The following is a 72,089-nucleotide window of genomic DNA, read 5'->3' as shown; positions in this document are numbered from 1 at the left end:
CTCTCATTCATGCCGACGAGTTCGGCCATTTTGAATGTTCAGTTAATTGTTGACAACTGCTTTGCTTGCACGTGTTTCGGCTCGTCTTCGTCTTTTTACCTATTCAAAAAGATGGATCGAAAAACCTCTATCAAATTTTGTGTGAGAAACGAAATTAAGTGCGCGGATGCATTCCGAATGTTGACTGTGTTATACGGAGAAGCTACTTTGGACTAAAGCAACGATTATCGGTGGTACAAAATGTTCTCAGAAGGCCGAGAAGATGTGAACGACGAAAAGCGTGCCGGACGCCCGAGCACTTCAACGACAGACGAAAAAATTGACGAAGTAAAGAAAATGGTATTGGCCAAACGTCGAATCACCGTTAGAAAAGTTACTGAGGACCTAGACATATCGATTGGCTCATGCCATTCGATTTTTTTCAATAATTTGGGCATCAGACGGGTCGCCGCAAGATACGTACCAAAACTGCTCAATTTCGACCAAAAGCAGCATCGCATGAACATTGCTAATGAGATGTTGGACTCTATCCGCGACGACCCAAATTTGCTCCAGAGGGTCAAAACTGGAGTCGAATCATGAGTTTATGATTATGACGTGGAAACCAAAGCTCAATCATCTCAATGGAAGCTGCCGCACGAACAAAGACGGAAAAAAGGGCGCCAAGTTCGATCGAATGTAAAAGTTTTGCTTACCGTTTTCTTCGATTGCAGGGGCGTTGTGCATCATGAGTTCTTATCACAGGATAAAACGGTCAATTAGGAATATTACCTCCAAGTTATGAGCAGTTTGCGCGAAGCAATCAGCCAGAAACGTCCGGATTTGTGGAAGAACAAAAATTGGCTCTTGTATCACGAGAACGCCCCTGCTCACACATCGTTGCTTGTGCCCGACTTTTTGGTCAAAAACAACACACTATTGATGCCACAGCTGCCGTATTCCCCATATCTCACCCCCTGTGACTTTTTCTTGTTCCCGGAACTGAAGAGGCCCTTGAAAGGGCGACGCTACGCTACGATTGACGAGATATAAACGGCATCGAAGGAGGAGCTGAACAAGATACAAAAGAAAGACTTTTTGAAGTGCTTCGAAGATTGGAAAAAAACGTTCGCACAAGTGCATAATATCTCATGGGGATTAGTTTGAAGGGGACAAAATAGATATTAATAAATAAATAAATAAGCTTTGAAAAAAAGACAAAATTCGCGATACTAAACAAACCACCTCTCCTACAACTCTACAAATCAAATACAGTGCATTTGTATTCTATTTTTGCCCCTGATTTTTCTATCTTTTTCTCTAGAAATGAAATAATTCAAATTAGCAATGGCATCTCGGCAAGTGGTAGTGCAACGTTACGTATTACAGTTTGCAACCTATGCTGGCAGTCAGAGATGTCGAGAGAAGTAGCTAGAATTGCTTATTTTGCATACTTGCAGTGCTTGCACTTTACTGTTTTTTATTTTATTTTTTTGTTTTTACCTTTTACAATTAGAAAATGCTTGCTTAGTCTGTTTATTTGAAGCGAGCGCAAGTCTAATGCATGCATACACATCTACATTGCACTGATTTGCATTGCACGATTCTCAACTTAATTTAACATAAAGTAAACAACAGCAGTTAACAAGTCAAAGAAGATGTTGCCTGCCAAAGTCCGACCGACAACATCTCCAGCATCGCCAACATCGCTAATCCCTCTGCCTTCGCAATCGCAGTCAGCGGATGTAATGGAAGCAGTATTTTATTACTGCACCATGGCAGCTTATACGGTGCTTCGTTGCATGTAGTCTAACCAACGCAACAGCAGTGTTGCACTATTTCACTTGCTGCAATGAGGAATTACTTGGTTGGCTAAAAGTAGTTTTGGTAAGGGAATATTTTACCTTCCAAGCTATTGATTAGGTTGATCGGTAGAAAAGAAAGCTCGGGTATGTTTTGAAGTCCATTTGGTGGCCCGGTTTTTTTGAAATAGAGATCCATGGTTTTTAATAGAAAGAATCAATTTAATTCTAGCTAATGTCTCAGAGTACTAAAATTCCTGGAGGGTATTGCTTTCAGATGCCAAGGGATACATGTTTGCCTTCAAAAGCCGTAACCCGGGAGTTTAGAGCCGGCATTCTATGAAGGTCGACTCATCTTTCTTCCCACTTCGATACTATTTTTCTTCTACTGTATGCGGCTGCCGTATAAGAATGGGTTGGTTCGAATCTCCGTGCTTCAGCATCAAATAATAGAAAAGGTTTTTCTAATAGCGGTCTTTCCATTTGTGGAACAACCATAGGACGCACATCACAAATAGGAGGAGGAGCTCGGCCAAACACCTAACAGAAGTGAACGCACCAATCATTTATTTTTACTTATGCAGCGAGAACAGTCCACAACTGTGTTCCAAGGCGTATAGCTTGTAATATATTTGCGAAGGCCGAAAAATGGAGGTACAACGATTCGACTTATATCGAGTACTTCCTTGTCAGATGTGTCTGGAAACCTGCTATCGCTGTGAGGCATTCGCAGATTCCGATCTTCAAATACTGTTCAAAATATACAGTGAAACAGAATCTGGCCTCTTCCCTCAGCAACTCTATCTACGAGAAGCCTACAGACTTTCACACTACTAAAGTTTATTTTTGGGTCGAGATCTACATATGTAATTGACTTTGGATAAAAGCTGTTTCTATGTATATATCGCATTTTTCTAAGATGATATGATACTAAGCGGCTGAATGAGCGGCAGAAGTTAATTATTGTTCAGCTATGTTATTGTACGGGAAAATGCTTCTAAAGGTATGGCGGAAGAATACCAACTAGCCTTGTTGCATCTCTTTACTTTCCCTAGGATGCTGAGATTCTGGAATGAACAACATAATGGTTAGAGTAGATGCAGGAACTTCAACTTATTTGACATTTGAATAAACTGACAGTTGGAATTAATATCCCTTTGTTACTATGTAGTTTGAAATAACTAAATACGTTTTTAATATTGGAATCTTATTTCATATGGCTTTCATTAGAAGTTTATTCATTGCTGCAATGCACTTATAAGTTTATTTCAAATACCGCCAAAAGCCCCCGAAATTCTAATTAACCTTTTACTTGCCGACTTATGGGCTTATAAAAAGTTCCAAATGGGTGAGATTCAGTCATTCTAAAATGTTCGCCAACTCTTGCCAAACTTTCAAATGCACTATTCAATCATGTTTTTAACTTTTGAAAACGTCGTCCCCTTGGGGGAGCCTGTTATCCCTAGAGGGCGCGTCCCCGGGTGGTGGATAGGGGAACACCTTCCAGATATGGAAGGTAGGAGAGTAGGTCTCCCGCGAACCACACGGGCCGAAGACGCAAACTTCGTTAAAAAAACTCCCTCAACCCAAGGTGTGATGCGACCCGTGCCTATTGGGTGGGTTTGGCAGCGGGGGGACTAAACAAGGCTGTCTTCGAACGGAGCCCTCCTGATATCAGGCCGCCTCAGGTTGTGGAACTAAATAAGCTGCGCTCTCAACATGCAATCAGGTACTATCAACTTTGATAGTCAGACTACCCAGGCTATTAAAGCACTCCACCGTATCATTAGAGAGCAGCGATCGAGTACAGACCAGATGTGAAGAAGCTAGTGGCTAAATAGTCCTCAAATATGTGTGGATGCTGGTCCAAAAAGATATACTAGGTAACTGTGTTGCGGGAAAGGTCAAGTCAGGAACCACCCTGTTTGGTATCAGTACCCCCTGAAAATCGTAGGTACCGCTGCACTCTTGGAATTGAGGACGGCTAGCTATGCGAGACGAATCTGCCTTAAAATTTATAAGTCGTTCTCACTCATTTGTAATGCTTACTCTTTCGTCATGGGACTGAAATCATTACCAGTTAGTGGTCTTATTGCACCTTCTCTCTGGACAAGGGTGAAATCAGTTATAATTATCTACCTACCGCTGTTCATCTGACACATAATATCGGACTCTAAGGCGCACTAGCTCTGAGTACTTTTTCATTGATATATATTTTTTTCATGAAATGGTACTTTCCAGCACAATACACAAACTCGTTTGGAAGTGGAAGGAAAGAGGAAACCTTTCGAAACAATCAACATCCCGACTCAACTTAATTATCATAAAAGCAGCAAGACTTGCTTAACTAAAGTAGAATAGACATCAGCTTTTGCAGCTGCAACAACAGTAGTAACAAAAAGTTGAAAGCAATAGCAATCAACCTTTTTTACGGATTGAAGCCCTTAGAAAGACAGTAAGTGCCACAAACACCACCACCTTCGCCATAGCCTACTGGCTAAGGTAGCCTGCATGCAGCAATTTCATTCCCAGGTATGCTAGATTAGTTGCATTTACTCGTCAGCAGCTTTTGAGGAAATGAAGAAATTCAGCTGTCATGTCAAAGCAGAAAAAAATTAAAAAAGCCAGTGGGCGTATTCCAGGGTAGATGGAAGGAGTTCCAGATGAATTTGAAAGCAAATTTACTCTTTTAGTTATGTGACCGCTAATATAAAGATAGATCATTACTTGATTTGGATGATAGGAACAGAGCCTCTAGGGCTTAAGAGGAGACATTATCAGTGAAACTAAGTTAATTACGAGATAATCTACTCAGGAACTGGAGGAAGTAAAACGGTTATTCGGCAAAGGAAACTCAGATTTGGGAATGCATTAGAAAAAGTGTGCCAGAAGTCTTTAGATTTTTTTATGACCTAATGATCACAGCAGAGAAAAGTTGCTCTGTGTATGCAATTTTAAGCTCCGAAGGTTTTTGTGAAATAGAGTTGGTTTAATAGAACACAATTGCTTGTCTTTTTATATTCATACTCAACGTGCTTCATCTGCCACAAATACCAGTTGCAAGCTTAATGTTAAAATTACACTGTCATCTCCACGTCTCATAAAATGAAGTTCCAACATATGTATGTATGTTAATAACTGTACTCAGAATGCCCTGATTTGCACAGTTTTGTTTGTATTTTAAAGCCAGCCTCTCTTGGAAAGTTTTTTTTGACGTAAGTTGTACCTATTAACTTACAAAAGGGGATTGTATAAACGAGAAAATATGTTAAGAAATCATAAAATTAACTACAACAACTGAAAAATGCATCAACTAATGTTTCTATTACTCTGAGTTAAATGAATTTTTCAATTATTTCGTGTTACTATTCAAATTTTGAAAGCAAAAATGAAATTTTGTTCTCAAAGTTGCAATTTGAGTGCTATTTGCGGTGTGTCAAACTCCATTAAGCAGGAATCAAGCAGGCAAAGCATAGAAAAATGTGTACTCTGTGATTTTATCTTTGCTAGAAAGAGTTCGACTAAGTACCAGAATAAACTACTTGGCCTTAACGGCAGAGCAGTGCATGTCGTTACCCGACAAAAATAAAGGTAAACAATGACACTTGAAAATATTTATTTAACTGCATACCAGAATATTTGAAATTATAAGTAGACGACATCATTAGAAGAAAGTCTTTGATATTCATAAGTTGTAACAATTTGGCTTCTTCTTTGCTTACCCCCCAAAATCCGTCATAACATTTTAAACTGACATATGCATGCAACTCATTCGTGTGAAATATTTTTGGAGATTCTTATTTGTAGACCCAATAATTAGCACCGAAGCCTAGCATAGAAGAATCGCTTTAAAATATGTATGTAGTACTTCAATATGTGAGTTGGTATATCACAACTGCCACCGTGGAATGAGCCAGCAGCAAAACTTGGCAACAAAATAATTTAGTAATGGAAGAAGAGTTGTGAAAAACTATGGTTAGTTAAATCTTAACTGCCACCAAACCAGCCACCCAGCCAACCAACAATACACAATTTTTTCCAATGTTTTTTTCAGTTCATGATATTACCTTTCTCCTTTCGTGCGTTTTGCATTCTAAAGGTTGTTCATTGTTGAATACCTTGTAAATTGGCGCATAAGCCCCGCACGCTTGGCATTATGTAGGCGAAGTAATTGTCTATTTGAGTTATGCACACGCACCGTAATAAATTCAGCTGCTACCTGAATAGACCATTTTTTGTGATTTGTTTCTCTGGTTGCAGTACAGCAGAGCTTTCGCGTAGAAGGCTTCTAAATGCCAGCAGTTAAAGGAATAAGTTGTTTCTCTGTACATGCATTAATATGATCGTAATTTTATGTCTGCCTACAGGTGAGTGTGTGTGTGTGCAATTGTGCGCGTGCGCGGTGCACATTTTGCATGTTTAGCAGTCGTTGTTCTAATTGCAAATAGGTCACTTTGTTAGTGGCAACAGTTTGCATGCCACAACTATCAGTTTCCCTATCTAACTGGCATGCCTCTCCAACTTCCCCCCTCCTTCCACCAGCATCGCTAAATATTATCTAACTTTATTTGTTGTTAACTCAACAGCGCTTGATACCTGCTTGCTGGCCTTTCGCTCCCTACAATGGCTTGAAGTACTTGCAAAGTGCAGCAACCTGCAGCGGATTGATGGCTAGATGCCATGAAAATCAGACAAGATAATCTCTGGCAGTTACACCCAATGATGAGATGCCAAAAAACAGAAAAAGACTAAATGGAAAAATTCCCTAGTATTGCAGAGCATGTAATTTTGAGGCAATAATTCGCATGAGTGGATTTGCATGTGTGCGTGTGTCTGTATTTGTAGCTTAGCTTAAATTGCAGTTCTTGAGAACTTCATTTCGTCATGGTGATATTTGTTGTACGTTGAGTTTCTTGTACTAAGGAAATGCCCTTGTTAAAATGGTGGTGGAGAATAAAGTTTTCAAAATAACAAATAATCTTGCTGCGTGTGTTATGCAAAGTCAAAGCGATGACACTGTTGGCGCGTATCGAGGCTATGTTTACTTAGTAGTGTCTCTTGGAAGAACACACAGCAAATTTTAGCCAGGTCGGTAAATTTCTTTGTGTTTGACATTTGTTTCAATCGGGGAAGTCGATTGATTTTCTTTTTCCATCACGACAACGCCTCAGTTCACGCCTTAGCAGTTGTGGTCGCAAAATTAATGGATTAGGGTTCCAACTCAATCCACATTCCCCTATTCTCCAGTCTTGGCTCCCTTGGATCGCTCGGACTACAATGGTTCCTCAATTTTAGCAAATGGTAGGTAGGAAAAGGATGTTATGTAAACGAGGAGGTGATTGCAGAAACGAATGCCTATTTTTCAGACTTGGACAAATCCCATTATTCGGAAGGGATCAACAAACTAGAACAGCGTTGGAAAAAGTATGTAAGCCTAAAGGGAGGAGCCTGGTTTATGAGGTCTAAAAATTGCATCTCTTTGCGATTTTTTTTAAGGAAAAAATTAATTTAGCACTGCAAAGTTTTTTCTATCTTTTAATGAACATTTAAAAAGTATAAAAAATTTTTGTACTGGTTAAAATAAGTTGAGAACAATGTTTAACATAGAAATTAGTAGAGCGCTGCAACGCTGGAGTTTCCAACTGGCGTACAAGATACAGCTCGTAATTATTATCTAAAGCAAAAAATTCAAATGGATTTCTAATTATCATGATGTTTTATTCTAGATGAACTAAGAAAGCTGAGTGAAATTCCAAAATTTCAACTTTTTGGAGGTTTCAAAGAAAAAAATACCTTTCTATAAAAAAAAAATTCACTTCAACTTGGTATAAAAATCTTGAAAATTTTTTTTATCTATTTTGTTAGTTCAAATAGAAGAAAATTTAATACTGAAGGGAACAAGCTATGACTCATTTCAAAAGGTTCATTAGTTTTTTTTTTCATTCATGTACGCCAATTCAAAGAAATCATAAAAATGAAAAGTCGAGAAAAGAAGATACAGTTTGTACTATAGCTGTCCGGTCACAGCGTAACTACCTAACGCTCGCCAACCTTTGGCTTTGTATCTACGGAAATATTGAGAATTAGGCTCTGTAACTTTATGCGAATATTCTGAAATATATTAGGAACCGCTTAAAATGAAAAAAAAAATTGATATTTTTGATGTTATAATCCAGGCTCCCCCATAAAAGGAGACTATGTTGAGAAATAAAAAAGGATTGAAATGCACTAGAAATGCAATTCACCCTAACTTTGAACTTTCGAAGCTACTCCACAACACAGATGACAATAGCATTAATTTAATTTGTAAATTTATTAAACTAACTAAATTAAAACTTTAACTCTTTGCGAAAACTAGATATACATATATAAAATTATACTCCGGCCAAACTCACACTACCCACTAATCTTTTAAAACTAACTCAACTCCTCTCTCCCATCCTCTTGTTTAGTTACTTACCTATATTATTACTCTAATTAAGATACCATAAGCCGAAGGCCCTGGCAGCCAGTGCTTATTTCGTAAGTGGAATAGTTATTAATAACTGTTACTCTTTTAAATAAATAAAAAAAAAATAAAAAAAAAAGGTTTACCCCAAATAATTAATTTTTTTTTGCACGGACTTTTCAAACAACCCTCGTACGTAGTTGGGATGGATTCACATCAGTATCGCTGTTATTGTAGGTAGGGAAGTAAGTGTCTTATAAAAATTCTTGCATAGTATTTTTTTTATTCCTTGGTAGTATACTCTTTTATTTGACATTCTTAAGAAGAACTAAAGAAACACTAAGTAATTACTAATATAATATAGAAAAAACATATCTCTGCACGCATTATCACTCCCAGCTGGAGCACAGGACGGAAGCAAATGCTCTCCAACGACTTCTGTCAGGCACTATATATTTAATCTCGTTCCAGGTGGCGGTGGAAGAGCTCTCATTTAGGATTGTACGGATCCAAGTTTGTCATGGGTGTCCTCTGCGCCGGCTTCCTTGTGAGTTCCATCGAAAAGCCATTTTGGCAATATTGTCTTCTCTATGAAGAGCATGCCCAATTGAAATTGATTGCTCAGTTGTTAGTGGGCTTAAGAAGGTCAGCATTAAGGACTGTTCTTGACCCAAAAATACCGCATGCCTACAATTCTAATGCATTTGTTGACAAACGCTTGAAGGCATCTGTTAAGTGCTCGGAGATAAGCCAGGTCTTAGAGGCGGAATATGAGAGCGGCACAGCCGGCTTAGTTATAGAACGCAGTATGTTCTTTATGAAAATGTGCTGCCATATCAGACACTCCGCCACTATCTTTTGTTATTTGGCTACCAAGGTAACAGACTTCATCCACATCTTCAATAATGATAGTATTTTCGCTTGTAATAAGTACAAGAGAGGATGTGTTTGTTGTTTTTATTCTCATAAACTTGGTTTTTGTGTAGTTTATTTTAAGTCCGATTACATCTGCACTTATTTCCAGTTGACGGAGTTTTGCAGTGGTGTCAGCTAAAGTTAGTGTCATTAAACAAATTTCATCTGCATAATTCAGATCACTTAACATTGCCGGTACAAAAAATTTCTCAATATTCTTTAAGAAACTGATAACTAGAATGGAGCTCCAAAATGAGCTGCGGTTGAAAAATGAGCTTCAAACTAATTTTTGCCTTTGTGTCAAACTTGGTATGTATATTACCAAAAATCACATAGGTGGTGACCATATGGTGATGATTATTATTCTCAATTTCACAAGTGGTACCCGCGAATTCAGTTGGGAGAAAGACTTAGTAAAAATTAAAGGCCAATTCGTACAAATATCAGATTATTCCAAGAAAATATGGGAAAAGTGTTAATAGTAAGGTGACGAGTTCCATTATAAGTAATGATAAATTGCTTGCCATAGACGAATGGGCGTACGCGTTACAACCATTTGGTAGGGCTCAGCTTCGGGACCCACTGAAGGCATGAAGCACGAAATCAAAGGAAAAGGTTTCTCTTCGCTCGAGTGTATTTCAGCCATGAAAAGGCTCCTCATAAAAATCAGCTAATACAAGGTGGCGCAAAAGTAACTTTGCGATGTTTTTTGGCTGTAATTTAAAAAAAAATGAAAAACTTTGATTCTTCTTGTGGATTATTTTTATTTGGTCTTTTAATTTTTTTACATCAAGTCGAGAATATGATGACATGTGAATGGCCGCCGCCACAGTTGATTGCCATTTGAGCCCTTTTTATGGCATTTTCCATCACTTTGGCCAAAACTTCCGGCGATAGGTCCTCACATTCTTGACGGATATTGTCTTTAAGAGCTGCAAGAGTCTGAGGCTTGTTGACATAAACCCGCGACTTCAAAAAGCCCCACAAAAAGAAGTCTGGAGCGGTCAAATCAGGCGATCTTGCTGGCCAGTTCAAATCGCCAAAACGGGAGATTAGGCGCTCGGGAAAAGCATCCTTCAGCATATCGGTTGTGGCACGTGGAGTGTGTGCCGTTGCACCGTCCTGTTGGAACTACATGTTTTCCAATCCCAATTCATCAACTCGTTGATCATTGCTCTGTAGCGCTCACCATTCACAGTAACCGTTTGGCCCGCGACGTCTTCGAAGAAAAAAGGTCCGATGACTCCTCCAGCGAAAACAGCACACCATACAGTGACTTTGAGCGGGTGTAATGGCTCTTCGTGGGTTACACGCGGATTTTCAGGGCCCCAGAAGCGTAAATGTTGCTTATTTACGTACCCGTTAAGATGGAAATGGGCCTCATCACTCATGATTATTTTTGATGAAAAATCATCTTCCTCTTGGTGGTGATTAAGGATGGCTTGAGCGCATGTTAGACGCGATTGGCGGTCAGCAGCTAACAGCTGATGCACCGTCTGGACTTTGTACGGAAACATCTTCAAATATTGTACCAAAATTCGCTGTAAAGACCGTCGACTGATACCCATTTGCGTGGCACGTCGTCTGGTCGATGTCGACGGCGCTTCCATGACATCATCGGCTACAGCAGCAATATTCTCTGCAGAACGGCGACTCCGGCGTCTGCCACGCCTGGCAGCATCTCGTGTTGTGCCAGTCTCTTCGAGACGAGCGACTAAACGGCGAGGAAATCTGCGACGAAATTCACGTTGTGCCAAAGTCACCGACCGATTATTGGTCAAATAAATAGTCAGCAATATTCCGCGTTCTGGAGCAGTGCAGCGTAACATTGTCAAAAACAGAACTGACATTAGGGGCCAATCGCAAAATTTATAGCATTTTCTGGTAAGAGGATTACTTTAGCGCCACCTGTTATTAAGAGCGGAATAAAACTGTAAAGGAAGCAAACCAGTTTTAATAAACATGGAGCTTCACACTTAAGGTTTTGGAATTATGGTTATGGAGTTAAATATTAAAATTTGTTCCTAACACCATGCACGTATGTGTGGTATATATATAATTTTTTTAAACTAAAAAATAAAACCTTTATTCATACCACGAGCAGTTCTTTACAGCTGAAGTTTAATTAATTTCTCAATGGAACTTATTCATTTTAAGGGGGGAATCCGGTTTAGGAGACCGAGATTTTGGTGTTTTTCGAGAATTTTTTGAACAGGGAAGGAATAATCAGAAATTTTTTATACATGGAGGGTATTTTACTCCTATTTTTAAATACACTTTAAAATTCTTTCAAGCCATTACCGCTGGAAATAGTGGCATTAGCGCGTGTTATCCATAGACGATGACGTTGTAATTTTTCTCCGTAATCAACAATATTTTTTTTTTTCCTTAACAACATTTTTCCTAAGAATATGAACCTAATTGTGATAAAATAATATTGAAAATTGCATATCTGTGAGGCACTTGAACACAATGTAATTTTTTCATACCATATTTTTTCATCTATTTTGCTTAAAAAATATATTTTTCATGGTAATATAATCCTAAAATTAGGTTCATATGGATTAGGATTGAATAAAGAATACTCCGAAAAAAATTTATAACGATTGGTCTATAACTTTTTGAGCTAGAGTGCCCACCAGTTGAAAAAAGTAGTTTCGAAAAAAACGTCGTTCTAACTAACGCGCGGAACCGACGGGCAGTCACTTAAATGCTCATAGAATCGGGAATAATGCGAATTTCACTTTAAAATTTTTACCACATATTCTTGAGTAGTTATACTAACAACTTATGCAATAAAAACAAGTCGATTTTTCGATAAGTCTATACTGATTTACCCCTTAATTTCACACAATCATGGTTTGACCACTCGTACACATACATACATACATAGATACATATATACATGCAAACAAATAGAAAAGCGAAGGGGGGGAAATTATTCGCCTATTCACACGTTCGATATATTCCCTTCAGTTGTTAGAAGCAAATAATAATTCTCCCAATAAGTCATTGAGAATCGTGCTACAACCAATTATGGTGACAACTACAATGCCAATAACAACAAAGCACTATTGCATCAACAGCACACCATTAGTGATTACCAAATCGAAATTTTCAATAGTTTAGTAAACAAACGTATTTCCGATCATCATACAAAAACAACATGCGAATAGTACAAGTACAAATGTGCATGGCATATATGTATGTACGTATGGGAGTGTGGTGTATCCGTATATCATTCTGCAAGTGCCTTGGTTTGCCGCATGTTGCCTACAATCTAACGACAGACAGCCAACCAACAAACGCCGACAGCAAAAGCGACAACAGCAGCTTTAAAAAGGTGACACATAGCTAACATACACACAAACACGCACAATGTCATGTGTACGTAAAGACATGTGCATAAGTAGTTAGCAACAGCAATGTTGCATGCAACACGACCAAGACGTGCAATGATAAATTATGCCTGTAAAGTGAAATTTTGAACCTTTTTCCACTTTTCCTACTCGCATTTCGCTATAAATGCTACAGTTGAACTTTTGTTGTTGCTATTATTACTAGGCCGTTGTTAGCTGGCAAATTCGTCGACAAGTGCTGTTAAGATAAATTACGAGGCAAAACTGCCAAACACCGCCACATGCAACAAATACAAAGTGCGCTGCCACGACAGTAACGTGGGCTGAAAGGATGGCTGCGTTGGAAAGTTGGCTGGCTGACTGGTTGGGTTGGTGATCGTTGCCAGCCGCAGACAGGACAGACAGGATAACGTTGATTGTTGTTGTATTTTTTTGTTTTGCTTTTAATTTCTCTTTTGCATAAGGGCACAATTTCTCATGCACTTTTATGGTTTGTTGGACCATCGAAATGCATAGCAATAGAAAAATGTATATGGATTATGAAAGTGCATGTTTGAGAGTGGGTGTTGTATAGTTGACCTTTCAACCACGCTCGTGACCTTCATCACAATGAACTGACGACGTAAAATTATTGGCCGAATCGTATGGTAATGGGCTGAAACACATACATACACAAAGCCTTCAAATAGATAGTCTGCGCATTTTATTTGGCATGCAAAGATAATAAATGTGTGACCATAAATATGAGGCTGTGGATGACCAAGTGGCATATAAAATAATTTTTATGAAGTCTTTATTGTAGTTGTATTATATTATATTGTTTTTAGTTAATTTTCGGAATAGTGCTTCACAACCTCATTGATACAAAGTGAATGCTTGGCCCAATGATATCATTGCCTCTGGAAGGTAGACCACAAATTGTATCATATACTTTCCTGTACTACACCCAGTTATACCTTACTTTCCTATGTATCACTTTCTAAATTTTCCAGAACTTTCCAAACCGAGATGTAAACTGTAATTAAATCAGCTGAGCTGACAATCGAAATAAGTATCATACTATCAAATCTAATGCGCAGATCTTCAATGACAGTCAAGGAATTTTCGAGGCAGTAATAATTGCGATGATTGACTCCCTTTGTGTGTGGTACTGCAGAACGAATATGCGTACTTTGAGTAATAAACCAGTCACTTTCTACGGTGTGTTGGGAAGGAGAGAAATATTAGGGAATGAGTGGAGGGACACGCCAAGGTCAGTGTAAGACTGTGTACGATCAAAGTGTTACACATCGGACCATCTCTTTCCCTCTTAAAACTGAGCAAAACATTGAAATGATGCCGAGATCAAATACCTTCTGGAATGTTCTAAAATCGTACAGTGGTGTAAAAATTGTGATTTATAAGCAACACAAGTATAATACGAGTATAGTCAAATATCTGCTGGATTTATCAAGAGTAAGTTGTAGACCCGGCACCTAGTTATAACTTGTAGAATAAAAGAAAAGGTTATTCGAAGAAACTGTTATTTTTTAATTTTATGAAAGATACTGTTAAGAACTGACTTTTATATTTTTCCGGCAAATATAAAAGGCTATGTAACAAAAATGCATTCTGTTCAATTTAAGTGAGTTTGGCTATTGGACGCCTTGACCTCTGGATTTCAAAACTACATAACTTTTGGTATTGAGTATTTCTCACCCAGGTACGGTCTGGTTCCCTTATGCCTATGCGTACATTCATAATTTGAAATGATTTTTTTTTATTGGCAATTGTATTTACAGTTAACTATAAAATACAATAAGCTTATAGCTATGGCTACTGTGGCCTTAAGCTTATAAATATATTGGATTTGTATTACGGCGGGTTGATTTAAAAATCGCGCATTGCTCTGTGAAAATCGTATTCTAGGGATCAAAATAAGAAACTTTGCCGAACGAACCATACCTCTAAAACGAATTCTGATGTCCCCCAATTTGGGTCGAATGAAAAATCCCACTTTGACCCATTTAGAGTGCTCCGATCGAGTCCAAATGTATGACCGACCCCCACTAACTTTGGACGGCCGATCCACCCATGCCAGTGGCGTACCCCCTGGAACTCTCCTGGGGGGTTCCCCATACAATCATTTCAAAATATCACCATTTTTGGCCTTTACATGAGAAAAGACACTAAAAAGTTCGACCCAAATTGAGGGACATCAGAATTCGTTTTAGAGGTATGGTTCCTTCGGCAAAGTTTCTTATTTTGATCCCTAGAATATGATTTTCACAGAGCAATGGGCGATTTTTTTGCCTCCCCACAAATCGACCCGGCCTAAGGTGTATATATATATGTGTATATAGAATGTTAGCTAAATTTCATTTAAGATATTACAATATTATAAATAGCTTGTAAGTTTAATAATGTTCTCTGTAGAACTGTTTAAAAGTAGATCAGTAGCTTTTGTGTTGTTTAGTGATTTTCTGTGGTTTGTAAAATGTGTACAGTCCTCTAGAGTGTGTTTGATGTTTGGAGCAGAGGTCTTGCAGTATTTGCAGATATTTACGTCTTTTTTTTATTAATTATTCGTGTGTTAGTCGAGTGTGTCCAAGCCGTAGTCTAATTATATTTGTTACTTCCCTTCTAGTTATGTTAGTATTATGTGTAAATGTGTGTTCATTGATTGCTTGCTTCATTGGGTTAACAAATTTGTACCAGCTTGTTATTTGTTCGGATGTGGAGTGTTGTTTATTTTTGAATATTTTTGTTATATGTCTTTTAATATCTGTGTGTAAGAGGATCAGAGACATAACACTGTAAAATTAAAAAAAAACAAATTTTATCAATTCTCAGATTTTTTAATTTTTTTTTCTAAAAAAAAATTTTTTTTCTAAATTTTCGGCATAACTTGAAGGGACTCCAAATTGTTAAACAACTTATTAACATTTAATTTATTGTTTCGTGCAACACACTCTGTGCCGTTTGTGTGTTTGTTACAGTTCCGGAAGTTCCGATCATCTGACAGTTGCGCTACTAGGAGACGTATACTTTGACAATTGTTTTAAGAAAACGTCTTTCTGTATATTTCATCTTACGAAAAATGCAGTGCCTGACTCGAAATAACTTTTTTTAGGTTCGTGGGTTATTCGCACCAAGTAAAAATTTTAAAAATATTACGAAAACAGTGGTTAATTCGTTTCAGAAAATATTCAAGATTGCTTATGTTCCTTACTTGTGGAACTCCGGAAGTCGTGTGCGACTATTGCTATAGAAATTTATGCAAGTTTACTGATGGAAGGTCAATAATAAAGTACTCTGTACCAACAATTTGGCTACCACGTACGGAGCACTGCAGTGAACTGTGCTACTTTTGCGTAACTTTTACTCAAACTAAAGGGTACCAATACTTTCGACGCAACAAAATTCGCTACGCTAATGTAGAATCGGTTATTCCAGCGGTTCTGTACTCACTAGAAGAACGTTGAAGCCGCTATCAATGGAAATTTTTGATGATGTTCCCGAATTAAGGGATGGAGAACCAACAGTAGCACCAACAATGCTATCAACATTTCTTGCATCGAATGCGAGATGCGGGGAACTAGAAGTAAAAGCGCTTTAAAGGACAAGACATCACGCATATGCTTGGCGAATACTGTTGGTCTATTTGTCGCGATACTGACACAAATGCTTACAAACGCAAAAATAAAAGGCCTAAGTTTCTTTAAAAGCATTAAAATTTTTAATGTAACAATTTTTAATTTTAATATAACAAAATTAATAAAAAAATTCGGTGTTTTATATCTCTATTGTATTGCGGAGTGAAATACCTTTCTATTGATACCCACATCGGCATATTTCATGCAATTTTTTTTTTTAATTTCGAACAGGTGGCAACCCTGTGAAACATTGTCAGTGGCAACACCCAGGTGAAAACTCTAGAAATGTGATACACTATCTGTGTGCCCAATTTCATTCAAATCTGTTAAGCTAATCCTGAGATCGTATGGCTATACACATATGCATACAAGAATTGCTCGTTTAAAGTTATAAAATACAAAAAAAAAATTGTGACGTGTACATAAAAATCGCCGATACACGTATATTTTTATTTTTTATCCCCTTTCCGAAAAAGTATATTTGGTTCATAGGGCAGAATGTGTGTAACGCGGTGTAATTTGCTGCTAAATCTGCTAGTTCATTACCCTTGATTTTCGCGTGTCCCGGTATCCATATGAGTTCGATTTTATATGTATTTGGATTTCAATAAACAGTTTTTTATGTAGTCTGTATAATAGTTCTTATTGTTTATATTTTTTACCATTTCTAATGAGGCTAAGGATTGGAACAAATTGCAAATTTTCCAGGTGTTTGGTTACCATATTGTACTGTTTCAAATATGGCTATCATTTCTGCAGCAAAATTTGTGCTGTAATAAGATTAGACTTTGCTAATTCATATTTTATCATTTTCATATAACGCTGAAGCTTGTTTGGTTTGCGTTTTTTGAACCGTCTGTTATGATTAGCTTGAATTTTGTTTATAAGTTTGTTGGTTAATTCTGAGAAGAGTTTTTGAAATATTTTTGAAGGCATATTGTCTTTTTTCTACTGGTGGAGTGATGTATCTATGGCATTGAAAGGTAGTTGCCTTCAAGAAAATCGGGTGATGGTCTTAGGTTTATTATTGATCGGAATATCTAATTCCAGAGATTTTTCTATTATGCGATTGAGTGTTGATTGGATTTCGTGTTTTCGTTTAGAAATTCTTATTTTGACTGTTAGTTTAAAAAGTGTTGACTGGTCATTAACGATTAGGTTTTTGAAAAGTTTTGTTGTGGCAAACTCCCTCGTTTGTGTTAACGGTAGTATGCCTGTTTCGAACGTCATGTTGTGAATTGGTGTAGTACGATATGCGCCTTAGGCGGTTCGTATAGTAGAGTTTAGTAATGAGATGAGTTTGTTGATATTTGATTTAGGTGTGTAGCCAAAAAGGTATATTCCATAATAAATTTTTGATACGATTAAAGATTTGGTAGCGGCAATGATTGAACTAGTGTTAGCGTTGAGTTTTGGGCTTGAAAGGCATTTTATTATATTCAAACGTTTTTTTAGTGAGTTGACAAGTTTTGAAATGTGAGCTTCCATCTATATCTTTTATTAAATTTGATACCTAATATTTTTAAGTTTTCGGCGTTGGTTATTGTAAAGTTGTTGCATGTGATATTTGGATGACAGTGGTTTTTCCTGCATATGTGTATGTGTTAACTTTTTTCTGTTGAGAGGCTTGCACCTGAGTAATTGCACCAGTTTAAAATATCATTGTAAATGTCGTTGAAATCTATTTTTGTATATTCATGTTTATTAATTTTTTGGGGTATCCCATTCTGGAGTGGATATGTTTCGGAGGAGTGAGAATCTATTCTTATTTAAATTTTTCTGTTTGTCATACATTTTTTGATGTAGTTTAATATATTATTTTAAGACCTATTTTCCATTCTAAAAGCTGGTCTAGAATGGTGTGTACTCCGATTTTATTATATGCTTTAGTAAAGTTGAGTGATATGATTAACAAATGCTTTTTTTGGGATAGGAGGGCCTCCTAAGGAGGCTTCAACCCATTAAATCATCGTCCTTAGCTTTTCTTACTCTAAGTGTGCCTTTACTTGACATTGGCATTGTTTGGTTCTCTAATATGCAACCTTTTCGACTAACTCATACATTTCAATGCTCTCCATGCAAATTCTGCTGTAGCTTGGGCATGAAAGCTTTACGTTGAAGATCACTTGTTGCATGCACCCGTATATTAAAACAGAACGTTAATTGAAATTTAATCTGCAGTTGACCAACTGACAAATAAATTGGAAGCAACCTAATTGGCATACTCCCCGTGTTGACTACGGAAATTCGCTGGAAAATGTTTTCTGTTGCTGCTGCTCAATTAAATTTGACATGCATTCAACCACCATAAAAAGGTACCACCTACCAAATGTAGCAACATCAAAATAGCAGTAACAGCAACAGCAACCAAAGAGTCACAACCACCAGGCACATAAAATTTTTAGACGATGAAGTGGCCATATAAATAACTAACAACCGGAACAGCAGCAAACAGAATGCTGAGCAAGTCTGAAGAAAATTTCTAGACTGAAAACAAATCAAAACAAAAGTGCATCGACTTGACTTAGTTTTTTTGAAATGATCGCATTTTTTGAAGCTAAATATATTCATTAAACATTATTTTGTTTTGAATTTTCTGCGCATGTCAATTTGCTGCTAGCCATCGCAAGCAGCTAGCCTCATTGCGACAGGCGACAGCGATAATAGTATTACCACCACCAGCAAAAAAAAAACAACAATAACAACAAGCGATATTTTAGCAATTTCTGCAGAGATGTTTGCAACTTAGGCCATAGCAATAACAACAACGGTTCACTGTCATGCGAACTCCACCTTTGGTCATTGCCTTGACTATGCGACTGCAATCAGTGAGTATTGTCTAGTGGACTTTTTAATCTGTTAGTTTAGAGGCTACAGCCCCTCACCCATAAGAAAGCTGACATTTATAATAGACGAGTAATATTTACAGATTTCTGTTATAAATTGCAAGATGCAGTAATAATAAATAGACGCAAGTACCCATAAGCAGACCCATATCTACATAAGTATGCTTCTACTCGTATGTATGTATATGTGGCTGGTGCCACTTTAAAATCAAATGATAATAAATCACCGCCAGATATCATAAAATATGTTGATGCTGATATTTTTAACTGCTCCGTCATCATAATCACGGGCTAGGGTACACGCGCGTTCCCAGGCTGAATACCAGACTGACTAGTGAGTTGGCAGCCAATCAGCTATGTGGTTAGCCAGACATTCTTCCCTTAATCTGAGTCTGAGTGTCAAGCATGTGGCGCGTTAGCTACAGAGGTTTAGGTTTAGCCTCCATATGTATGTTTGCGTGATCCAGCTATGCGTTCTTTGTCTTTGATAAAAAATCATTTTTTTCCCAATTTCCTTTATGCGTAACTACCGCGAACGTTAAGCACTTTGCGTTTATGAGACGCTTATTTTGGCCCTTGCAGTAACTCCAAGCAGCTCAAGGCTGAAGCCTACAGGCGTCCCTCGTATAACACGCTACTTATATTATAAAACTCGGTTTCGATATCACACGGTAGAAGAATTGTTATTAATATAACACGACTTTGAAAAATATGCATTTTAAATTTGAACTTTTTTCCGTTCAATAAGGGGAATACCCCCTATGTTATCATTATTATTAGTCTTTAAATATATTTTTTGTTGTATTTTTTAATTTTTGTATTTCATCATAAAATTGAATTTAATTTATTTTTCTTAATAAAAACTTTAAGGTAACTTCCTTTTTCCATTTATGTAGTATTTGGAACGAAATGTCAGCTATCATAAAATTTTACCCCTTAAGATTTGGTTTCGATATAACACGGTACAAATTGCCTTTATTTATTTTATTTCAAGGTTTCGTATAACACGGTTTCGATATTGCACGGTACGAATTGACCGTGTTATACGAGGGACGCCTGTATTTCAAGCGCTGATGTTTGAAGTGTTTTTTCTCCTTTCTCAGTAACTCGTACTAAAATTTTCTTATTCCATTTTCCATTGAGTGGGGTGAGAACTTTTTGGCATAATATCAATGCGGTTTTTCTGCCTGCGCTCTGAATATACCTATACTATATTCTTTCTCCTCTCATACCTCCTGTTCATCACTTTAAAACCTACAATAAATATATTTAAGATTACTAGCTTGTGTCCGATCTTTCTTGTTCTTCTGCTTTTACCTGCAAAATTTGTTAGCACACACCCACCTATGCAAGTACCTACATTTATGCAAATACGTAGGTATGAGTATACGCCAGCCTCTTGCATTTTTCCATGTCCAATTTGCATAAATGACAATGTGCAGCTCATAATGCTTGATTGCTCGCTTGCTAGCAGCAGTCCGCTAAGGTGCTTATTTTGAATGTTGCTTGTGACCACTTGTGCGCGGCTGCCTTTTGTTCATAGTTGTGGAATTCCTTAGCTTCCTTTAATAAATATTAAAATACCTATTCTTTTTCATGCTTTTATATGCATTTGGTACAAGTGAGCGAATTTATGCTCGCACATAGCCTCTTGAATTTCTGTATTTCGTTTGCATTCTAAAAAGATTCTAATCAGCTTTTCGTGTACGCTGATCGCATGCTAGCGATTTTGATTACAATTTTGCTTTTGAAAAACAAAACTCGTGTATTTTTTATTTCCATTTCTTTGGTCATTTGTATTTTCCCCTTATCCTTGTATATGCATCTTCTAGGCTATCTGGTATGGTGTACCCCTCATCGCAGCGGCCAATCAAGCTCAAGCTTTTTGTGTTCGTATATCCAAAACTTGTATTTCTCCAATAATTTTCTTTTCATGAAAAATTTAATGACTCAGACAGTTTTTAGTCGGGTTTTGAAAATAAACATTCAGTGAACTCAATATTTTTCTATCATATCAGTACTAGTGAAGTTTTTTTATAAAATTGTGAATGGAAACACCACGACCGACGAAAAAGGGGGAAAAAACGAAAAAGAAGAAAACTGTGTTGTTGGTGAGTAAGTAAGTAACTCATTTGGAAGGTCCAAGGTTTCTTGCCTCTGAAACCGGTAAGAAATTGGACAACAATCGATAGTCAACTAGGATATAGCAGCCGCTGTAGCCGAATGGGTTGGTGCATGACTACGATTCGGAAATGCACGGGCACGAGTCCCTAAGCACGAAACACAAAATGATAGAAACAGTTGTTTTAACAACGTTCGCTCCTTGGCAGATAATGGCAAATCTCCGAGATTATTTTGGAAATGCAAAAAGCTCGTCATAAAAATCATCTGCCGTTCAGAGGCGGCATACACCGATAGGCCCTTCCATTTGTGGAACAACATCCAGAAGCACACCCCTAATAGGAGGAGGAGTTTGGCCAAACACCCAATGAGGGTGTATTTGCCGATTATATGCATATAAAGTGTATTGGCTTATAAGTGCGCAACACCGCGAAACACCGGTTTTTTAACCCTTAGTCAAGATTTTGTGGGTGTTACGGAAATTCCATATTTAGTTTTTTGGCTGACTCGAAAAGTTCTTCAAAAAAATTACATCACTTTAGAAATTTTACTTCATTATCTTTAGCGGCACTGTGTAATTCAATGCAGTGACGAGTTCCTACACGAAAGACTTAAGACACAAACCTTGACTAAGTTAGTCTCCACTAATGAGCTGAATCGCTTGGACAGAATTTTAAACTTCAAATGTTTTCTCTGATTAAAGCAGATAAGGCTTTTTAGATGCCCATGCTTTGCATGCTCAAGGTTCGGGGGGTGGAAGTATTAGACTAATAATTTCGGCCTGGTAGAAGCTAGTGGCTTTTACTGCATACTTTTTATTACTTATTAGAGCTCAGCATATCATCAACATCATATCCCAACTCATTTACTGATATAACTTTGTTCTACGAAATGACATGCACGTTTTGCTTTTAGCTTGGTTATATCCCTTAAAGTTAATCAAAAGTTATTTTATTGCACGTTTTTCGTGGAATCCCGAAAAAATTCAGTTTAGTGGAAACTTCCCTTTGAACTATGTTGAAGTTATTGGAATTTATGTATTTGGTACCTTATGGAGTAACCTTTTGGAATACCTTAAGCTCGAAGATCAACCATTACCAACTTACCTTTCAAGTATTTCTGTAAAGAGTTGTTTTGAGACTTCTTTCACGAGCTGATATAGTTGCGAGTATTAGATGACACCGATCTCCCCCCATATGGGATTTTGTGCAATAGTTTCTTCCTGTTCCTTTAGAGATAACTATATTTAATTAGATATTATTATATTTATATTATATATATTTAGTTATTAGAGATGTCTATATTTAATAATCGCCAAAGCGGCGATTAAATCTCTTGTCATTAACTCTAGCATTGCTCGGGAATGGCGGGCATCTCTCAACGACATGAAGGAATATTTGGCATGTGTGCTAGGGCACCAAAGCAGACAAATTCGCGAGAGAGGACACTACCACTCTCCTCCCACTTGATTTGGACATTGTAGGTACACTCCTTTCTACATGCAAACTGCGTGGTAGAGGTAGCATTTTCACTTCAGCCAACACGAGATGGGTTGATAGTCTGACATGTAACAGTAGGTACAAAAAGAATTTGTTATTTGAATCAGGTTATCAAGAGCGCTACTCAATTGGTCAAGGCAAAATTATGTTAGGTGCTTTAATCTCAGGCTACTTTCTCATAGATCGACATGCTTAAAGATTGAATGTACCTCATTTCGACTATTGCAGAAGCTGCAAGAATGAGGAGTAGGAAGATTCTGGGTTACTATCCCGCGTGACATACCACTAAGTTTGGATGCGTTGGCTCATCGTTTCTGAATGATGTTAATGACCTTAGGGCTACAAGAGTTAGCCAGATCAAATGGGCTTGCACTTAACACAAAATTACTTCGCGAGGAATATCAGGTAAACTACTACTGTGATATCGCAATCGATCGGCAACGTTCTAAGTGAGTTGGTTGTAAAGACGACTGTGCCTTCTACCTACCTATGTAAAAATTGCGTATATATTACTTCAACATGTCGTATTCCCATAAACACCTGCGTCCAATACAAGTGTTAAGCCAGATTCCGGCAAATTATTCTAATACAATAATATAATAATAACAGAATAGAATAAATTAATATAATTGAATTAATAACATGAACTTAGTATTAAGTAGCTAATAAAAACATTGTTTGATATTTTATTAAATGGATAAATATGTAAAGGGAAATTATATTTATTGTAATATTAAGTAAGTTTCGATATAAGTCTATACATACATTACTGTGTCTCGCTTTCGCTACCTTCTTTACCTGTTTCTATTTACTTTCGATCATTGACTCTATTTCTACAGCTATACTTTCCGTTCTTCCTATTTCTATTTATTTAACTACATACTCTCTCTAATTCTCCACGTACTGTTCTTCCATTTCCGCTATTTCTTTTATCTTAGTTTTAGGCATAATATAAGGACAGAACATAGTAAAATAAACTCACTTTTGAATTGTTAACCTGACGAGTCCGGCTTAATTTTTTAATTTCGCTTCCACAGGTAATATTCGTTTTATTTTGCGCTTCCCTGAGTAAAGTTTTATAAAAATGTATATTCAGAAATCACTGAAGATTTTTCAACAAGGTTACATTATCCATCAGCTTCTGAGAAAAGAGCTCATATAATTTTGCCTTGAGATTCGCGACTGACTGCAAGTGCAGAAATTAATCAAATATATATTATAATAATACCGTTTTTAAGAATGAGCCGGTGTGCATGCTGGAATACAGTGTATTAACTTTATAAATTGACACGAACTGTGCTCCATTTATTCCTGTAGTGGCACTTCCAGCGAGACAACTAAAGAAAAAAGCAAATTGAAATAAAAAGTAAATTAATAAAAAGAATAGAAAAAATTTGGTCCTCACTCCAATTCATCTCGTGCGCCCAAAAACCGGTGCTCCACCCGCTTTCAACCTATTTGGTTATTTACATATATAATTTATTTGCACGCACAACGATATCACGTTGCATGCAGCGTGCGTTGTGCACCGGAACATAACAATTCACTAATTTATGTGCATTGCCACATGCGGCTTGTGGCGTGTCCAGCCAAGCATCCTGTGCGTGAATTGGTGCAAAAGTCGTTTGGCATGCAAATATGCGACATAGCAATGACTTCAGCACAATCGCGCGACCCGACCCATGCCGCTGCAGTTGGGTTTGCCAACCGGCCGAGATATGAAATTAATAAAGTTAAATGATAAATCGATGTCGTTTAATACCGAGTAATTTTCATTTTTACTTTATTGTACATTTTAAGGAGGTTTCAGGTTACTCATTTACTCAGTAAGTATTTTGCTTCAACTAAGACGACGGCAATTCGAGTATGTGACTGTGAAGTCATCCAAGCGCCTGAAGTGTTTCAGCAATAACCCTACATGGAAGTTCAGATATAAATTTCTGGTATAGAACTAGTACGTTTTCGCCAACTGCTGGCCACTTCGTTGCTCATGTCCTCAGATATGTAGTTGCATCTGTATTTAGATGATGTCGTTGTTAAGGGGGCCCATTTAACGCTCGTATTTTGTTTCTCATTAACAACTTTGGATTTATTTTTGAGGTTACGTGGACGACTTATGAATAAAGTTTCCCTTATATATATAATTGGCGCGTACGCCCTTTTTGGGTGTTTGGCCGAGTTCCTACTCCTATTTTTGTTGTTCCAAAAATGGAGGGACCGACTTCGAACGGCTGATGATTTTTTATGAGCAGCTTTTTCATGGCAGAATACACGCGAAGGCTTGATATTGCTTGTAGAGCGGCGACCGCTATTAGAAAAAACTTTTTCTTCATTTTGGTGTTTCACCGAGAATCGAGCCTACGTTCTCTCTGAATTCTAAATGGTAGTTACGCACCAACCCATTCGGCTACGGCGGCCGAAATTTCCCTTACCTTCCTAATTATCAGCTAATGATCAGAAAATAAAAGCAAATCTTCTAAATATTTCAAAAAGTCTGGATTATATTCCATTGCAGAAGCTTTCCATTTCCTTGATCTATTTATAGTGTAATTATTTAAACTGGATGAGAGTATATAAAATGGCTACAAGAAAGTTTGTTAGTGAAATTTGTATTGATTTTCAATGCTGCATTTCTACCTGACTTCTAGTGAAAGCTTGGTGAAATTCGGTTCAGTGGCAGCAAAGTTATTGCGTCTAAAGTGTCAGTACGTTTGTGTCATCGGTACAAGAAAGAGTTTCAAATTTTGTTTTAAAATCGGTAAAATGTTTACCGAGGCATTTCAATTGATGAAAAAAGTTTATGGCGATGATTGTTTATCTCGTACTAGAATTCAAGAGAGGTTGGGAGGATATAAATAACAATGAACATAATGGCCACCCAAAATCAATAGAAAACTCCATCGAAATTGTTCGTGAATTTATGAAAAATGAATCGAAATCATTGTTGAAATTAATGGAGTCGGAGTTGAATATCTCCAAGACATCAATTCATCGCATTTTTACTGATTATTTGGGCTTAAGAAAGGTCTGTGCACATTTCATTCCGCACAAGTCAACTGAGGGCCGAAAATTGCTCAGAATTCAACATTCGAAAGACCTCATTAAAGCGTCTGGGATATACGAGAAGTTCATTAACAACATTGTAACTGGTGAAGAAACCTGGATGTTCCAACATGAATCTGAAATTAAGCGTCAAGGTGCCGAATAGAAGGCCCCAAATAAGCCACCACCCAAAAAATTGCGTTTGGAGAAATCAAAAATCAAGTCGATGCTCATTTGTTTTTACGATTCCAAGGAAATTGTCCACAAGAAGTTCATGCCAATGAGCCAAACCGTCAATGCAATTTTCTATCTTGACGTTCTGAAGCGTTTGTTGCATCGCATTGGTCGAATTCGCCCTGAATACTGCGAACAAGGAAGCTGGCGCTTATTGCATGATAATGCACCAGCCCATCGATCCACTCTTGTGACTGATTTTTTGACTAGAAATCGCATTTTAACCATCAATCACTCACCATATTCATCTGCTATGGCTCGCTGAGAGTTCTACTTATTCGTAAAATTGCATTTGGCCATGAAAAGACACAAATTTTGCATCCTTAGAGGCTATCCAAAAGGCTTGTACCGACATCCTCAAAACATTCCGGTAAATGACCTGAAACACTCTTTCGAAAAGCTTTTAGATTGCGCAAAACAGTGTATCGATGTCAGAGAGGACTATTTTGAATAAATGAGCTCTAAGTTATCAGAACAAAGCTCCTGTCTTATCTATTTCAGCTCATTCTTGTTTATTTTGGACATCACCTTGTATGTAGTTATGCAGGTGTTTTTTAAAGTTTCATTTATTTACTCGTAGTGATTATAATATTCAGCAAGTTTCCAATGGATTGATGAGCCCGAAGATGAAGAGTTGGCTTTTGTATCTGATTTTTAGGAGGATTTACTTCCGCGAGCTCGAAGAGAGTTTTAGCAACAATGACGACGAGGTTGGCAGTGACGGCAAATTTTCTCAACTTAAAAATCAACGTAAAGATACAATTTTATTCGGAATTTGGAAGCTCTTTTGGGCGTGCTCATCAAGAAAATATTACTTCATGAAAACTGGGCACATCGCGATATGATACAGCTAAAGTGTCTTAAATTATCATTGTATAAATTTGGAATTCGGTCGTGTGTTTGAGGACTGTAGGCCCGCGTTGGCATAACCGGTAGACCGATTTTTCGTGCAACACTGTCCAATGTCCAGTCTTAACTGCTAACAATTCTTACTATTCCGATATGAAGCTGCCTAAATCAAAACAGTTATTACGTAAGCTAAAAATGAGGATTGATAAAGCTTTAATCCGCCCCGTGCCCACATCCGTATGAACTTTCGGGGCTCAAAGTTGCTGACATTGAGCAGTTAATATATTTTGAAAGGAAATTACTAAGAAAAATGTTTGGACCTGCAAAACAGCAAGATTCAAGCAACATATGACTAAGTTTTCAAAATATGGCTTGAAAATTTGCGGTGGCAAGATCAATTTCGCTTGGAATGTCCGGGTATCTACTGGGAAGTCTGTTGTAGGTGTGCAGTTTTTGAGAAGAACAGAAGCTGTACCATAAACATTGGTTGTGGATGGGGGTTTCAGAGTTGCAACTGTGTTTTGAATGTCATATTTTTTCACGGATAATCGTATAACTTCAAAAGACAAAGAATACCTGGATGGCTTAGATTTATATCAGAATTGTATGAAAATTTGCACTAAAAAATCCGCAAACAGATTTGTCATTTCTTTATAAAACATAAAGGATAGTAAATTTCAACTCGATTTTTTCGATTTAATAAACATCTTAAAGACTTTCAGATTCATTTTAATATTCCGCTCGAAATTCTGAACCTAGAAATTATACAAAATTTTATCAATCATCTTAAATTCAGCCAGTTTGCATATATAAACATTATACAGATCCGAGCTTTTTGAAACTTTTTTGAATAACTTAACTTTTGGAATAACTTATTGGAACGACTTTTTAAATGCTTGAGTTTTCTTTATACTATAGTAACTTGTGTTTCTAGGTCTAAGCAAAGACTATTTAGTTTTGAGTTAAAAATATCAAAGCAACGTTTTGGAGGAACCAGACAAAATCTGGCCAAACCTGAATTAACACGAGAAGAAACGTAAAGAAATGAATAAAGCCGCAAAATTTCCATTGAGGCCAGCTGACAAATTTGTTCTAAAAATTACCGAGAAGTATGTGAAATTTGTAAGAAATATTTATGAAACTTGCAAAACATAATAAATATTTTTTTATAATAAGCTCAGTTTAAGTAAAAATGCGTTGTTATTTATCTTAATTTGTATAATTAACAGTATGGGGGCTCTATTAAGTGAGATTTTTTTTTTCAGATCAAGTGAGATTTAATAGTCAGCTATTACTTGACGCTTTCGCCTGTTACGATGCAGGCTGGGTTAAGGTTTCATTGCACATTTATATAATCTCATGAATTTCGCACTGTTCCGGAACTATTGGTAAGTAGAAACAAAACGTACTAAATCTCATCTGTCGAATTTAGTACCAGTTGCGACCAATCGAAGGAGAGATTAAAGTGTAAACAGTTGACACTATACAAAATTATCCAATGGCTTGTATGGAAAAGAAGAGGAACACTAATTAATCATGTTTTACTACAAGCATTTGGAGTTACGAGCCATTGACGTCAGCATCACACTTACATACATAAATTCACCAAATTTGTGGGCACGATTTTGCTAGTTGATGGTAAGCATTTATCATAAACATTTTTATTGCCAAAGTTGTTTGAATAAATGAAATAGTAAAATTTTTAAATGTTTATAACTGCTATATGCGCCCATAAAAATATGAAATAAAATATTTGGGTTGTTGGCGCTTCAATATTCTTTTAAGATTTTATCGCTTTTTGAAGAAAGTTTATGTGGCGGCCGCTGTAGCCACGAGAAATTGTGCATGACGGTTTTATTATGTGGTTATTCCCTGGTCTGAAATCTAATAAGATAGAGGCGATTATTTCTAATAGCGATTGCCGTTTTACAGACAGTGGTAAGTCCCCATGAAAAAGCATACCATTACGCCCAAAACAAATTGGAGGAGAAGATCAGGCAAGGCACGCATCTTGCGATAATTTATGTATACTCGTATACTCGTGTTAATAAAATATACTGTCACATCAACTTCAAATGGCTTGCTGACAAAAAAATAATTTATAGATCGAAAAAAACTTGTTGTGTCTTCAAATGAAATGAATGAGGAAATATTAAAATGGTGTATAAGTCCTTATTCCTCTACTTGCTAATAAGGGTCATTTTCAATACTTTTCAACTTCTTCTTAAATGGCGCGATAACCGCTTACGAGGTTTTGGCCGAGCTTAACAAAGCGCATCAGTCGTTTCTTTCTCGTGCTAACCGGCGCCAGTTAGACACACCAAGTGAAGCCAAATCCTTCTCCATCTGATTTTTCCAACGCAGAGGAGGCCTTCTTCTTGCTCTGCTACCACCAGCTGGTACTGCATCGAATACTTTCAAAGCCGGAACGTTTGTACCCATACGGACGACATGACCGTAGCCAGCGTAGCCGCTGGATATTTATTCGCTGATGTCAATAACATCATATTTACGCATACTTTTCAACCAACCTGCTTTAAATATTTATTTTAAATTAAGCCCAAGTGAGTTTGACTATATTATACCTATATTTCTTGAAAATGAGGGGTTATAGTTTTGGTAGGCATTTATTCATACTAAATGGGGGTAACAATCCGCTTCCTAATGAATATATTGACGCCTGCACGCTTTTTGAGTGAGTCCTATTTGTGGTGTGCGTTTTGATGTTTTTTTCAGAAATGGATTTACCTGCAGTTTTACGTTGGCTTCGAAAGACAGATAATTTCTTAAAGAACTTTTTCCTGGTAGAAATTCTCTCAGAGGGAATTGCTACGGTAGCCCTTCTTAATATCCTGTTGTATTCTGCGGTTATTTTTTAGACTCACGTTTAGTTTTTCAGTCTTATGCCCAACGGATCTCAGGCGTACATAGCCCTGTCTAATACTTTTCGCAGAAGATGAGATTTAGTTTTTGTCTTCGTATTTTTTTTTTCTTTTTCACTCCTCTCGGGAGCATAGGGCCTCAACAAGACTTTTGTCCTGCGTTGATTTCGTTAATCTATTTTATTACTGACCGGGTAGGTGATTAGTCTGCCGCTACTAGTCTTACATAATGGGAATGCCCACCTGCCGCTGCTTTTTTTTGTTTTAAGTGCGAGGACCATGCTTCGAACTCACAACCTCTGGGATGTTAGGCTAGTGCATTTACGCCAGACTACCGAGACCGGTAGTTAATGAACTAGTCTTAAGTAAATAGTACATTCTAAATTATTGTTCTTGCTCAACAGTCGCCATCAAAAATCCAAGATATTCTTCCAAAAGCATTAAAAATAGAATAGAACTTCATACACTCTTTAATTATATATGCAGAAGGAGGTTGTAGCAGAGATGTACGTAACCGCTCTCTATTCTTAACCGAAATATTATGCAAAAAGTAAGGCGTTTTAAGGGCAGCAAGAAGTGATTTGTAGTAGTCGTAAAGGTCAAGTGTTACTATTTTTGGCCCTGGTGACAAGTTTTAAAGAACTTTTCCAATAGAAATATTTGGAATGCTTTTCTAAAATCATGGGTAGCCAAATATTGCAGTGAAGAAAATGAGCATTTTAGCAAGCAAAAGTACCATTACTTAGGGTATGTGTCCACCAACAGAGGCTAAGAGGCAATGTGCGACACCTTTTTGGAACGATAACTCGACACCGACTCGCAGGCCACCAGATGTAAAACTAAAATTTTTGACTTGGATAATTTTTCCGGCTAATATTAACAAAAAAAATTCCAAGGTATTGATGGCCAAGCACGGAAGCTTTCATTAAATGTGAGGATGCCAAATTTAATTACAATAAAAATCTATAGAAAGTGTAGAACCTGTTGTGCTCAAGGTTTTTTTGAGTCACTCTGCATAAATAGTTTTTGATTTAAAAAAATTACAAAAACAATATTCTTATAGTGATGGTACACATGCATAGTTTCTTTTTTCTAAGCTGTAATAAATTACCAAACAAAAAATAATTCTCTGGTCACGATTTCAATTAGATACATTTTTTAATGCAAATGGTAAAATGCGATTCATGTTTTAATAATACAAATACTCGGTCATCGACTTTCTCTGCGTGCGACATTCATATAATTCCGTTAATATTTTCTGCTATTAACTCCGACCATCATCGCTAAGGAAGACAATAAAATCTGTCATCTTCAAATCGATTGAAAAAAAAACAAGTTTCAGTACTTTTAATGCCTTCAACGCTCTCAGCAGAAGACATTGCTTACAATTAACAAATGAAATCCATGAAAACCTTCATTGACTCAAAGACAGTACTATAGAGTGTATTTGCACATTGTCTGAATGATGTGAGAGATATACTGATATGCTACAGGGTTTGATTGAAAAGTAATGAGCCTTATTTTTTTAAGCAGTTTTATTAAACCTTTTGGCTTATACAACTAATATTCTTCAAAAGAGGACCCTTGAGCGTCAATACACCGCTGGTAGCGGTCCTTCCACTGCAGGAAACATTTTTTAAACTCATCCGCCGGAATCCCGTTCAATTCGGCTGTCACAGTTTTTTAGATCGTCTCGATGGAGTCGAAACGCCTCCCCTTCAACTTTCTTTCCAGGCGCGGAAACAAGAAGAAGTCCGGAGGGGACAGGCCTGGGCTGAAGGGAGGGTGGGGAAGCACCGGAATCCTGGTGCCAATGCAGAGGTGCAGAGGGAGGCGGTATGCGCCAGCGCATTGTCATGATGAAGGGTCCAATTGTTGACGAGGTCGGGCCGAACCCGGAGGACGCGGTTTTTCAGCCGAAGGAGCACTTCTTTGTAAAATGCCGCGTTTACAGTGCTTCCTGGAGGTAGAAACTCCTTTTTTTTATTCAGCTTTACGCAAAATTTGATCGAATAACGTTGCTCCAACGATCGCTGCATTTTCGCCACTGCAAAATCCTAACACACTTTTAAAACAGCTTTCACGCGCGGTGCGATTTTGACTGCACCGCTGTTGCCAGCGAACTCGGACCGGTTTCTAGTGGAAGTCCAACGATCATTTTCCCCCACCAGCCGATTTGGTTGATCGCTTGGCAGACACTCCGCGTGGGAAGGCTCACACTTTGCTGGTCGTTACGCTGTCAACATTTCCTGAGCCCATTCGAACACGACGTAGAGCAAAACGTAAAGAAATTGCAGCAGAAGAAAGGCGTCGGTCGATCGCCCACTGGCAAGACCGGAGGAACAGATAAACTTAAGGTAGATCGATGTATGAGTTAATACCCATCCTTACAAGGTGCTTGGAAAGAACTATAGGAGAATAAATTATCACCTGACCCAATTCCTTTCAGAGCACGGGGCTTTTGGAAATCACCTCCCTTGATTTGGTCATCACAGCTCATCACTCTGCCTACTCTGCACAAAGAGGGATGAAGCTGTTGACCACGTCTTGTTTTTGATAACTAGAAGGGTATGTGCGCTCATGTAACACATATTCATAGTGATCTAAGACACGCGGAGTTTCGTAGGTGTCAACAAGGGCCTTTGAGCTAACCAGCCCTGTGTGGTAATACGAGTACCTTTTGTAGAGAGGTGTTTAGTACGTAGGTGTAGCTTTGAGGCTACAAGTCGTGCATGCTGTTATGCCGGTGTGACAGTACTCATGAGACTTACCAATTCACGGCATCATCCCGGAAAAAAGATGATATATTAAATAAATAGAAAACATAATAAAGCATAACGACGTAAGGATACTTTTTTAAATAAAGTGGCATAAATTCCCTTGCGGATTAAAATATAATCAAAAACTTATTTGTGTCAGGCATAAAAGATCTAAAAAAATATTCTTCAGCTAAAAGTAAGAAAAATATACTAAAAAATGGTGTCAACAAAATAATTAATTATTACAAAGTTTTCCAGAAAAAAATGCAACACAAGTATTTTTTAATTACTTGTTTCCGCCTCATACTAAATTCATGTCATCTCAAACTACCGTTACAAATATAATTTTTTTACTTACAAAAATACCATTTCAGTCTTTACAAAAAAAAAAAATGTTATCAAATACAAGGAAAAAAAAAAACAAAGACAAAAACAACACATACCTCAATAGCACTTTTTGTAAATTTTTGAGGGCTATTAAATTTTTAATCTCCATTTGGTTTTTGTGATGCTTTTGAATCATTTGCCACACTTTTACGAAGTTACAAAACAATGGGTAAAAATTTAACATTCAGTAATCCAAAATGGGCTAATAAATACGCTTACAGGCGCTTAAGAAATTTATTATGAACTTTTTTTAGAAGAATGTTTACTATTAATTTTTGACGTTTTAATGACCGATAAGCAAAAATTTCAGCGCTTGTAGGAGCTCTTGTATGTAAGCCTGTTTGTATGCAAACGTGCGCTGGAGACATTGGCCGATAACAAAGAAAGTTCTGTTTCATGCCTTGCGAATGCGAGGGAGACGATAAAAGAAAACGAAAACTAAAGCGTGACAAAATCGAAGATGAGTTTTTTTACTGCTCTTAATATTTTGTTAAGTTTTGGCAGACAGTAATTTGGTTATTGGTTATGGATGCTTTGTTTGTTTTTTTTTTTCGATTTTTTGCGCGCGTGTGCAAATTACCACGCCGTACACGCAGGCTATAAGAAGGGCTTCGATTTTGAAAAGTTGAAACATTTCGAAACAGTACGTTGCGGGAGGTGACAGCCAAAACGTGTTCTACGTTAAACAAAAAGTGTTAAGAAAAACATATTTTTTGCTGTAGAAGTGAGTGTTTCGTTCGGAGGCATGAAATCCTTTGTGTTTTACACTGCCAGTTTAGTGTGCTGCTTGGCACTTGGCGTGCAGGCAGCCTACTTCTATGAACGTCCCGATGGACCAGAGTTTCTTGAGGAAGATATGGGGCGGCGTGGCCGCTGTGCGGGACAGTGTTGTGAGTATGAGAGTGAAAAATGTTAAACAGCTTATTAAAAGGCTAACAATTTTCCACTAATTTCTGATTTGATTGAAACAACTTTTTTTACTTTACGCCCAGTCTGTGGGACACCGAATGTAAATCGTATCGTTGGTGGCACACAGGTGCGTCATAATAAGTATCCGTGGACGGCGCAATTGCTTCGAGGGCGTTGGCATGCGCGCCTTTTCTGTGGCGGTTCACTGATTAATGATCGTTATGTGCTGACGGCGGCGCATTGTGTACAAAACAATCGCAATGGGATAACCGTACGATTGTTGCAATTGGATAGATCGTCGAGCGATCCTGGCATAACTAGAAAGGTGAGAATGCGAATGAGAATGCAAATGTGAGAAATATATATAAACCCAAATGAGGTGAAATATTTTATACCCATGTCATGAATATTTCATTATTTTAATTACTTTACATCAAGTTTTGAAAAAGAGCTCTCTAAGTCAGGAATAACCGTGGCATTTCGTACATTTTCTAAATGAGAGTGCTAAACATAATAAGATGCGAGATCAGTTATTTGTTTCTATAATGTAGGCGGTTGAATATAAAGTCTATATTTATTTTTATACGAGAGTTGCTATTTATATCTGAGCCAATAATGGAAAATGAAAAACAAAGTGATCATACAAAGTCTTATAATGCTCGTCATACAAGATTCCGCCGTCGCCCAAGAATGCCTCAATCTCTCAGTTTGTGACATGACAATAATCGCCAATCATTTCGCGCGCTATCATAATAATTGATTTTTGACGATCTTCGCGTAATTCGTGGACGAGCGAACAGCAACCCCAAGAAAATTCATTGTATTAGTTTTTTATGACGGTGTGCTGCCGTATAATGATATTAGTTCAAGTGGAAAATTAGGAATAGCAGTCGCCATTTTTTCGCCACCATGAATTTTTATTTTTTCACATGGCTAACAAATCAAAACGTTCTGAACGCGTTTATAATAAAATATGGCAGGCTTTCCAATGGAAACATCAGAGCGCACTTACCAACACTAAAAGTGCTCAAGGTTAAAAATACAAATAGCAACCCTTTTACAATAAGACAGGAGGCGATCTGTTGACCAATCTGGTCTTTTTTGGAAGTTTTTGCAGTATATCTCTTCTGTTTCCTATTCAGCCATGTGTAACCCAGTTACCCAATTTTCACGTTGAATGAATAAATGAATGAATGAGGTTTGCACTTCGACCCAATAGTCTTTTGTGTCCCCTACTCATCACAGTACCTCATCCAACTCCAATTCCCGTATTAAGCTCATGATAGAGCTGGATTGGATTGAGCGTATGTGCCTTTCCTCTGGCTGCAGTTGACCAAGACGTCTCAACTAGGGTTTCTCATTTCCCGTCACATAATGATTCCCGGGAAACGAGAATATTTCGAAAATATTCCCGGGATTCCCGGGAAAATCGAGTTTTTATATTTACTAATTAAAATAAATTTATTAATTTAAAAACAATTAAAAAATTCATTTTCACATATTTTATTCATATTCACAAAACAAAAAAATTCATATTTATTCAAATTCATAAAACAAAAAAAAAAGTTATTTATTAGAAGAGTTTTTAAAATGAGTTCTGAGACAAACTAGCGCATTAACTGAATTGTCGTTGAGTCTTGTCCTAATTTTGGTGACAAAAAGGCCAGCAGTCGAAAATACTCTTTCACTTTCCACTGAAGTTGGTTTAATGCAAAGAAGAGCATCTAAGAGCATTTTCAAATTTTTGGTTAACTTTCCACTAGCTTCAAATAAATTAAATTCTTTTAATATAGTCGTATATTCTGTATCTCCAGTACTTTGTTTTTTGGCGCTCATACTATTTATAGCACTTTCAAGCTTTCGTTTCAAAACATTCGCGGGCATTTCTGCTTCTATATTGTTTTCCGTTTCGGAAATCAATACGCTTTCTTCATTTTCAAGTACAGTGGTGTCTTCAAGGATATTAACTGGAAATAGGCGGTGTAACAATTCTTTAGATAATTTAACCATTTCAGACTTCGACGACATTTCAAAAAACATATCATCTTGATTGGAGTACAATAAACTTGAATTATTTAGGTACTTTACCAATGAAATTAAAATTTTGGATCTTCGAGTTGTCATACGGAATTTAAAATTTTGTAATAATTCTCGAGATATTGAATTATCTAACGCATTTAACGTTTCTATTAGGAACGATAGTATTCCCTCACTCTTTATTAAATCCATATCACGTCGACATAATGCATCGGACGCTAATTTTACTGGACGTAAACAAGTAATTAATGTGCTTACAATTTGGAACAGCTGATCTTCCTTTTCAAGTAGATGTGTAGCATTAACTTCGCATAGACTTTTTTTAATCGGAATTCTTATTTGCTCAAATCTTTCCAACATATCTAATAAGCTATTCCACCTTGTCGTACAGTCTAATGATAGGTTTAATTCTTTACCATATTCTAATTTGACATTTTGCTGAAGAATTGTGTTACGTACTGGCGATTTTCTGAAAAATGGTGCTATCTTGCGGATTTGTTTTATTGCATCCTGGATATGAGGTTTTAGATCTTTGAATTTAAGGTCACTTATATTTGTATCATGTTCATATGACATCCCTTCAAATGTAGTATTTTCGTCTTTGTCAAGACAATCATAATTATCAATGTCGCTATCATCATCTGAATCTAATAATTGGTCTACTTGGTGCTGCTGATTTTTTTGCAATAATAATTCTGTCTTAGTAGAACCAAAAAGGGTATCCAGAACAGCACAATGAATTCCATGTGTGTAGCATTGTAAATGGAAGGCAGGAGCTAACTCTCCAAATTTCACCATAACGGCTGCTCCATCAGTTATGATTGCAACAATATCTGTAGATAAATTCAAGTTAAATTCCTTTAACCGCTCATTAACTAAATCTAATGTTTTTTCAGCTCCACAACTTCCTTCAATTCTTATTAATCCCAAATTTTCAAATATCCCACCATTGGACATAACATTGATATTCATGTATCTACGATTACGGCTGCTTGTCCACTCATCTACAGTTAAGCAAAATTTTTGATTTGCATTTAGAATAGTTGAAAATCTATATTTAAGTTTTGATTTAACTTCGGCATAATAGTTGAATATAAGATTCATTATGTGTGAAGGATTTTTAGGAAGAAAATATCCTTTCGCACAAATAGATTCACGAATGAACGTACTTTTCGAAATAACATTGATGGAAATTCCATCTATAGCTGCTAGTTTTGCAAGAATTTCTTCCAATGATTGTTTCTTTACATATTTTAAAATGGAATTTTGTTTTCCTGAAATTGATTTATCAGATTTGTCCGGCGATGAAGTACTTGGAGCGTCGAATTTATTGTTCTTGGTAACCAAATCTATTCCATGTTGGATTTGCATATGACGATTTATTCCACTTGTGGAACCTCCCTTTCTCATAATCACTTGATTACATTTATTGCATTTTGCTCTGTCCTTATTAGTAGAATCAATGGTAAAATAAAATCTCCAATTTCTTTCTGACGACATTCGTATTTTTTAATAACCCTTTAATTTTAATATTTAAAATATCAGTGGAATAATAACTAATTGTTATTAAAATTCAATTAAACTTACTTTAATTCACAAAGAAATCTTTTAACCACTTTTAATATATAACTTTTTAAAATATAAAAAGTAAAGACACCCAAACGCTGACTTTTCAAATATTTGTGTTGCACAGCTGTATAATCACGAAAACAAGAAAGTCAATGCTTGCTTAGCTTACTTTGTTTTTGAATATTTTTAAATAAAAAAAGTAATTTGAATTTTTCATTTTAAATGATAATAAATGTTAAATAATCCCGGGAATTTACGTTTTTTTTCGGGAAATCGGGAATAGATATTTTTGCGGATTACCCGGGATATCAAGAACGGGAAATCCCGGGAGAGAAACCCTAGTCTCAACCTTCCCCGCACTACAGCGCTGCATTCCAGGAGAAGGTGCACTGGAGTCTCCTGGGATTGGTCACAGAACGGCTAGAGTTTGTAAACCAAATCTCGATAATGTGCAGATGACTTCGCAGTCTACAGTGGCCTGTGAGGGTGCTCGTGCGCATTCTCAGATTATCCTTGGGGAAGGTTATGAGTTGTTTAAACCTCTATTGGTTGTACCCTCCTAATAAGGATTTCAGCTGGCGTAGCCCCATAGGTGCCAGCAAACCTTCCTTAGCCCTAGCTCTTCACTCCTGAGCTTCTCCTTGATGGTGTGTTGTCCCTTGGCAAGAAAGAGCTGGGGTATTATTAGGGGCGAGGTCGCAGCCTCTCTCGCCAATGCCTCCGGTACTTCGTTTTCATTAATACCCCTGTGTTCTGGGTCCCAAATCAGCCGGATGCAGTTGTGCATTCCCAGTAAATTAAGTTTCTCGATACACTCAAGTACCAGTGCGGATCTGATGTCACAGGACTATAGGGCCATGAGTGCCGCCTGACTGTCACTCAGAATGACAATTCGCTCATTCCGTATATTCCTGTCTAAGTTTATCTCTGCCCATCTCCGATTGGAAGATTCGGGAAAAATTACCCATCGGCACAGGTCGTTTGGTTTTGGGGCCGTAAATTCCAGCGCCTATTCCTTCTGGGGCCTTCGGACCATCCGTGTACCAGTGCGGGGTACACTCCTGGAGTTTCTTTTGAAATGCAGGTCTACTCTAGTTAAACTTATTGTTCAATTCAATTCTGAACTTCTTTTCGAATTTGATCACTTTATAGATATCAGCTCTGGGTAGCTGGGTGAGTGGGAGCTGCAGCTTTAGCACTTCCATGTTTTAAGGTGACATCAGTTTTCCTCTTCCCAAGCCTTCCCTGGTAATATTAAGCAGGGGGCGCTTGGCTGATTGCTGAATGATTATATGGAAGGGTGTGAGCTCGAGCACCATCTCCATCGCTGCTATAGGACAGGCCACATTACCTTATTATGTTAAAATACTTAGGATTGTTTATTGGTAATACCAAAATTCAAAAATATTTCATAAGCACTACAGTTTAAAATGGGTCAACCAAAACGAATATATTTAATTTGCCATTATTGATATTTAATTCTCAGAAACCACGCGGACTATTTCTTAGGTCAAAGTTACTTGTAGAGAATTTGGTGAACGAATTCGAGAACTACAAACTCCTGCGCGATCCGCGATGTTTTAGTCGTACGTAAGGACTCATACTTTGTAGTAAAATTTTATGACAAACTTTTTTGTGGTATATTTTTGTTATGACCCCCCGTTATGAGCTTTTTTCACTTCTTCCACAAAAGAGACATAAAGGCACATCTGTTGAGGAGTTAGAGGGTAAAAACACTGCTCAAAACTGTTCACCGTTATTTGTTACATAGAACTGCTGAACATTAAATATATCTAAGATGTAGGGCACACATCTAAAAAAATTCCGTCGGCAACTTTCGAGTCGCTAGTTAAAATACATTTTTTACTCGTATACCGAAATCCATTACCGAAACTTTATTATTTGATGAAAAGTTTGATTTTGTCGTACTGTATAGGGCTGTTTCTGAATTATTAACATTAGTTAAAATTTGTATCGAACAAAAAAACTTAAATTCACATTGAAAGTAATATCATAAAAAAGATGTTTGCAAAATTTCAGGGAGATCGGTCAATAACTTTTCAAGTTATTGTTTACGGCAATTCGAAAAATGTAGTTTTAAGAAAAACTCGTATTTAGGTCTAGTCCAGTAGTCAGGTTATAGTTAACGTAATTCCAACTGTAATACTTCTGAGTGGTCATTTATTATTACTTAGTCTGGACTCGTTAGTGAAGATAACCACCAAAACCAAGTCAAGGCCCTGAACGTTATCATATTCATGTCTTTCTGGGATTGGGTAGGCATGCATTCATCCTGATTGCATTGGAGTTATCCAGGAATTTGCCGTAGATAACTATGGAGAGAAGATCAAATAGAGTCTCATGAACCTTGGTTGGGGTAGAAGACCATACCCCTGTCTTAAACATGAATGCAGTCCTTTGTACTAGTTCCAGTTTGCATTTGGATACCTTCCTTCCGGCTTTCATAAATACGGCGTATTGGGTATAAAAATCTGAAACTGGGAAAGAAAATCACTAGAAAATGGAAACGAAATAAACTTTCAACTTCTCAGTTTCCTAACAAATTATGCGGAAAAGTTCGGCTAAAATTTCATTTGAAGCAACTGCCGGAAGCCGTAAGTGCAGCATTTATTCGTGTTAACAAACAAAAACACTCATTGCATACCTAACAAAAGATTTAAGCAAGGAACTTGTTGTTCGTACAAAACTTGATACTATGTAATTTATTAATTTCGTAGCTTAAGCAAACGCTTACAGTAAGTGATATTTAATACGCTTTATATGCACCTTTTCTCATTCCACCCACAGGTCATACAAACTATTGTGCATCCGCAATATGACCAAACCAAAATTATAAATGATATTGCGCTGCTGAAGTTAGACTCACCAATTCAGTTTACCAGCAATATACGTCCAGTTTGTTTGCCTAATCTCAATCATAATTTCAACAATAAAGATGTGAGTATGGAAATAAGGAAATTAATTTTTTTCCAACAAAAATCAACTTTCTATTCTTCCGCTTCTTTACTTTTTTCTACCTCACAGGCCGTTGTCGCCGGCTGGGGTCTGATTAAGGAAGGTGGTGTCACCTCCAATTATTTGCAAGAGACTACTGTACCTATCATCTCCAATCAGCAGTGTCGTCAAACGCGCTACAAGAACAAAATTACCGATGTCATGCTATGCGCTGGTCTTGTGCAGACTGGTGGAAAAGATGCCTGCCAAGGAGATAGTGGCGGACCGCTGATTGTGAATGAGGGCAGATTTAAGTTGGCAGGTGAGTTTACAATTGAACTGAAAATATTAGACTTTGCTAAATTTTGATAAATCTTTATTTTGCAGGTGTGGTCTCATTTGGTTTCGGTTGTGCTCAAGCGAATGCGCCTGGAGTTTACACGCGTGTCAGTAAATTCGTCGACTGGATTCAAACAAATACGCGTGATGGTTGCTATTGTAGTAGTTGAGTGCTTCAAAATGAGTAAACTATTCGAAGTTTTGCAATATTCCATACACAAAATATATGTAGATAATTTAACTGGGAAATTTTTTATTGGATGAATCAGTAGTACTCCTGATATTGCATTTTGGCTAATAATCAATTAATAAAATTCCCTCGGTATAGCCCAAAATTATACCCATATTCGTTGACGACGCCATTTCTCATTTAAATTTCCTTAGCAGCCTTGCTTATTTTTTATGCAGTGCTTTCTTGCAAACCTAATACTACTCCAAAATTATATTAATTTCACATTCACAACTAGTGAAAATTTATTTGTACGTTGATAACTAATATACCACCTTGATCGAAAAGTTCCCGTAATAACCACTAGGTGACGTTCTAAGTGAATTGATTTGAGCTCTGTTTTGTTTTTTAAGTTGCCATATCTGAGATTAATATTCCTATCAAAATGTAATCGCTATTGCTTGATATTCGTTAAAATTTCGCCGTCTTGAGTAAACCTACCTCTGAGTGAGTGGAGAGCTCTAAATTAACGAATGCATGAAAAAACACATCGTTTTCAGCCAAAAGAAGTAAGCGATGGTCATGGTTTTCATGGACTATAAAGGTATTGTACACAAGGAACATTTGGCTGAAGGTCAGACAGTTAATAAGGACTACTATTTCGGCAACATGAGACATTTCAGTAAAACGATTCACCAAAAAGGAATTATTTGCGGGATTTTGAACAATTATAAAGCACCGTCGCGCAGTACCATTATTACCCGTGAATTTTTGACCATAATCGAAATGAAAACCATCCATGGCTTCCAACGATTTTTTTCTCTATAACAGAGTCAAAAAACCACTATGGGGAACCATTTCGGCGTTTTAACAGCCAAAAAGAAATAATGGATAAATCGATGACGCTCTGATGGCTATACCGTAAATACAGTTACAGAAATGCTTCAAGAGCTGGACCAAAAACCGCCACAAGTGCGTTGTAATTGATGAGGAGTACTGTGAAGGCGATTATATCACTCTTGAAGAATAAGCTGTTTGATCAAGGTGATAGGTAGTGAAGCAAATTTAATAAAATTTATTAACTATTTAATATATGAGGCAAAGAAGCGAATCCCCCTATTTGATAAGTGAGGCTTCTTCATAACGCTCATGCTAAGTGCAAATATGTAATTTTCGTATTATAAAACTAAACATTCACATGGAATTATATTCCTTGAACGTACGATGGTTTTAATAAGGCGGCACTAATTTGTTGTTGTTTTCGACATACCCGTAGTACTATTACTTTAAGAACAGAATTTTTTCCCACATGTGCTACTCACAAAAGAAATAAATAAATATAACATTATAATTTTGAAAACACCCTGAACTAACTGTAAATGAACCAGCAAAGAAAGGTTCCAGAAGTTACCCATTCAGAAAGTATTTGAATATTTCAGTAGAAACTTAATGGAAATTCGGCAACTTTTTAAATCTTTATAAAAATCGCTATTGCCATCAAGGAAGCTATTGAAATACTACAAAAGGCAATCAGTTTCATTGATATGCGGAACTTATTAAATTACTTTCTAACTGTAGTAAAAAATGAATAGTGAAGTAACAAACAAATACTTGTTAGCTAATTTCTTTTATCTAACTTATGTGGCTACCTAAGCTGACTTCGAAGAGAACTCAATTTTCACAGTCCTGGCTCTAGTTTCTGGATATATCTAAAAACGTCCTACCCGATATTAGCCTGGTTCTTTTAGTAATTGTTCACTTAATATCGGTCCTTCATGGCATCCTATAAAAAGAGGTCTATTGGCGCGAACTCAAAGGTCGGATGTGGTTAATTGACATTACTGAGACTGTTGATAACATGATTACCGAACGTGGCTTGCCAAAGATTCGATTGTGGCTTGAACTATGTGGTCATCCTGCTTAAACAAAATAACGTTCACGTCCATATCTACAATTGTCGATCACAAAACATTGCTTACCATACCTCCGTCATTCTTGCCGTTGTTTCATGTTCTTTATTTCATATTAAGTTCAAATACTTACAGGATCGCTGGTTGTGCGTTGGGTTTGGGACGCGCCACTTAAAAATCCCCCCAATCAAAACATACACAAAGCCTCGGATGAGAACTACCTTTACTGATGACGACTCCTGCAAACGAAATAAGTATTATGATTTGAGGGCATGCACCTGGAATATCCGGTCCCTTAATGGGGAAGGTGCCTCTGCCCGGCTGGTTGATGTCCTCGTGGGAGTAAAGACTGACATCACTGCCATCCAAGAGATGCGACGGACGGGGCAAGGAAAGAAAACCATAGGACCTTGCGACGTCTACTACAGCTGCCATGTAAAGGAGCGCAAATTCGGTGTCGGATTTATTGTGGGAGAGAGACTTCGCCGACAAGTACTGTCGATCACTCCGGTGAACGAGCGTCTCGCAATAATCCGCATCAAACCGCGATTTTTTAACATCGCGCTAATTTGCTCCCACGCCCCGACAGAAGAGAAGGCCGATGTGACCAAAGATTCCTTCTATGAGCGCTTGGAATGTTCCTATGAGCGCTGCCTCCGCCACGACATAAAAATCGTGCTTGGCGACTTCAACGCCAGGGTCGGAAAATTCAGCCTGCACAACGAAACACGGACAAAGGCTTTGCCGGGGCCCGAAACATGGTAGTCTGCAGCACCCGATTCCAGCATCAAAAGCTAACTGGCTGTCTTCTGATCGAAAAACGCGAAACCAGATCGATCATGCTGTGACAGATGGAAGACACGCTTCTAGTACATTAGATGTACGTACGAACCGAGGACCCAACATCGACTCGGATCATTACCTTGTTGCAGCCAAACTGCACACACGCCTCTGTGCAGCAAAAAACGTACATCTAACTACGCAATGAATGTTCAACATCGAAAAGCTGCACTCACAACAGACAGCCAGAAGATTCGCCGCTCGACTCTCACACCTGCCCTCAAAGAGCACTGCCCAACAAACCGGCATGCACGAGCAATGGAGCTACATTTCTCGTTTTCTACGTACCGCACGAGCGCCGACTGACTGACGGCTGAGCTATTCAAACATGGCGGCGAGGAGCTGGTAAGGTGCATGCATCAGCTTCTATGCAAAATATGGTCGGATGAAAGCATGCCTGCCGATTGGAATTTAAGTGTGCTCTGCCCAATCCATAAGAAGGGCGATCCTGCAATCTATGTCAATTACTGCGGTACTAGTCTTCTAAATATCGCCTATAAGGTTCTAGCGAGCGTATTGTGTGAAAGGCTGAAGCCCACCGTCAACCAACTGATTGGACCTTATCAGTGTGGCTTTAGATCTGGAAAGTCTACCATCGATCAAATATTCACAATACGCCAAATCTTGGAAAAGACCCATGAAAGGAGAATCGACACTCCTTCTTTTCGTCGATTTCAAAGCTGCATTCGACAGTACGGAAAGGAGTTATATGTATGCCGCGATGTCTGAATTTGGTATTCCCGCAAAACTAATACGGCTATGGAAGATGAACCAGCAGCGCCATCAGGATTGGTAAGGACCTCTCCGAGCCGTTTGATGCCAAACGAGATTTCAGACAGAGTGACTCGCTGTCGTGTGAGTTCTTTAACCTGATGTTGGAGAGCATCGTACGAGCTGCAGAACCTAATCGCTCAGGCACAATATTTTATAAGAGTGTACAATTGTTGGCGTATGCCGATGATATCGACATCATCGGCCTTAACAACCGCGCTGTTAGTTCTGGCTTCTCCGAACTGGATAAAGAGGCAAAGCGAATGGGTTTGGTGGTGAACGAGGACAAAACGAACTGCCCCTTTCTTCAAACAAAGAGTCGGCGCACTCGTGTTGACAGTTATAATTTCGAGGTTGTAAAAGACTTCGTTTATTTAGGAACCAGTATTAACACTGATAACAATGTCAGCCTAGAAATCCAACGTAGAATCTATCTTGCCAACAAGTGCAACTTTGGACTAAGTAGGCAACTGAGCAGTAAAGACCTCTCTCGTCGAACAAAACAAACACTCTACAAGGCTATCATCATGCCCGTCTTAACGTGTGACGCAGAATCTTGGACGATGACAACATCCGATGAAGCGACGCATGGAGTGTTTGCACGTTGGCAACAGCAAATATCGGAGGCGATGGAACGGTGAGCTGTATGAGCTTTACGATAGATATAGCGCGGCGAATAAAGATCCAGCGGTTACGTTGGCTGGGTCATGTCGTCCGAATGGATACAACCGCTCCGTCTCTGAAAGTATTTGATGCGGTACCAGCTGGTGGTAGTAGAGGAAGAGGAAGGCCTCGTCTGCGTTGGAAAGATCAGGGGGAGCAGGACTTGATTTCACTTGGTGTGTCCGATTGGCGCCGGTTAGCATGAGAAAGAAACGACTGGCGCGCGTTGGTAAACTCGGCCAAAATCGCGTAAGCGGTTATCGCGCCAATTAAGAAGAAGAAGAAGATAAGAGCTGGTACAGAGCTTATAATCACTACCATTCAAAATCATGTTTCACAACGAAAATTTGTATAGACAGGACAGATACCAATGACGTTCTGAATATTTTCTGGAACATCCGAGTTACAAACTGGATAAGGTGTATAAGTTACTTTTTAAAAGGCATTTAGATTAAAGAGCCTGCCGCTTGCACGAAAGATCAAACTTATATTATAAGCACATAAGTTGCCACTGAAATAGTTGATGTTAGAAAGTGATAGACCAGGATATAAATCATAAAGGATGTAAATTTCTTCGTTGAGTTTAAAAATGTCGAGAATTCTTTAATATTTAATTTATGTTCCTGCGCTGAATCGCTGTGGGTTACTGATTGCTGATATTCGTTTGAAAAGCAGCAATTGTTTCGAAAGTCAAAATAGTTAAGCAAAATCAACCGAAAGGAGACTTCCGAAACTCTTTTTAGACGTAAATTATCAACTTCAATACTCTGCAGAGGCGTATAGTAAAACGCAAATACTAAATAAAAATGCCTTACCGTACATTTGGGGTAAATAAATACTTATCCTTTCATTACCGTAGAATCGAATAGAATGAAATTGTGGATGACCAGACCTTCTTTCCCAGCATTCTGCCAATACTGCCCATTGCATTTAGGGCAGAGAGGTAGAACTTAAAGGATAGGGAGAGACAGGTGGGGTGGGGATTCATTACTCCTCTGCACACTTCCAAATTTTATTTAATCTTAGCAGACTGTCGAGGGGCAAGGAATGTAGCTCGTACATTTTCAATATTTCCGAAACATAGAATTTTGCTACCATTCTGTCTGATATTTTCAGAAAACACTTGTTCGTTTTGCAGCTGTCAGTACTGTTCTCATCTTTCCGCTATGCTTGTACCTAAAATTAGATCCGATCTAATTAAAATCTGTCCCGGTACCCACATAAGTTCAAGATCATTCCACCTTTAAACCTTAGCCTTTAGATAAGCAGTTTTTTCTATTGTAGTATACTGTATGATTTGTGCACAATTGAGTGAACTTAAATCTAAACAATATTTTTTAAACAAAGAATTTTTTGCATTTTTAGACGTTTTTCTGTTTTTTGTTCACCATAGAGACAAAATATATTTCCGTCTTCCTTTGCATTGTGTGATTCAATACTTCTTTTCCCAGCTCCCTAGGGCATTTACACTTTATTTTAATTTCTATTTTATTTGTAATTTCCTTTTCCTACTTTACACTTTAATGTCTGCGCACATCTTTCAAAACGAACAACAGAGCGTGATCCTTTGAGCAGTTGGGATGAATTATTTATTTATGTGATTTTCGCTGGCAGGCGGTTAAGTATACGCTTTTGTTAATTGCCTTTTTGTTTCTTTTTGGCGAAAGGCTTTTCTTCACTCAGGCTGTCGACTTTTATGAAAATAAGCGCAAAATTTTCAATAGGTAGCGATAGTCGGTTTATGGTTTTGCTCTCACTTAACCGAACGCAGCGCAACCAAAATTAAATGCGATATCTTCATGGCAAGATTTATGAGCTCATAATGCGGTAAAAATAGGCTAGCTCTGCAAAGCCAACAGAGATTACCCACTACATACAATGGAGGGATGATGAAGCATTGGCTTAGCCGTGCGCGACCGTTCGATTACTTGCTGGCTGATCGTTGTCCTGTCGCTATTTTCCATCCGCGAATGCAGTGATTTTGCTAGCGAATTAATTTAAATTCCAACGCATGATTCTGCCTTCTTAAAATGAATTTACGAGCCCAAAATCACGTGTGTGTGCGCATCATTGAGTAACGAAGTTGTGGAAGAGAAGCAAAGAATGAGCGAGATAGAGAGTGTGAATCGAAGAGCGCCGTCAGGCGCTTACAAAATTTATGAACCAACAAAATTAAGCAGAAAATACAATAAAAGTTGTGCAGAATTTATTTCATCTTAATTCAATTTAACAACTTAAACAACCATAAAGTGTTCACATTGTAAATCATGCGCCAGACAACAACAACGACTAACTCACCAAGGGCTAACTGGCCTATCTGTGTAAACGATCGACAGGCGTATAACAACAACAAACTTCTGAAAAGTGGTCTCAACTCTAATAGTTATGAATGACGCAGTTGACGAAGTGCCGGTGGAGGTGGTATATAGTAAACATCAACATGGATGTGTACGTAGTTGTGGCTGTCTTCTGGGTGATGTGTGGAAGAAGAAGCACAAATGAAGCAGAAGAAGCACTTGGCCGATTGTATGCAGATTGATGTTGCGGCGTAGTTGTTGTGACTTGGTTAAAATGAATTTATTACAGCTGTGGTGCGCAAGCGCGCATTTGCATAGCCAATCGTCGAATGATGGCATGACTGTGTTGCTGTTTTAGCAAGATAAGATTGTCACGCTGCTTTTGATGTGCTAATAAATAAGTGCACTCATTTGTGTGTTTGCCGCTTAGCAAAGCTATTTAAAGTGGAGTAGCTCTAAAGACCACTAAACAGAAATCTACTTTTGAGATGTGGAGCAGCGAAGGCGTTGTGTTTGCTTGGAGGCCGCAAGAAATTGGCGAAAGCAGCATTTAAACTCGAAAGTGGTACTGGGTATATATGTATATACAAGAGGTATTTGTCCAGTTTTCATGGATGCGAGTACTCATAATATTTGATTTCCGAACTGAGATGTGCATTGGTGGAGCATATTTATCTGCTACCAGTGCTCATCTGTGTACGAGTTTTAATATAGAAAATGTGTGAGTATATGTGCATGCGCATAATTGTAACAAAAAATGGTGACTTTCTGCAGCATGGCCGACGATTTCGTTTAAATTTTACTCATGCGCTGAATTTAGGTTCTAATTGGCAAAAATTAATTCTAACATATTTTGAATTTTTTTTCTTTTCAAAGAAGTTAAGGAAGTACAAAAATTAAAACAGAAGATGTGCTAAAATCTGACATAACTCAAAAAGTTTTAATTCGATTTGCACAAATAGGGCATCGAGGGAAACACTATTATTATGTGGTTATTAAAATATAATTAAAATTTTAGATTCACCTAATGTAATCGCGCTATCTACCAGGGCTATCGGCTTAGTGTCAAACGATAGTAAATATAAATTCTAATACTAAATAAGAGAAATTAACATTTTTGTAACATTTGATTCAGAAGCAATAGAGAGATTATTGATTGGGTTTGCGGTCTTAAATGTTGTAGTGTGTAAACTGAAGTGAGATGGGCAATATAGTAGGTAGTGATGCATGGTTAAGCGGTTCGCGTTGCAAAAGTTACACCTTGGCTGCTGCCCCTTTGTCAAACGGTATTGGTGTGATCGACCCAGCCTTAATCGTAAAAACATCGGTTCATCCAAATAGTAGTCGAGGCTGGCAGTGTGATAGCGGAACCGTGGGGGTTTACTTCTGTGCATTCATGCTGAAAGAGATAGCAATTGATGCCCAGATCAGACTTTAAGGCGCTGGCTTATATAGATTTATTCGATGTTGTACTAAGCGGGTTATAAATGTACAGACACGATTTTAAGGCCAGATTTATGGCATAGCCCGCATATTGATTGTCAAGTTTGCGCGAATGTCCAAGAATCCCCAGTAGTTTCGTTTTTGGTGCTGACGTTTTAACAATTTTGTGAATGATATATCGGGCCTACTTCCATTCGAATGTTTTGCAGTATTCAAGACTGATTGCATTTCGATGCATATAAAAACCTTTTGTTTACTTTTTAAAAGATTGAATGCTGAAATTCGTCTCTCCTTAATTGGCGCGATAATCGCTTACGAGATTTTGGCCGAGTTTAACAAAGCGCGCCAGTCGTTTCTTTCTCGTGCTAATCGGCGCTAATTGGACACACCAAGTGAAGCCAAGTCCTTCTCCACCTGATCTTTCCAACGCAGAGGAGGCCTTCCTCTTCCTCTACCACCAGCTGCTATCGCATCGAATACTTTCAGATCCGGAGTGCTTGTCTCCATTCGGACGACATGACCCAGCCAACGTAACCGCTGGAGCTTTATTCGCCGCGCTATGTATATGTCATCGTAAAGCTCCATCGCTTGCGATATTCGCCGTTGCCAATGACAGGAGGTGCTTCATTTTGTCCTCGTTCACCACCAGACCCATTCGCTTTGCCTCTTTATCCAGTTTGGAAAAGGCAGAAATAACAGCGCGGTTGTTAAGGCCGATGATGTCAATATCATCGACATACGCCAACAATTGTACGCTCTTATAAAATATTGTGCCTGAACGATTACGGTCTGCGTCTCGCAAGGTACTCTCCAACATGAGGTTAAAAAAGTCACACGACAGCGAGTCATCCTGTCTGAAACCTCGTTTGGTATAAAACGGCTCGAAGAGGTCCTTCCCAATTCTGACGGCGCTACTGCTGTTGAGCAACGTCATCTTGCATAGCTGTATTAGTTTTGCGGGGATACCAAATTCAGACATCGCGGCATACAGATAACTCCTTTCCGTACTGTCGAATGCAGCTTTGAAGTCGACGAAAAGATGGTGTGTGTCGATTCTCCTTTCATGGGTCTTTTCCAAGATTTGGCGTATTGTGAATATTTGGTCGATGGTAGACTTTTCAGGTCTGAAGCCACACTGATAAGTTGGTTGACGGTGGGTTTCAGCCTTTCACACAATACGCTCTCTAGAACCTTATAGGCGATATTTAGAAGACTAAACCCGCGGCAATTGGCACAGATTGCAGGATTGCCCTTCTTATGGATTGGGCAGAGCACACTTAAATCCCAATCGGCAGGCATGCTTTCATTCGACCATATTTTGCATAGAAGCTGATGTATGCACCTTACCAGCTCCTCGCCGCCATGCTAGCTCAGCGGGCAGTCAGTGGGCGCCCGCGGCTTTGTTGTTCTTTAGCCGCGTTATCGCTATTCTCACCTCGTCATGGTCGGGTAGAAGAACGACAACTCCGTTATCAACGATTGGGGTATCGGTATATTTAGATTCTCTGTGATATGCGCAGCTACCACTATTTAACAGGTTCGAGAAGTATCTCCTCCATAATTCAAGTATGCTCTGGATGTCAGTCACCAGATCGCCGTCTTTATTCTTACCGGAAAACACCCTGGTCTTAAAACCTTCTGTAAGCCGCCGAGCTTTCTGGCAGAATTTTCGGTAGTTGTTCCTATTGGCCAGCATCTCAAGCTCCTGGCACTCACGTATTTCGGCGTCTCATTTCTTTTTTCGGATAATACCTCTCTCTCTTCCTTTTTCAGCTCTCTGTGGCGATCCCACATGGCTCGCGTTGCCCCCAACCGCAGCGGGGCTCTATATAGGCAACATCTTTCTTTTCTGCGGGCTCATAACTTTCCTCGTCGTACCAACTGTTTTTTTCGGGCTCGCCGGATCTGATTTCTTCTTCGGCTACGGTACGTAGAGAACGAGAAATTTTGCTCCATTGCTCGTGCATGCCGATTTGTTGAGCAGTACTCTCTGAGAGCAAGAGTGAGAATCGAGTGGCGAATCTTCTGGCTGTCTGTTGTGATTGCAACTTTTCGATGTCGTGTGATTAATTTGGCTTGGATTGCACGTACATCTAATACACTAGATGCGTGTCTTCCCATCTATCACAACCTGATCGATCTGGTTTCGCGTTTTTTGATCATAAGACAGCAAGGTAGCTTTTGATGCTGGAATCTGGTGCTGCAGACTACCGTGTTTCGAGCCCTGGCAAAGTCGATCAGCCTCTGTGCGTTACCGGTCGTTTCGTTGTGCAGGCTGAATTTTCCGGCTGTGGGCCCAAAAATTCCCTCCTCGCCCACCCTGGCGTTGAAGTCGCCAAGCACGATTTTTATGTCGTGGCGGGGGCAGCGCTCATAGGCTCGTTCCATAGAAGGAATATTTGGTCGCATCGTCCTTCTCTTCTGTCGCGGCATGGGCGTAAATGAGCGAGATTTTAAAAAATGCGTATTATTGCGAGACGTTCGTCCACCGGAGTGAACGACAGTACTTGGCGACGAAGTCTCTCTCCCACAACAAATCCGACACTGAATTTGCGCTCCTTTACATGGTAGCTGTAGGAGACGTCGCAAAGGCCTATGGAGTTCTTGCTTTCTCCCGTCCGTCGCATCTCTTGGATGGCAGTGATATCAGCCTTTACTCTCACGAGGACATCAGCCAGCCGGGCAGAGGCACCTTCCCATTAAGCGACCGGTCATTTCAGGTGCATGCTCTCAAATCGTTATGTTTAGTTCGTTTGCAGGGATCGTCATGAGCGTAGGAAGTTCTCATCCGAGGCCTTGTGTATGCTTTCATTGGGGGATTTTTAAGTGGCGGGTCCCAAATCCAGCGCACAACCAGCTATCCTGGAATGCTTCGCCTTCTTACCTGTCTGGCAGGAGACGGTCTGAGTACTTCACGCAATCGGTTTGCGGCTTCATCCAATTCTTGTAGCTCGGCTGTGCGATGTGCAACTAAACATGCACGCATTTTTGTTTCCGTTGATTACGCCAAGGTAGCTGCTAAATTTCTTGCGGTTTTTGTGTCGGGACACCAATTGTAGGATTTGCAGTCCTTTATTTAATATGTCTGCATGACGTGACTACAAAAATCCACCTTCTTACTGCTATATCGCAGAATATACTTTTATATCATAGGTTTGAGAAGATCATCAGGATCTCCTCAATATGTAAGGTACATTGTTAAAATATCTAAATTAGTAGGAGTAAGAGAGATAGCATAGTAGGCATAGTAATGTTAGAATAATAATGTAAAGTAGAATGAAGGATAACTTAAACTTTAAGTAAATAAAAATAAAAACTGTCTATGTATGATCGATTAGGAGAATTCCTTTTAAAAAATACCTTTCCTGACAGAAATGTTTTCGGAGTTTGGCCACTGCCTGCAAAGGAAATCGCTTATAGAAAAATATGTTTGTCATTTAATGCTTCATATCCGAAGTGGGCTTAAGATCTGGGTCTAACTTAGAGGTAATTAACCCATGAAAAAACTGTTGCGGTGAAAGTAGTAACTTTGTGCTCTGGTTATTATTAGCAGAGGTCAGAGTCATTAAATTTATGATTTTACAGTTCGAAAATTTATAGATTAGTTGTTGGTGTCCTCAAGGTGTGAACTTCCAGGTCATAGGTATATACTACAGTAGATAAGAAAACACAGGCCCAGGTTTTCTAAAAAAACAAATACTCACATATAAATTATTTTTCGAGCGTAGGCATATATTTACCCATTTTTTTTAATTACCATCTCATATCCATTGTCGATCAGCAATCGACTAAGTTGGAGTGACACACAGCAACTGCAGCTAGTCAGATGAGTGAGTGAGTGAGTAGCAGTAACACCATAAGCAACAAGTGATTGAGTAGTTGAATCAGTAATTGCACAACAATCGCAAATCACACATATCGCCGATACTCAACAGTAACATCAGAGAAAACAATAGCTTACAGTGGAAAGTGCCACACTAGCTATGTTACCTCCATGCCATTCGCGCTGCCTCAACCGCTTTGATCAGCACACAGCGACACATCGCCTATGGCTGGCAAATGTGGCTTTTGGTTTGAGCGGGCGCGCATCACATTTTTTGCATTTGTAATTTTCACACCTTCCACACCACCGATATGGTCAATAAATGTGCCAAAGTGGCATGTGGCAGTAGCAAGATATTATGCCCATTGTTGTTAGTGCTACTTTGTTTTAATGCCGCTGCCATTATTGCCACCACCGTTGCCGCTCTGGTGCTACTACTCCAGCTCCAGCGCTTGTTGTCATTGCTCTGCTTTTGATTGCCACTTTTGCCGCAATCTTACTGCCATTGCTCTACCATTGTGCTATTGCTGTTGTGTTTGTTTTTGCGCATTTGGAAGGTGCCTTTTCTAGTATACTATTGACAACGTGCCGCGACTTGGCTGGCGTGTTGGTAGTTTGTGGTCATCAGTCGTCACAGGCCGCCGCTGATCTATACTCCAACCGCCTACCTCGCGGCTGGCCTGTCTGCCACCTGCCTGCCAAGTTTAGCACTGGAACTGGAAAAAGTGCATCTTTCTAATACCAAATGAAGCGTTGCTAGAAAATTAGCAACACGCCACAAAAGCGATACTGTAGGCAGTACTTAAGGAGAGAACTTAACTGCCAGCGGTAGGCTAACTGTGCAGTAAGAAAGCAGAGGCGCTCGCTATGTCGAAGCGCAACGATTTTCAAATGTCTTGGCACCACACACTCAGGAATTTGTCGTGACTCGATAATGATGGTGTTGCAAGTAGTGCTGGAGGCTTCAGGAGTAAGTTTGTAGCTGGTGCTGAATATTTGACTGGTACTTTCGGTTTACGAAAATCATCGAATTTTGTAGCATCCCCTCCCATTTTGTTTTTTTTGTTGTTTTTGCTTTTCGTTTGTGGTACTTTTAACACTGCCAATTGTCGTCTACTGCATGCAAGATGCAACTGCAACTAATGCTCAATTGTTGGTGTTAAAATAAATTGATAGCCAACCTCTTTAGTAGTTCGCCTTTTTTGTAAATAGGCGACCCTCATTCGCTAGCTCTTTAGTTGCGCAGAGGTTTTATTCAGTTTTCATTGCGGCTAAAAAGAAAAACAAAAGCGCTGGCTCGATTGTTGGCCCTTCTTGCAGCCGACAATTTCATTGCCACTGCAGCTAATGTCTGTTCGCGCACTCAATGCATTTCTTCTATTCTATTCTGCTATTTACTATTTTTTATTGTCTGCATTTTTCCAACGTATTTAGATTTCCCATTTTAGCAAATATTGCCCCAGAGGCAATTTCCCGAGTGTGCGCATACCCTTACATTGCTTAGGAAATGTCTGCTACGTAGCAGCATGCCCCCTTCCCTGGCACTGGTGGACAACAATTTGTTGCGGCAATGCGCTGGGCAGTTGGCCTTTGTTGCCTTTTGCCTGCAGTCGCTAGTATTTCTGTTTATTTTTTACTTTTTTCTATTCCCAAATAGAATTCTACCCAAATTGAATACAAGTACAAATTAGTTGTCGATTTACGGTCAGCGAAATCGGATTCACCGCGGAAATTCTGTAATGAGGCGAAAATTATATATTAGGGGAAGTAAAAAGTTCCAAGCGAGTTTTCGTATAACCCGGGCTACCTTAATCATATTAATAAGAACACACTCAAAAATTCTTATAGACATCCGAGTACATATATAATAAGCGCTAACGTCCTTTGAGGTTTAAAGTGTAAGAATCTATTCAGACCCCATATATTTCATAATTCTGGGCCATATCCGTTTGCTGAACATATCAATCCAATTAGGGCTGTAATCCAATCGTTGCTTAAGATAAATAAGGAACTCTCTCCAACTAACTCATTGGCGATCTCGTGTTTGGACACATTTTGATTAACAAAACCACAAATTAAATCACAGCATGCAAGGCTGACTCAACTATCTAAAAAACTAAAAATGACGACTTAATTATCTGGAAGGTTCCGTGATCTTCTTTGATATAAAAGGCGTGACTTTCGGCAATAGCAAATACTTCCACATTATTGCTTAGTGGAACTTGAAGGGTGTTCGAGTTGTCTGAAAGATGAAATTAAATCCTGTCCTTGGCAATTGGGATCACGGAAGCTTGCGGTCTAATACTCGTATGTATATTGGTCAGAGTTGGGCGTAATGTACTATAAAATAAATGCAATAAGCGTTTCACTGCCACTCCTTCTTCAGGGGTAGTTAAAACACGAATTTCTTTATCACTCAATATTTAGAGATAGTGGAAAAAAAAAATTAAATATCACTAAACTTTTAGTGATAGTGAAAATAAATTGTATTCCAACTTAAACTTTAGTGATGGTGAAAAAAATTGCCCCATTACTGTTTTCCGAAAAAACAGGCGACAATTTGCTTGGAAGTGCTTCGTGCGCGAACAACCTTTGTTGGATTTGGCTTATCTTGAAACACCCATACAGTCGACTGTTCTTTACTTTCGGGCTCATACGCGTAAATCCATGATTCATCACCTGCCACGATGTCATAGACGTGTTTCGAAGCCCCGCGATCGTATGTATTTTTTGAGCATTGCCTTCGACCAATCGACACGAGCCTTTTTTTGAGCGATTGACAAATTGTGTGGGATCCAACGCGAACAAATTTTTTTGACAGTCAAATGTTTATGCAATATTGAATGTATGCTGGTCCCACTAATGCCTAAGATTGTCTCAATCTCACGATAGGTCACATGACGATCTTGCAATATCAGTTCGCGCACAGCATCAATGGTTTTCGGAACAACAACTGATTTTGGACGACCTTCACGAAATTCGTCTTGGAGTGAACTATGACCACGAGAGAGTTCACCATACCATCGATAAACACTGGTCCGTGATGGAGCTTCATCGCCAAAAAAATGAATTAAGTTCATCCATGCAATGTTGCTGAGTTAATCCACGTCGAAAGTTGTAAAAAATAATCGCACGAAAATGTTCACGATTTAATTCCATTTTTCGACCGAGATGAATCTTTTAAGTTACTGTAAACAACACAAATAGCGCTGGTATTTCAAAACGTTCTGAGTACGTAAAAGCCAAAAAATTTCAAACTTTGCGATACAGCTGTCAGTTGCCAGATTGCAATACCAGGGTTGCCAAATCCTGCCAAATAAAAGGCACCCCCCGTACTAAATGTTCAGTGACAATGAAAATCTTTAGTGGTAATTAACATTTTTCAATAATATAACACTGCTTCTTGAAGAATAAAAGTAAGACTATGTGAGCTGAAGCATATATGAAAATTTTCTCAAAATAAAGCATAATTTTTAGTAGAAGCTTCTAATTACACCGCACTAAAGCGGTGCAAACTATCATCTATTATTGTTCTTCAGGAGGCTATATAATAATTTTCATCTAAAAAATAAAGTAATTTACAAAAATTTAGTAGGTTGGCATATTTTAATACAAATTCGAAAAATTATGCATTGCCGTAACATATTTTGTTCTCTTCGAAGGAAGGCGCGAGGTCGCATTACTCTTTCATATTTTTCTAAATGCTCAATTCCTTCCTCATTAAAAGTAATAATTTCCAGTTTGTAGCATAGGTCACATAACCTGTTTTTGACTTCTAGAATTTCGTGGAGCTAAATATTCGCAAATGGGCCTGCTGTTGATACGGCAGTTTGACTTAATGACATCGTTTAATGACACCGCCTATACACCAAGATGCATTTTTTTTTTTCAAAAATCTAAATGATAACTAATATCGGACATACAACTTAATTGAAAATGTTTGCAGTTCAATATCATGTTTCACTGAAAATTTAGTGAGAGTGGAACAAAAATTAACTATGAAATGAAATTGCATTATCCTAAACCTTTAGTGAAAGTGATTTTTTTTTTAATTTAAACTAGCAAGGGATTTTACATTTTAACAACCAATGAATGGACATTGACAGTCCAATTTAGTGGTAGTGTAAAAAAGCCCCAACCTGGCATTAGTTTAAGGGGTAACACCACTGTACACGCGTAAAATAAACACGATTTTTAAAGAACTTTTTTGCATAGAAGGAAAGGGAAAACAATCACTCTGATTTGGGAAGTTATTACTTATATACTAAAATACAAAACTACAAAGTTTGATCGAAACATTTTACAAAATGGCGGCATTGGAGACATTTTTGTAATGTGGTTTCTCTTGAAGGAGCTCCGCGGCACGCAGCACAGAGGGTGCAAATTTTAATCTGGAACAAAGAAACATCTTTTTTCTTAATCTAGACAAGAATAGCTAGAGAAACACGTAGGGGATTTAAAAAATATTTATTTTTGTGGAATTAGCAAGCATTTGAAGGAAAAAACTCTATTTTGGACTAAAAAAACGGCACTTAAATAATTATAACAATCGTTTAAATTAATCTATCGAAAATCCCCTACGCTCTTCTCTTAAGAAGGTTATTATACAGACGTAGTGAAAAACCTGATTAAAAATCTTTAAAATTGTTTGAGTTATGCTGCGTGCCAATTTCAGAAAACGTGTTTTGAGAAAAACGCGTTTAAAGTTTGGAAATTTGGAGAAGTCGTTAGGTAGCAGTCACTAACGCTTGGTTAAAAGCTTAAAATATTTATGAAATAAACTTCGGTAACGTATAAAACTTTTTGTTCTGTATTTTAAAAGGTTCAAAGAATTTTTTAAGCTTATAAAAAAAAAATCAATTTTTTGAAATTTCTACAGTGGTGTTACCCCTTAATAGACATTTCAATCCTTTAATCAAGGGAAGGCAATAGTTGTTAGTTTTTATTATCGCCAGCTTGTGTTATTGATATAAATGCATCATGTTTCTTATTTCAGATGTTTATCGGTTTGATTTAAAAATAGTTATCCACTGCATCATCGGTTGAAATAATATTAAATTGACGTTGAAAGTTTTCCGAAAAGTTCACAATCATAATTTGCTTTGTTCAGTGCGTAGTGGTTGTAATAGGTTTGGAGCGGGGTTGCATTTTTTGAAAATACAGGTGGGCTTAGTTTCGTTTGAGTAAGTCCGGAACTATACTGTCTACAAAAAATATGTAAATAAATAATTTTAGTTATTTATATTATTTACAAAGCTTTTTCATCCCAATTATTGTAAAAGATTTAATTAAAATGATAAAGTTAGAATTAAATTTGAGTATAAAAGAAGTTTTACTTCATAGTAAATAACCTTTAGGGATTTAGAGAAGATGTGGTTCATAACGTAGCGTTTTCAAAAGGAGTACAGAGCCGCAGTTATTCCACCAGAACAGAGAAGAGACGAAAACTGTTTCTTACGCTTACAATTTTCTCATCGTCGCGATGGGAGTATATTCTAATAGAACTTGCAGATTTTGTGCTGTCATCGAGCCCAGTGCAGATGCTTGAACCGGACAAACACCTCGTCAAATATAGGTAATTTATATTTTTATTTATTTCCTTATCAAGCACATGAATACGATTATTAATATAACATACTCATAGAGTAAGTGCATGAATGAAATAACGTTCTGTGAATAGGTAACTGTATTTCATACTATAAGTAAGAGTCCCAAGATATCGAGACCATTTAGTAAATTGAAGTAGGTGCCTAAAGCAATTGGACTAGGGAGAAGTAATGAGATTGTGAAGAAGTGTTTAACATTTTAATTTTGGAAAGTAATTAAATCATATGGAAAATATTAGTTAAGAAATGGATATGTGCTCGTGGTTTTTATACAATAAACGTATCCCGCAATATGGTTGTAAAGGATATTAAGCTTACTATGACATAAGCTATCACAAGCGATATACAGTTCACAACCATCAAGTAACATTGGTACTAAGAACACTTTTACTAAAGGGAGTTAAATTTTCACTAGAGTAAAATGCTGAGTAGTCCATAATGATCGGATCATGCCTTTGCCTGTTGCATTATATAAGTAGACGTGGTTACTCCAGGCCAGAGTTTTATTAAAAAGTATTCCGAGGAACTTTACAGTGTTACAAATTTTATAACAGAATTGTTCAGTTTCACTTCATTGCAGTCGTCATATAAATATTTTTTTTTAAATAACGATGCCCTGCGAATTGTTTGGATTTAAGAGCAACCCATTATCGCAGGTACTCTTGTTATCCCTTTCTAAGTCAGTGTTTAAGTTATTAATACATTTATTAATGGATAAAAAAGGACATCTAACATATAATTGAACATCATCGACATAAAGGTCAATATTTCAGCACATTTCGAAGATCACTAACATATAACACAAACGGGCCAAGTATCGAATGCCATAAGTTATAGGCAAATGCAGTTAGTTAGTTATAAGCTGTAACTGACACCCACAACTTACGTACCATCACTGGGATATACTTTTATTAAACTCAATTCTGACGCTGAAAAGTTTAATAATTGCTTATGTTTCAAGCCAAATAATTTGTAATCAACAGTAGCGAAAGCTAGAAGCCAGAAGCATTAAAAAGGTGACTAGGCTTTTGTCAATGTTAAGCCTGATATCATTGGAAACAAATTGGTACGGACTAGATAGAAAAGATAAAACTGCGATACGTCTATAGTCTCTATTAGATTTCTTAATTGGAGTAATTTAGCCACTTTTAATAATTGGGGAGTTAATAAAACTCAATAAATTAAGACAAATACTAAGATTAATTGAGAGAGTTGAGCTCAGAGAAATAGTCTGAACCCATAACGGGGGCACAATAGATATTTCAGGTCGCAGTCTAATAATAATAATGAGGTATACTCCGTAAGTGAAACTCAAAAAATGTTATAGTTTAAGAAAAAAATTCCTCCTAACAGTGAGAAAACTTCTAGGTTACACATAGAAAAATAGAAGAAAGTTATAAGATGAATGCACAGACATACATAAGACGCTGTGCTAATGTTTCAATCCTCAAACTTTACTACATACGGGGGGTGCCTTTTATTTGACAGGATTTGACAACCCTGGTGTTGCAATCTGGCAACTGACAGCTGTATCGCAAAGTTTGACATTTTTTGGCTTTTACGTACTCAGAACGTTTTGAAATACCAGCGCTATTTGTGTTGTTTACAGTGACTTAAAATATTCATCTCGGTCCAAAAATGGAATTAAATCGTGAACATTTTCGTGCGATTATTTTTTACAACTTTCGACGTGGATTAACTCAGCAACATTGCATGGATGAACTTAATTCATTTTTTTGCGATGAAGCTCCATTAAGGACCAGTGTTTATCGATGGTATGGTGAACTCACTCGTGGTCGTAGTTCACTCCAAGACGAATTTCGTGAAGGTCGTCCAAAATCAGTTGTTGTTCCGAAAACCATTGATGCTGTGCGCGAACTGATATTGCAAGATCGTCATGTGACCTATCGGGAGATTGAGACAAGCTTAGGCATTAGTGGGACCAGCATACATTCAATATTGCATAAACATTTGACTGTCAAAAAAATTTGTTCGCGTTGAATCCCACACAATTTGTCAATCGTTCAAAACAAGGCTCGTGTCGATTGGTCGAAGGAAATGCTCAAAAAATACGATCGCGAGGCTTCGAAACACGTCTATGACATCGTGACAGGTGATGAATCATGGATTTACGCGTATAAGCCCGAAAGTAAGCAGCAGTCGACTGTATGGGTGTTTCAAGATAAGCCAAATCCAACAAAAGTTGTTCGCGCACGCAGCACTTCCAAGCAAATGGTCGCCTGTTTTTTCGGAAAAACTGGACTGTTGCAACCGTACCACTAGAACAACGCAGAACAGTAAATTCTGAGTGGAACACAATCATTTGTTTGCCAGTTGTCTTCCAAGAAATTAGGGAAACCAATCGTCAAAGACGGATCACTCTTCACCAGGACAATGCGAGCTCTCACACATCGGCTCAAACAACTGCATTTTTGAGCACCCAAAACATCGAATTAATGGGTCATCCGCCGTATAGTCCTGACTTGGCACCGAATGACTTCTTTTTATTCTCGTACGTAAAAAACAAACTGAGAGGTTAAGGTTTTTTGACACCTGAAGAAGCGGTTGCGGCATTCAGAATGCATGTTTTGGAGGTACCTCATTCAGAGTGGCAAAAGTGCTTCGACAATTGGTTCAAACGCATGCAAAAGTGTATAGATCTTCATGGAGAATATTTTGGAAAACAATAAAGTGATTTTCGATGATTAAAATATGTTTTGTTCTCTAATCCCGAAATATAAGTCCCTTGTGCAAGTAAGACCACCTCCCATAACCTTTTCCCCGTTAAAATATGCAGGTCAGTTACATAAGTAAAGAAATTGGCAGTTGAAACGTAAATTACAAACGTTGGACATAAATTAGGCCTTTGGTTTTTTTTTTTTTACATATGAGCCAGTTTGTTGCTTTTCTCCACTCGTTGGTTATGTGGGTTGAAGCCGTAAGTGTGCTAATGGGATATGAGACGACCGTATTGCATACATGTGGGCACGCCTATTGAGTATATTTGTACAAACAACATACAAATGTACAAATTTAAAATTTTAGTCAAACTGTATACAAAATTGGATTTTTCATTTAAAATTTTCAAACATTTGTAAACTTTTACTAGGATGAATTCTTAAGCTGTTGCTAAGAGTGATTAGCAATTTTAATATTGCATCCGAAGTAAGTGATTTCACGCTTGACCTGAATAAACTGATAAGTTGACTTAAGTTCTTCTTAAGTTCTTAAGTTGTTCTGTATGATCCGCTTTTCCTCGAGTATGACTAACAAAGTTATGCGACCACGCAATGTGGGTAGTGCCGCCGGTGACACATACTTCAGGCAAGCTGACATTTTTATTATTATTAGCTCATTAAATGTCAGCTCCATAGCAGCCTAATGCTGAACTGAAATGCCGTTTAATAGCTACAGTGAATTTTTATTGCTCGCACACTTTTGCTAAATTAAATGTACTATTAGTGATGAAGTGCTGAGAGCAAGAGACAAAATTATTATTTTTGTTTGCTGATTCTTTGCAAAATTCGGAAAATCACCGATGAAGAAAAACAATATTATTTTTGGACTTCTTTGTGTTCGAATCGTATCAATACCCAGTCTTGAATAAGAACCAGAAGATGTTCGAATTCAAAGCAAGTTAAGAAAGCTGGGCTCAAGCATGTCGGAAATTGAAATATATGCCCTTAATAAAAAAGTTCATTAAGTTGGCAAAGATGTTACACAACACAAACAAACGCTAATAATTATGAAAGATGAGGTTTTCAGAATCAACTTTTCCAAAGGCAGTACTAGTCCGAGTCGAGTTTTTTTGTAGAGAGTTAAAGTTTTACAATTATGCGCGAAAGTGTGAATGGCTTGACGAAATTAATATGTATAGAACGACTTCGAATGATAATAAATAATTTCTCTTTTCAGGCCTAGAGAATAGAAATTGAAAAATTTTTAATATGAATAATTCTAAAAAATTTTAGAGTAGTAAAGTTCCTCGAAAAAAAGCCGTTAGTTCAATTCTTCCACAGAACTTTTAAATAGACATTTTTACTGGGGATCAGCGAGGATGAAAAACTCGTATGGGTTAAGTTGCGTGCGTTAGTAATTTTTGTTCAAGCTAGGATCGAGGATCAAGAGGTTCGATTTACTGGCCAACTAATTTTTCAATTGATATAAAAAATAATATGAAGAATAAAAAAGATTTATACGTAGTTCTAGATAGTAAAATAGTGTAAATTTAAGAGGCTCAAATTTTTTGCTGATTTTTGATAATTTTTTTCTTTGACCCTTACCTTGCCACACCGCAGATTTGCTCTACATAAAGAATGCAAGGTGGCCACCGTAGCCGAATGGGTTGGTGCGTGATTACCATTCGGAATTCACAGAGAGGTCATTGGTTCGAATTTGTGGAACAACATCAAAACGCACACCACAAATAGGAGGAGGAGCTCGGCCAAACACCTAACAGAAGTGTACGCGCCAATTATTTATTTATTTTTAAAGAATGGAAGACACTTCTTTTATAAAAAATTTTAAACTAAACTTTAAACTATGTTGTATCGGGTTTACTGGCAATCATTACCTCACTTCGAAAAAGTAAGAAATTTTTGAGAATTCCATTGTTGATTTAAACTTCCAATGGTCAAGTGGCAAAATATTTGATTAAAAAAGAAAAAAAGTTTTGTGAAAAATTGTTACACATTTATTTTACTTACTTTACCTACAGAAGAACCTGAGCTTTACTTCCTGGGAAAGATGGTTTGTCTGATTGCCTTCCTCAAGTAAATTGGGAGAGGCGGTTGAGGGTTTTAAGAGTTATAGTGTTTGACATAAGCGTACTATAATACCTGTTCGAAAGGTACTCTGAATTTGCTAATGAAAGGGGTAAAGTTCAATTATTGGCTAATAATTCTTTTACTTCCTTCAAAGTAGTCTTCATGTTAATCAACAATCATTTCAATGTTTCTTTTTTCAATCAATAAAACACTTGTTTGGAATTACCTTCTGCCTTAACTCTATATCCTCAGTTGATGCCAAAATATTTTTCAAAAAGTGGAAGTAGAACAATGTCCCATTAGGCCATGCCAGATGAGGACAGAGTTTGTAAAACGTTATTAATGGTTTTTGTTTTTATCAAGAGCAGCGCGTAAGATGAGAAGAAACAGTGCAATGTTAAGATGAATAAACTACGAGCCGTTTCTTAACAATTCTGCCCTCTTAACCGAACCTGAATTTGGATCAACTTTTTTGTGTGCGGTTAATTTCGAGGGCATATTTACAGAGACATACTTCGTGGCTGATATTATTCTTTGATAGCATAAAGCATTTCCTTAGCTTAAGTAATGCGAAGTTGTTTTGGTACTATTCAGCATTCTTAATACAAGTCGTGCCTCAAAACATACGGATTACTTCAAAAACATCATAGATGACTTTCCGACGTGCATTGATATTAGGTGTTATACTCACACGATCACCTTTGGAGTACATACTTTTTTACTCTCTCAATGCTTTTGTCAGTCCAAGTAATAAATGGCCGATCGGAACGAGGTAAATCATCTGCTGTTATTTAATTCTTTTATTTAATTCGGCTTAGTGAAATTCGCAGTATATAAGAAAACGAGCATACTTGTTTGCAAAGTTACCAACGTACTAATACGTTGATTATGTTCAAAAGTAGGCTAGATTTACCGATATAGGAAATTGTGCGTCAAGCAGATTTCATTTAAATGGAAACTATAGATACTTTTTAGAGAGAAGTTTTATATAGAGTTTCGAATAATTGTAAACAGATCGAATTTTTTTCATATTAAGGCATGCAGATTGTATAAATATGGTTTTGTAGCCAAATGATTGGATCTATTACAGAATTATCGTTTTCTGATTTTATGTTAATTAAGCAAAACCATAAAATCGAGCTAATGTATCTTTAAAATAACTATAAACTCAAGCAGCATGTGAATTCAGTATTACATAATCAAATCCCAAGCCTCAAAAGGCGTGAAAACTTTGTCAAGAATAAGCCTACAGGGCGTTATTCCACAAAGCGTTTTGCACTAAGAGATGCAATTGTCGCTGGAGTTTCTTAGTCTAAAGTGGCAAGCAGACTGAACTTAAGTTGCTACCTTAATACTCTAAGAAAATACACAGAACCTTCCGAAAGCCTTAAATATAAAAGATGCATTGCTAAGCCCCCTCAGAAACTAAAAAGCATTGAGTCAAGACTTAAATTTACTCAAAAATTCATCCAAAGCGGAATCATTTTGGTAGCATTGAGAAAAAAATGCAATACTGGTATCCGAAATGGATATCATTACTATTGAAACAATCAATAGGAGGTTCGGTGTTGGTCCCCGGATAGCATTCAAAAATTCCTCCAGATCGGAAACAGCTAGTAGAATGGATCCGCTGGCTTATCAAGGCACACCCTTTCAGAGCCTTATTTAGTTAACTAAATAATAAGTAAAGATTTTACAAAGTTCATAATTATTCGCAACGTTTGTCATCATAAACTCAAAATCTTTTGAACCAACTGAAAACTAAATGGGTACATTTAGCTTTTGATTTTAAAATTATTTAATAGTTATTCTATCAAAAATTTAGCATAATTTGTTTATGAAATAAATGTACAGCAAAACGTTTTTGATTTCTAAACTTTTCATTTTATAACCTGCCTTATGAGTACTCGTACGAGTTATTTTGGAAATATTCGATACAAAAAATATCATCTTAAATCTAAGCCCTATTAGATGAAAACTTATCGTGTAATATATACTATCAGTGGCTCATCTTCAATCATATTCCATTCCGTCCTTGCTCTTAGGGCACCTACTCCGAACGGCTTTAACCCTTCTGCATCGTTAAAAAAACCTACACATTATTCGTTAAGATAATGAAATTACCACTCACATATTTCAGTTTAAAGATCATAAGACATGATAAAAAAATTGAGAATTTATATTTTTATAGTTAAGTAGGTTAACAAGACAAGAATGTAAAGATGAAATAAAATCAAAAATGATAAAATGAATTCTCTCGAGGCCTCAAATTCCGCGATGGTCTACTAAAATCTGTTGTTATTCCAGAAAATATCGATGGTTTGAGCGAAATGATTGAGCAAGACCGTCATGTCATGTGGTAGAAAAGATGTGTTCCCGTTGAACTCAACAAAATTAAAACGCTCCCCGGAAACGTTACTGGATAAAGTGTTTCGAACAATAGCTCAAACGAATGCAAAAGTATATTGATCATCATGGAGAATATTTTGAAAAACAGAAATACAGTAGAGCGCCGATTATCCGAAACAATTGGTGCAGATGGTGTTCGGATAATCGATTTTTCGGATAAACGAACATTTGCGAGATTCCAATTCTTTGTTGAGGGTAGGGTAATAAAACATGTCATTGGATTAGGAATACATATTATGTATGTAATGCTTTTTAATGATACACTAGAGTACAGTACATATTATGAATAGTCACATTTAAGTAGGGATTGCACACACGGTACATAAATACATATCTCTAAACATTTTTTAATAGTACAAAACTAATCTAAAAAAAAAAAGTCGAACATACATATATGTTTGCTTAAGTTTTGAGACTCGTTTTTTTGCCACCAAATCCCTTAGGCGTTTTAAAGACTGTACAGAATCGCATTCGCCTTGTTGTCCCAACCATTTAATAGCAGTCTTAAATCATTTAAAGGCTTCTTCATTGGACGGACATTTTTCAGCTGAGACGATGTCATCACTAATTTCGTCTTCATCGTCGTCATCTTCAGGAACTTGAACCTGTGCTATTATATCGTCGTCTGTCAACAATTCGTAGCCAGGATCATCCTCGTCAAATTCTAGCCATTCATGCACGTTTTCTTGGTCACATTCTTCAAATCATGAAACCTCTTTCATCAACTCAACCATTTTTGAAACAAAGTTTTCATTTGTTGGTTCTTCAGATGTAAGGCTAGCTTTGGATTCAACTGCCGGACAAAGCTTATTCCAGGATTTCTTTAGAGTAGTCGCTTTGACATAAGCCCACGCTTCTGCTGCCATGTAAACAGCATCCTTCAACTTAATATCTTTGTAGATTTCAAGAATTGTTTTATCTTCCTCTTGGCCGATTAGTACACTACGAAGCAACGCTTTTCTGTTGTAACGTTGGAAGGCTTCGATCACCCCCTGGTCCATATGTTGAACGACTGAGGTAACATTGGGTGGCAAAAAAATCACCTTAAATTTTCCATCTTCTCTCTCAAGTGAAAGGTTTGAGGGATGACTTGGAGAATTATCAATCCCTAATAAAACATTTCCAGTGTCTCCAGTTTCTATCTGATGTTTTTTAACCTCTGGAATGAATACAGCGTCATACCACTCGATAAATATTGTACTTGAGTGTCCATCCTGAAATTAATGAGAGATTGCCCAAACAAAACTGTCGGCGTCGGATGCGCGTTCGTTTCGCGCACGATAACACCACCGACGCTGTTATATTTAGGAACTGCGATACTAACTTAAATTCATAAAGCGCGTGACAGAAAGCAAGTATGTACATATGTACAACGCTGTTAATACCAATGAATCATGTTCTAAATATAACATGCTATCGATGAAGACACGGAAAATGCCAAAATCATGACGTTCCCTTGCGTCGCTCTCTGAGTCATTTCTATTAAACGTTTCTATTTCATTTGTACATACTTTTTTTATTCTTTATATCCGAAAAAGGCGTCATGTTTCCTTTCGGTTAACCGACGTTTCGGATGACCGGCTTTCGGATAATCGACGCTTTACTGTATTTCCATCCAACAGTGTTAATTTTTCTGAACAAGAAATATAAATAGCCACCCTCGTAAAGCGATTAATTTCATGTCTGACTGGCTTACTGAACAATACTGCAAATAACATATGATTTAAAAAATACCATATGGACCACCCTATATTTCCTTAGAGTAACTTGACAAAACTGCCAACTTTCGGTTTTATCAGAAAAATCTTGAAATAAATATTACGAAGCAGATTGATTTATTTTCTAACTCCAATTTTCCCAACTCGCAATGTCCTGATTTACTTATCAACAGTCTAATCACTGTTTAGGACACTTGAGGCAGCACTGAATCTATACCAAGCGTATTTGAGTAATTTCGTTTTTTTTTTAATACCAACGGCAGTAAGCATACAAATTTAGCCTACAAGCGAAAAACATACATATTTATAACATGCAACCCACCCAATAAATTATCAAGCCAAACCCAGTTCACTTCAGTGAATGTTAGCCGGCGCAAATGGAGTAGATCTATGCCGCCCAGACGCAAACACTCATTCGTCCTTAACAAAGTAATTACGTCTACTTAGCCCAAAAATAGAAGTCAAATGGGGAAAAGTTAATAACTCACTTTACTTTTGGCTTACTTTAATTGTGGATGGTTCAAAGTGACGGAACGTCGTAAATGTCTGTGGTTGGTCATCAACGGCAAGCAAAAGGCCACGAACACGTGTTTGTCAGTGCAATGTAAATAATTATGTTAGTAAATAAATAAGTATTCATATATGAGTGGATGTATGCACGGGGTGTATGTTTGCTTCAGTATGCTTCGAGCTGAAAGCTGGAAACTGCGGTGCTTGCCTTGTCCATATGGCGTTACACAAATATTACATACTAATTCGACATCTGGCTAGGAGCTACCAAAGCAAGAAAAGGGCAAATAGGGAAGTGCAACTCCATCGATGAGCGGTGCTGAGTGCAGTGTAAAACTCATTACACCGTAAATGTGCTTCGTTGTGTAGCTTTTTGAGTATGCATGGATATATATAAAATATATATTGATATACGCATGCATTTACTAATCATTAAAAGTGGAATACTCTACATTTGTATGGCTATTTAGGTGTATTGCAGTTTTGAGTTGTTGCTTGTTGGCATTTGTATAAATGAAATCTTTGTGCGTACTCTGCCATATTGAAATTAGGTTCCTGTAATAATAATAAAAATATATATGCAACATGATGTCTACTTTAGGTATTCATAGAGGTCGGTCTCCATCTGGTAGCGCTAGGGACGAAAAGGTCTATGCGTGGCTTATTGCCAACCAGGCTAACCTAACCTAACCTATACATAGTCACGTTTTTGTGCATAAGACATCGGTTATTTATCTGAATACTGGGGATGTGATCTCAACATTTAAAATTTAGCTATTATCATGTGGCATGCAATATAAAGTTTCCAAGTACATGTCTCTTTTGAAAGGTGTATCAAAATGCTTAATCCCTCTGCGACCTTTTCAATAGAAAATGACTTATACTTCAAAATGGAACGCTTGCAACTTTTCCAATTCCTTGTGCCATGATTTATTGTGTCCTCCCCTAGTTCGTCGCCCCTTGGGCTTCCTCTTGCTGTAGCTTTGAACGCTAGGTTTCTACAATTTTCTTCTGCGGCCTCGTACCGTGCATTCTTGTTATATGACGTAGTCATCTTAACCGACTGCTTTGATGAAAATTATAATATTTTCGCCATTTATAAGTTGGTCTGGTCCGTCGTTCTACCTTATACGCCACTCGCCGTGATCTTTGATTGCTCCAAAAATTTCTCTGAGTATTTTTAATGTCGACGATTCAGCTGCGTAGCCTCAGCCTGGTCTAATGATGGTTTTGTACAGAATCAAATTGCATTATCTGTTTAGTAGATAGTTTCGTTAGTGCCGTATACGATCTGTTAGCTGTTTGGATTCTCTAATTGATGGGGAGGCTTGTTGAATTGTCTCTATTCAGTTTGAAGCCTAAGTAGGTGAAGGATTCCATGATTGCAAAAGAAAAATCGCCAATTTTCAGTTTGTCAGATGTTGGTTATTTTGTCTGGATATCATCATATATTTCGTCTTAGCTTCGTGGGTTTTAAGGCCAGTTGGTAGAGCTTCAATTTCACTATTGACGAAGGTTTTTGATAGGGCGTAAATGTTTTTGCTGACAATTGCTATGCCATCTGCTTATGCCGCGTATGCGAATAATTGGGTAATTCTGTTTAATATTATATATACCCAGTCCTCTTTGCGTATCTAACTTCTTCTATGGCACAGCGCAGTATAAGGCTGAATATTCCCTTTTCTAACTCCAATTTTAATTCTGAAAGATTCAGATTTATTGTCTGTCATAATTTTTGATACAGTTTCTTTCAAAGTCATCATCATTATTCTGGTAAGGTCACCTGGGACCTTATGTTTATGAAATATTGTGGGGATAGCCATCCGTTGATACTATCGAAAGCTTGTTTAAAATCAATAAACAGCATGTAGTGCATGTAAACAGTGTTGTGCTCAAAACGTTTCTGTTTCATGGACTGCCAAGCCATTTTTGAGAAAGAGCCGGAAACCGTTATCAAGGTCTTGGAAAACAGGGTTAGCAGAATGCGCTGGTGCGAAGCGTGCCTAGGCCAGCCTAGACCACATGAATGAAGTCGTACGGCACAGTTTTCTAAGCACATTTTTGTTAAAAAATCTATAAAATTTAGCTTGACAGCAAAATGGTTGCTCTGTCCCACAAGTATGTTTATCCATATAGCCCAATGTTTGGGCTATGCTGGTCTCACAAGTACAGGTCTGAGTTAACTTAGGAGTTTGACCAAATCACAAATTCAGTAAGTTCGGGATACACATACTTTTGCCATGAATCTGAGACAAAAAATACATAATATATAGATGTGTTTGCCAGTAATTTTTTAACGTACGTAGAAAGTGCTAAAGCATCTCATGAGCGGAGCATTCACACCTGCTACTGCTGTCCACATTTAGATATTTCTTGTAATAAATTCACAAAGAGTGTGTTAATTAATTCAGATGCGAACGAAAACAGGTATTAAGAGCAATAACAAAAAGTAATTAGAAAAAAATTAGAATAAAGAATGCGAAACAAAAGACTCAAGCAACGAACTTGCTCACAACACACCTCACTAAATTCAGAGGCGTAATACGAATTAAATACATTTTGAGCATATATTTACTTGAGATTACTTAGAAACCCGGTGGCAAGTGCGATTTCATAAGAACTAAGATAAAAAATAAATAAAAAATTGAGCAACAAAACAAGTAAACATGCATCTGGATACACACACAGCATATGTAAGTCAATGTATGAATGTGTGTGACTTTGAATTGACCTGCTAAACGCTGGTGGAAGCGCTGAAATTAAGACAACATCCGCCCGAAGCCGCACAGAGAAGTGGAAGACTAAAAATTACGGACAGTGATGCACACGTACACATGTACATGAGCGTATTTTTACATACGAATCGGAATGGTTGTGTACAGAGTACCGCTGTCTATGAAAAATTGGCTACGCTTCGCGAACCATTTCAACTAAATATAAAAAAAAACACTGAAATGGTTATAAATATGGAAAAGAATTCACATATGGTCATATGTATCAGTGGCTGTGTGTGTATGTGATATGTGCAAGTAAAAATCACATCTGTACTAAATCCAATGACTTTGTAACAATTAAGCTTAGCTGCCATTTTCTGTGAGCCATTTACTGCCGCGGATAAGTTGAATGAAATAAGTGTGACTGCCGCTGGTAGTAAAGATGGTGGTGGCAGCGTCCCTTGTGACTCAGGTGTTGATGGCTGTTGATTCTGCACGTTGCTGATAGGTAAAAGTCTTCTATTTTATTTCTGTGAATTTCTGTGAATTTCTGTTTGAATTTTTCGATCTAAATCTTAATGCAATTTCGATTTCACTCTATTCAAGTAGAAGAGGAGAGGAAGTCTGAGACTTAAGCGAATTATTACTGACACAGTGTGAAATTACTAGAACTTGATAATAAGCTAATGAAAATAAAAATTTTCTCGAAAAAAATATTTATAAATTAAAATTTAATTTCAAAGAAAGAGGGGGCAAGATGGAGATGGTTGCACTCATCATCTGCCTCACAGTAATATAAAATTGAAGTTTATGTCTACGCATTTGATGAAACCAAAAGTCAAGAAAACTTTACACTTGCCATAATAAAAGCCCAAATAGTTCTTAGTCTCCAAATCTGATTTAATTAGCATATTCTACAAAGCTTTTCCGTGGAAAAATGCATATATATACCAATTTTTATAATAATGGGTCCAGTAGTTTTTGAGTTCATCGGGGGCATACAGACAAACATTCATTTTTATATATAAAGATTACTCATAACTCAATATTCAGTACAGCCCAGTTTTTCCCACACTCATGTACTTCCCATTTTGTTCAACGCTACGGCGAACACCCTAGAAGAAGTTGATTGAAGTACTGCCTCTGTAGTGCTCAGTAGGGCTAACTGCTGCGCGTATTACATGCCGTTGGCTAGTAATTAAGCAGGTAAAAAAGTGTTCCTAACCCAAACTCGTAACTAGTTTAAAAATAGGCCACTACTGATCAAGGCAGCGCCTGCTCTTAATACATGTACTTATACGAGTACATAGAAACCTAGATATTTTTATGTGCACCTCCTCAATCAATAAACAACATCGCCAAAGGCAAATTTTATACAATTTTATGTTCGGCAATAATGAAGAGAGAAGGTTTATTTTCAATTTCCAACTGAATATCCTCAAGTATTTTGCAATAGAAGGGAATGAGGCAAAGAAAAAAGTTATTTTACTTACATCTGAATGAACCTTTGCCGGCAAATGAGTGCTGCAATGTCTGCTTGTATTTGTAGCTTAGTGCAATGCACCGGACGTGGTGTCTAGTTTGCATTGATTTGCCATAAAAATGTAACTTGAGTAGTGAAACCACCGCCCAGTGCATACTGTGCAGACATCCGCGGGGCTTATAGCTCTCAAAACTTTTAAACTTTGTATTTTGCGTACACTTTTTTACAATTTTCAAAAGTAAATTCAGTATAGGCAGTGTATGTACATATGTATGCAAGGGGTGTTTGTGTGTGAGTTTGGGAAAGCAAACATACCAACAAGTATGCCAATAAAAGGACGGGCAAGTAGTAGAGAGTGAATTATCTAAGCGCATAATCCGTGTGGACAAGCACCTGGATGT

General features: G+C 37.6%; 1 protein-coding gene across 1 annotated transcript; it reads left to right on the top strand.

Annotated features, from left to right (window-relative positions):
- Positions 1-33,423: 33,423 nt before the first annotated feature.
- Positions 33,424-40,829, top strand: LOC128863194 (trypsin-1). Its single transcript, XM_054102212.1, has 5 exons — positions 33,424-33,647; positions 33,750-33,991; positions 40,081-40,230; positions 40,318-40,549; positions 40,615-40,829. The coding sequence occupies exons 1-5, from the start codon at positions 33,503-33,505 to the stop codon at positions 40,734-40,736; spliced, it is 891 nt and encodes a 296-aa protein (XP_053958187.1). The 5' UTR covers positions 33,424-33,502; the 3' UTR covers positions 40,737-40,829.
- The last annotated feature ends 31,260 nt before the right edge of the window (positions 40,830-72,089 follow it).

This window comes from Anastrepha ludens, chromosome 5 (genome assembly GCF_028408465.1).
Source record: "Anastrepha ludens isolate Willacy chromosome 5, idAnaLude1.1, whole genome shotgun sequence".
Classification (NCBI taxonomy): Eukaryota; Metazoa; Arthropoda; class Insecta; order Diptera; family Tephritidae; genus Anastrepha; species Anastrepha ludens.
The sequence above is the reverse complement of the archived record's forward strand: the minus strand, read 5'-3'. Positions and strand labels throughout refer to the sequence as shown.

Bases quoted from the DNA above. Each gene is read 5' to 3' on its own strand.
- LOC128863194 (XM_054102212.1), top strand. From the start codon at position 33,503: ATGAAATCCTTTGTGTTTTACACTGCCAGTTTAGTGTGCTGCTTGGCA. The intron at 33,992-40,080 runs GTGAGAATGCGA...TTCCACCCACAG, and splicing joins ATCCTGGCATAACTAGAAAG to GTCATACAAACTATTGTGCA. The intron at 40,550-40,614 runs GTGAGTTTACAA...TTTATTTTGCAG, and splicing joins GGGCAGATTTAAGTTGGCAG to GTGTGGTCTCATTTGGTTTC.